Raw genomic sequence first — 72,089 nt, forward strand, 5'->3', positions numbered from 1 at the left:
AGACAATGATGATAAGCAAACTAATCAATTATCCAAGATAAATATCAGACCCTTTAAAATATCAAACATTTATCGAAGATAAATTTTCGACCCTTTAAAATTCTTTACAATGTAAAAGTTGTTCATTGCTCGGCTAGATTCTCCCTCATTAAGAGGTTTTGTCAGTATATTTAGCTAGTTTCAAGCCATAACTTTCTTAATGAAATTTTATTTCACACGAACATAAGAACTTCTGCTAACTAAACTATATTAGGCTAAAATGTGCACCGGATCTTGAGTAACCCAAACCTATAAAATATAATGCTTTAGACTCTCTTATGTGAGGATCCTACCTTAGATCTTCCCCATTGATAGGGATATAAAGGTTGGAATTATTGAATAAATATGGAATCAACATCCATAATCAACTCCAAGGGAGTGTACCAAAAAATTGCTAACTCCAAATGTGTACAAAAACAAATTAAGTTTCTAGAGAAAGCACATGTTATTGAGTGCCATTTAACAAATTTTTGGGTAGTTCCACCAAATGACATGTCTGATGGTGGACTTAGATGCTTGTTACTATGACTGATGATAAGTCTAATTTTCAAGCCTCTGCCGATGAGCACAATAGAGGGCTTTCCATAGTCTTAAGTGTGGACACAAAAAGTTAATATAGTTTGCACATTAGATCAAGCACCAAACAATCTTGCATCTTGAATATAGATGCGGTCAGCTAAGTTGGGATCTTACAAGCCCAACTTTCCAGTGTTGGTCATGCCACTAGTAGGGGTTTCATATCCTTGCTAGTTTTCTTTGAACAAGTAGTTCCAGATGAATCTTGTGTGATAGAGTCCCTCCTAGTGTGATGGATAACAACCATGAGCTTTTGGGTTATAATGACTGTGGGTGAAATGGTGGTGATAACATCTAGCATGGTCCTCTCCTAAGAGAAGTGCTTTTGACCTAGAAAGTATGGTTGGTCTTCAAATGTATTCTGCTGGCTTGGTGGTGGTGACTAGATGATTTTCGTTTGAGTAATGGTCAAGAGAGGAAGTTATCCTTACCCTGGCAAGTCTAGATGTCTTGGATGAATCAATTGAAGGCCCCTTTTTTTAGATGATCTTAAAATTACGTCTCGGATCCTAAAATTAATGATTCCTTGGGGCTAGATCCCAATTGCAACTGAATTTAACTTATTGGCTTTGGAAATCTAATGCTACCCAATTATGGAAAATTTTGTCCAAGGATAACCTGGGTACATATGTATGTAGAGGATGGAAATATTCATTCCCAAAAGACTGTAGGAAGGAACATGCATAACAAGAGGTTGGTAATGGATATGGGTATGGGCACATACATACATCGACAATGGAAACACTCTTGGCTAGACCATGGAATGTTATACATATGCATGGATATATGGGTTAGGAACCTATGTGGGTTTATCTACGGTACCTCCCTAAATGTGCGTTGTTAGCCACTTCACAAGTTAACATGGTTTCACGTGCCCGTCCTATTGTAAGGAGCCTTGCCATCTTACCCATGTGCAACGGCGGAAGCCCATCTTTTATAAGATGGTGCTATACTTTATAAAGCAGCCTTACCTTGTTCTTAATGACAAATGGGGAAGTGAAAAACATCCGGTATATACTTGCTGAATGCTAGAACTAGTGATATTTTTATCCAATGTTCCAAGTTATTGGAATCACCCAATATTGCCTGGTGTTGATTAGGTGGTCACACTTCAAAAAATATATGGTTTTGGTGCTTTAGGTATGTTTGTTTTAAAGCTTTTTTGCATTACGTCATTGTATTTGCATACTTTGGAAGGGGAAATTCGTTATTTTATTGGTTATTTGTATACTTTAGAAGGGGAAATCTTGTATACTTTGGAAGGGGAAATCCCTTATATCATATTTTGGAAGGGAAAATCCCATATTTAATTGGTTATTTGCATGATTTTGAGGCCCATAAGCTTTGAATTTATTGCATTGAGGCAAGAAATAGCGTAGTAATTGTGATTAAGAGTGTAATCCACTTCGAAAGTATAAGCGACAAGCATTTGGTGTGGATTAAAGTGAGAAAGTTGTGATTTTTATTCATGAATTTCATAATTTTTGTTTATGCATTGTTGAAATTGGTAGCTTAGAGCATATAAAATCAACCAAAAATACATAATCACTTATATAAACATCATTAATTAGGATTAACAACTTAATCACCCCCAATCAAGTCCAAGAAACTATAAAAAAACTTAAAAAAGCAGATCAAACCACGTTTCAGGTTAGGAGACGTGAGCCCATAATCCCATTAAAAAAAAGATATGAGTATATAAGGATGTGGTGTGAGCCTACAAGACATTACATGAGCCCACAAGCAGTGGGATGTGAGTCAACCCAACTGAGAGATGTGAGCCAAGTATAAGGCATGACATGACCTTAGAAATAGTTGAACCTAATATTGTACCGGTATAAGATGTGACATGATCCTAGAAATAGTGTAACCTAATATTGTACCAGCCAATTAAAACTAGTTTGAAGACTTGTAAGGACACACCCATGCATGTCTTATAAGGATTATCATGGCGTACAATCTATACAAACATCAAATTCTAAGAAAAATTCTTGTTGTTCGCAATTATTAGAGCATTAAGTATAATAATAGTAATTTCTCATTAACCTTGTCATAGACCCGGAGCCCCATACACCACTTAGATTCCATGCCCAAGTGTGCCTATTTCATAAAAATCAAAATCCATGAGCCTTCATAACAAATATGTGAGACCAGTTGTGAGAGGTGAGCCAGCTAGCCAGATAGAAGCCAACAAGTTGTGAGCCCAAAAAATGTAAGGCTATCAGATGAGAGCCTAACATGTGTGATGGGAGTCTAGCTCTTATCACCTAGCTCACATGAGCCTATTGTGTATAAAAAAGGCATGAGCCACCAGACGTGAGCGCAACTAGGCGTGAGCCAATACTATGCGTGAGTCCAGCTTGATCCATGAGCCATTAGACATGAACACACCATGCATGAGCCCATGTACATGGTGTGAGCCTAACAAAAAAGGAGGGTTTCAAAAAAATAAAAAAACCAAAAATAAATAAATTGCAACTTGGGCAAAGACCACGTGTATAAACCTATTTAAACATATGTGCTAGATTCATTAGAGATAAACGCTTCAATGCAATTCAGCCTTTGCTCATTGTTGGAAATGACAATCTAGTCGAATGTAGTGCATTAATTATACCTCCTCAAGCCTACCTAGCCTTTGGTCCTACCAAACATGCACTCATCAACAGAGTGATGGGGTTTGATGGGAGCACTCAACAGAGTACTCCCATGTTAACAACACAAGACTCATTCGAATCAATGGGGAGGTTTGAGAGAAATGATCCAATTAAATAGAAACATAAGTGGAGATATTACAAAACCTCTCAAAAATGAGAGAGATGCCACTATCCTCCAAGACCTACATTTTCCAATAAGCTTAGTAAATTGCACTACAAACTTCATGAAAGGCCATTAAACTACCCCATCTTTGAGCAAAGCTCTAGTGTAAGGGTGCAAGTAGGACTTGGACCATCAGTTTTCACTCCAACAAGAATTGCTCAAACCATGTCACACATGCCACATTTTTTTAAACTTATGGCATCCACCGAAAATTGGGTTCGCCCCAATCTGAACATGGCCAAATGACCTCACAACCACTTTTGTAGTACCATCAAGGTCAAGAAATCCATAAATATCAGTAAGCACACATAGTGCAAAATGGGCATGGGCACCTCCTAAAGGAGCTCAAAGTAAGCTTCTTCACCACAGAACCAAGTTCCAATTCCTCTCCATTTAGAAAACGAGGAACAAGGAGTGCGAGGAAAGGGATGAGTTGGTAGACAATTTGCTCAATCAAGTAATGGCACGGCCCAATCGTAAGGAAAACTCAAGGGCCCAAAGAGCAACCTTTTAAGGCTAGTCCCAGCTAGTTCCTCAAGCTGGACACCCTTAGTTATTTCCAAGGACAGATATGCTCTGGTGTGAAATTTGTGGCCCAAAACCATACAAGCAAATAGTGTCCATTTTGTTGAGGTCTAGACAATAATAATATTGTGCTTATTACCACCACTGCCATAGAGTGTCATTGCTAAGGCCTAGATAATAATAGTATTGTGCTCATTACCAGTGCCACAAGTGTCCATTGTTGAGGCCTAGAAAACAACAGTATTGTGCTCATTGCTAATGTCATGAGAGCCATAATGCACAACTCATTGTTGTGGTAGTAAGGAAACCCACTAGCAAGCTAAACTCCGACACCACGATAGATGATACTTGTGCCAAGGCAACCATTAGCCTTACGAGCCCCACTAGTTTTTGGCACAAGCTCTAGTGCCCAATGCTTCCCAAAACCCTTTACCAAGATGTATGTATAGACAACCATAGTTGCCTTACCCACCTCTAGGATCAATACCTCACCCATTCTTCCATGGATTGCATCAATAAAAGGGTACTTGTTGTTTGTGATCGACTCTACCTGCATGTTATGGGCTATCGCACCTCCCAAGAGGGAACTCCACACATCCACAGTTGGAAGAAGCAATAGACAACAACAATCGTTGGGTACTTACCAATGCTTTGAGATCACTTCCCTTGAGGCTCTCCAAGCTTGCTTTTGGAATCTCCACTCCTCTAATCTCCACCTCCACGTTGTCACCACGGAGTCACTCACACCACAATACAAGGAAATCTTCCTCTCACTCTCCCATACACCTGCATAGAAGAGGAACATGCACTAGAGTACTCTCTCTCTCTCTCTCTCTCTCTAAAGCAAGATCTCTCATAGCACAAAAGGGGATTGTGTTCTTTCATTATGAGAAATTACATTTTATACATCTGGCCATTATTCACACTTGGGTGCCCAAAACTTATGAAAGAAAGTAGCATCTAGATTATCCTAGATTTAGCCTAATTAGCCTTGGATTAGCCTAATTAGTTTAATTAGTTTTAGATTAGCCTAGGTTTAGAGAAAGAAGAGAGAGTAAAAGACTTGTGTATTCTTAATTATCAAAAGGTACCAAAAAATATAGTGTATGTAGTCTGTACACATGACCCCCTTTAACACTTTCATAAGTGTTATCCATGGGCATAGTCAATTGCCCTTGGGCCCATTATTCATATGAGACCATTCCACTTTGTTACAAACCATCCCCACCCAAAAGGTTTCGTCCACAAAACCATTGATATGTACAATTACAATCCTCATAGATGGAGTATATGTCAATAGACTCATGTTAAACTTAAAGCTCATGCTTACACCATATATGAGAGACCAAAATCATATGTATATGGCTATAAACTACTTAATATACCCTCAAAAAAAGCCATAAGTTCTTTCCCATAATGGCATAAGAACCTTGAAGAAGCTTCCAATCATTATGCATCCAATTTCCAAGGGTATAGGGTTGTTCATAGTGAATTTACAGTAATTTCCAGCAAGTTAATTCACTGTTCATGACCCTCATTGGACTTCCAAAATGCATCCAACAACCCTTCAAATCCTTCCAATGTAGAGGCGGGTTGCCAAGAAGCTTCTTCCTTAGGTAGCCCTCACCATTTGACCAAGTATTCCAGTAATGCATGGTTGCAAAGGACTCTTTCTCTTGTACCCAAAATCGCTTCGGACACATACTCAATCATTCCCTTCTCCTTCACTAGAGGCAATTTATCTTGCATAAATACTTCCGGCCCAACGTAAGCTTTGAGATGTGATACATGGAACACATCATGAATCTTTGAGGTTGATGGAATTGCCAATTGATAAGCAACTTCACCAACATGTCTCACCACCTTGTATGGCCCATAGTAGTGAGCGATGAGCTAGCTTGGTATTTGTTGTGCCCTTGAGAGAACCATATCTTGTCTTGGGAATCCTCAAGAATACCCAATCACCTTCCATGAACTCAAATGGCCTCTGATGGGCATTAGCATAATGCCTTATCCTTTCTTGAGCTTACTTCATATTAGCTTTGCATTGTTGCAAGAGTGCATCCAACTTTTCCATCTCCTCTTTTGCATTAGGATTCACCCCTTCTTGTTTTTGAACCATCATAGGCATATTCAATTTGTACCCATAGATAACCTCAAAAGGTGACATGCCAATGCTCTCATGATGCATGCTATTATGAGAAAACTCAGCAAGCGGCAACTACTCATCCAAACACCTTGTGTATCATGGCAATAGTGCCTTAAGTAAGTTTCCACCCACATAACATCCCAAAAGAAAGCCTCTTTCTTAAGCTTGTGGGTGAGAAGTGTGGCAATATGAGCATACCTCTTAATGAACCTCCTATAAAATGATGACAAGCCCAAGAATCCCCTTAATTGAGTGGTATTTGTAAGTGTGGGCCAATTCTTAACACACTCAACCTTCTTAGGATCCACCATAATGCCTTCTTTGCTCACTATGTGTCCAAGATACTCAACCTTTTATGCCATAAATGTGCATTTGCTATCCTTTGCATATAAGTTGTTGGCTCTTAAAGCTTCCAAAACAACCCTTACATGCATCAAGTGCTCCTTCTCACCTTTGCTATATATCAAGATATCATCAAAGAATACAAGCACCCATTTATAGAGGAAAGGTCCAAGCACCTTGTTCATTGAAGCTTGAAATGTAGTCGTCACATTGCACAACCCAAATGGCATATGGTAGAGACCTCTCTCGGTCCGAAATGCCGTTTTGTACTCGTCACCTTTCTTGATTCTCAATTGGTGATAGTCCGATCTCAAATCAATATTGGAGACGAAACATGAACCTTTCAACTCATCAAGCAAGTCATCAATTCGTGGAATGAGGAATCTATTCTTGATCGTAGATTTATTCAAATCCCTATAATCCATGCACATGCAAAAAGTACCATCCTTCTTCTTGACCAAGCGTACGGGTGATGCAAAAGGTTATTGGCTAGGAGTAATCCATCCCATGTCCATAAGCTCTTGCACTTGCTTTGCCACTTCATCCTTCCCCATTTTTGACAATCTATAAGGTGGTTTGTTGATGGGCTTGGTACATGGTTCAAGATCTATCCCATGATCCACCTCCCTTTTGGCGACAAGCACTTTGGCATGTGGAACACATCCTCATAGTCCTTCATACCTTTATGCATAACTTCACCCTTTTGTTCATTGACTTCTTCTTTGCAAAAGCTATAAAACATATATGCATCCCATCTTCTTTAGCTCCCTCTTGAGTTGTGTGGCATTGATCATCTTGATACTTGGCACATGAGTTCCGGTCAATGTAACCTCATGGTTTCCATGCATAAAACTCATATATCCTTGCCATAAATTCATGTGAAACAACCCAAGAGTTGCCAACCAATCACCTCCCAAAACAATGTCAATGGGACCTATATCCAATACAAGTAAATCAACCTTGCAAGTATAATCATTTGTGAGAATTAACCTCACATCCTTGCATACCATTGTGCAATCCATCTTTGCTCCATTAGTCACTTGAACCTCATGCCACAAAGATAAAGCTACGGGGCTGTAATTTGAGACTGCACATGGATTTGGTGTTGATAAAGCTATGTGTGCTTCCACTATCAATCAAAACATGTGTCACCCTTCCATTAATGCATGTGTTCAACCTTAATGTATTGGCTCCCTTGCAACCAGCATAGGCATCACTGGAGATATTACATAGGGTAGCCATATTATCTTTGTCATGATAAGCATGCATAGACATTGGTAACCCATAATCATATTCAACCTCTCCCTCCTTTAGTCCACCCGGATCAAAGGGAAATTCACCCGGTTCAAAGGGAAATTCAATCAAAATATGTGTCACCCTTCCATTAATGCATGCGTTCAACCTTAATGTATTGGCTCCTTTGCAACCATCATAGGCATCACTTGAGATATTACATAGGGTAGCCATATTATCTTTGTCATGATAAGCATGCATAGATATTGGTAACCCATAATCATATTCAACCTCTCCCTCCTTTAATCCACCCGGATCAAAGGGAAATTCACCATCCCTCTCTACATCCTCAACTTCATTGTTGGCCTCTTCAAAGTACTCCTCAACTTCATTGTTGGCCTCTTCATCAAAGTACTCCTCATACTCATCCACATCCTCCTTAATGTCTTCATGGCAAGGTTTGGTGAGAATCATACTTAGGGTTAACTTCTTGGCCTTACAAACCTTCCAGTGATCCTTGTTCCATCTGTCACCACACTTGAAGCATAAACCCTTTTCCTTCAAGTCATTGATGTGATCTTCTCCCAAAACCTTGCTCTTGTTAGATGCTTTCACATCAACTTGCTTCCCATCACCATTTGGAGGTCGAGAAAAAGAGTTACCAAATCTGAAATTTCCTCTTCCACCTCTTCCATAGACGGTTGGGAATCTAGGAGGACCCGTGCGATAAGAAACTCCACTTGAAGATTTTCCCAAAGTTGAAGTACCAATATTAGCCCTAAATCCATGTCTTGATCCACTAGCATGTGTATATTTTGCCTCATAGATCTTTGCAAGAAGCATGGCCTCCTGGATGGTGTTGGGCCTTTGAGAATCCACATCAACCTTGATGTTGTTTCATAGCCCTTTGATAAACCTCCTCAATTTGTACTCATCACTTAAGCCTTCCACATGAAGTGAAAACTTCATAAACTTATGCACATAGTCTTTGACATTTCCTGTTTGAGTGAGATCCTTTCCTAGGTAGAACCTTCTTCTGGTCTATCCTTCCACTTGACTAAACACTCCTGCCATACACAGAGTGTCGAGTTCTTTTCTCTTGGAAATCCAAGACTTTTTCTGGTTCAGGATGGGGGTTCACTAAGCTCTACTAGGATTTCTTGATTGACGAGATTATCGTCATCATCCAACTTCTTTTTCAGTCTATTGACATGAAAAACTAGATAAATTTTAGAGCTTTCTGGTAAAGCTAACTTATAAGCAACACTACCTACTTTTTAAAGTACTGTAAATGGACCACACAACCGCCCAACCACTGTAGTGATGGGATCCATTTAGGAATTTGTTTTGGTTTTGTCCCAGGTACCAGGGAAAAGAGTTCCCAGGTCCCCTAACCTGATTTTCATGCAAACTTCAAGCTAGTCACACCACTTACACACCCAATATGAAATTGCTTATTTCACAGATTTAGCTATCTTTAAAACAATCTTTTAATGAAACCATAGAATCACTGATCATAATCCTCCAAAATATCCAATTGAATTCTAATTTTCAATCATTCCTTCATCGGTGTACTTATGGCATCGTTGGCAACCAGAACGCTCACCACCTGTCCACTCAGGGGCCTTTTCAATAGTTCCTAGCTCATAGTACTCGATAATTTATTCACTTATAAAAATCAAAATGAAATCTCCGTTGAAGATTAGCAAGATCAACCAACAGATCCATATAAAAGAGCCATGGACTCATCTGTTGAGGACCAGCAAGGTCAATCAACCAGATCCATGCCCGGTTTCATAAAACAGCTCTTACTCCTTGCTCCAATATCTTCCCTGACGCACGTGTAGGTATCTTCGGTGACCTAGAGCCCGAGCACCATATGATCAGCACCCTCTAGGATCCTTCGCAGGTCACCTAGCGCTTCACTCATAGGCTGCTTCCTTGGTCCTTCATCCACCATACCGGAAGCTCACCATTTAAATCGAACCCAGGTTGGTCAAGACCTCGGCTGACCTTACTACGCGAGACGTCCTCCGCCGAGCTATTGCAACTTTATCAGTTAGGTCTCCACGACCTCATTCACAAGATGGTCAAAATGCTTCCCTAGCATTATTGACATAAAACAGTCATTTAAAAACAAGTCATAAATACAGTTTCTATAACAAACTCTCGTCTTTCCACATTGTTCCATATCAATTCACATTACTTAATCCACATCCATTTCATATGTATTCCCATCCAATCACATCATTTTTTCATCTCATCACATCTTTCCTTATTTATCCTCATCAGATCTCATCCACTCGCATCTACCCATATCCACATCTCATCACATCATATTTATTCACATCCCGATTCACATCACATCACATCTCATCCATTCACATCCCATATTATCCATTCACATCCCATATTATTCATTCACATCCTGATTCACATGACATCACATCTCATTCATTCACATCCCGATTCACATCACATCACATCTATTCATGTCCATTACATTCATTTACATCCATCATATCACATTCATTCATATCCATCACATTCATTCTCATCACATCATTCACATCACATACATTCTATTACATCACATCACATCTATCCACATCATATCTCATTCATCCCATCCACATTACATCACATCCACATCATGTCTCATTCATACACGTCTCATCTCATTCATCCACATTCATTCTTTCACATACACATGCACACCCATTCTTTCACATACACATCCACATCACATTCTTTCACATACACATCCACATCCATTCTTTCACATACACATCCACACCACATTCTTTCACATACACATCCACATCCATTCTTTCACATACACATCCACATCACATTCTTTCACATACACATCCACATCCATTCTTTCACATACACATCCACACCACATTCTTTCACATACACATCCACATCCATTCTTTCACATACACATCCACATCCATTCTTTGACATACACATCCACATCCCTTTACATCACATCACATTCTTTCACATACACATCCACATCCATTCTTTCATATACACATCCACATCCCTTTACATTACATCACATTCTTTCACATACACATACACATCCACATCCATTCTTTCACATACACATCCACATCCACATCCATGTACTTCCCATCTCACCCTTTCACATATCCTCTCATTCATTCTCATCTCATCATTCTCATCCACATCCATTCTCATTACATCACATCTTATCACATCCTATTTACATCTTATCACATCCATTTACATCCTATCGTATCCCATTTACATCTTATCACATCCTATTTACATCTTATCACATCCATTCACATCCTATCGTATCCCATTTACATCTTATCACATCTCATTTACATCTTATCATATCCGTTCCACATTCTATCACATCTCATTTACATCTTATCACATCTGCCGTTCCACATCCTATTCCCATTTAGTAGTTTTTACTTTGATACCGATAATGGGACTTTCCCTAAATTTCTACCAATTGCTTGGCCTAGATAAAGGTTATTTTTCTCGACGACTATTTCCATATTCTTTCTCAATTTCTCAAATGAATTAAATTCAATATTCCTCTTTTGGAATAGAAGAATTCATGAGTTTTACAGAAATCAATTCTACCCATATTTTCACTTTTGATAAATAATCATAAATCGAATTATACTAAGAATTTCTCTTTTTTTTATTTAATTTCTTGGACCTCAATTATCATGGGAATTCCTCTTTTTACATTTGATTATTTGCATTCCAATATCATGGGAATTCCTCTTTTATCATCAAATTTTTTTTCCATAAAATAAATTCATTAAAAATAAAATATCCATTAATTCAATATGCTAGGAATTTCTCTTTTTCCATCTAAATTATTGAATTCCAAATGTCATAGGAGCTTAGAGTTTCATTTGTGAATAAAGAATTTCTCCATGAGAAGCATTAATTAAATATAGAATAGGTCATAGGAATGACCATTCTTTGGGGGAGAGAGAGATATGCTTTAAAAAAATATTTTAATTTAAGCATAAATGAAAACTTTATGTGTTTAATCACTAAAATCCATTAGAGAGCTTCAATTGCATTAAAGAGCCATTCAATTAATCTCCTTTGTATGGCTGACCATTTCTCATTTTTATCTTTCTTCACTTAACGTAATTAACCCAATTTAGAATTATAGAACTCTAATCTACATAATTTTCTAAATTCAAGAGAGTAAACAATAAGAAGAGTTTAATTAATCACTTAGTTAATCTTTCTAGGATTAAGAGGTTGGAATGTAAAGAAGAGAAGGGGTGGCCTTTTCATCAAAGGCATAGCATTTGAATTTAATTCAATCATTTGCAAAACATAAAAATCAAGAAAACCATAGATTTTTTATTGAAATTCATAAACAAAGTAAGAAAATTAGCTTACATGAAGCTTGTAAGCTCTCCTTTGGCTTGAGGGATTGAGGGTTCTACTCTTGTTTGAAGCAATAGTGGCCACCAATTCACTTTGGAGAGGATTAGGCCAAAAACAATTGAATTATTAAAAAATTCAATGTAGATGGCTCAGGACAGGAGTAGAGTAACAGTGCATGAACACCATTAAGCTTTTACAAAGGGAGAGGCTTCTATTTATAGGAAAAAGTGAGCCTCTAACCAAGCAAACTGATTCTGGAATTTTCAAGATCAGTTTGGTCAATTTTTGACCATTTTTGTTCAGCTTACTTTTTGGATCTAGATTTGAAGCAGGAGAGATGAAAATATCTCATTTTATTGATTAAAAATTGGGGATAATGATGAGAAAAAGACACCTACTTCATGGGAGAATATCCCCACACTGAGGTGTCAAAATTCAGTTTTTTAATTCTTTTCTTTGGTCCTTAGTCCACTCTTACTTATGTGAGCATTTACTCATTTTTGGGGGGTTTTTCTTTTATTCTTCAATTTATCTCCTCCCTACATTTGGATTAATCTCATTGGCCTGTCAAACCTTTGTTTGGACCTTAATCCAAAATTTTTTGAAAACAGGAGTCCTTAGGCTAAGGTCTTTTGTGCACATTATAATTTATTTCTAATGCACCTTAGGAATTTCTTTTTAAACTTCTGTTTCGGGGAAATTTATTTTAATAAGAAGGGATATTTTTCCATCCAAAGATATCTAAAAATTGAATTATCTCTGTCTAGAATATTTTCTCTCTCTAGGCCAAAACAGGTAGAAATAAGATCTTTTATTATTCTGAAAAGGGGATTGATTACAAGGGAAGAAACTGGACATCTTGAGGGGCTGGGGAGGAATCTCACAATTTGGACCTAGTTTGGCTCCCTTTTGATTTGGTTTGATCCAGGAGAGAGGAGAGATAAAAATATCTTACTATTCTTGAGTTCAAAACTCCTCCACACATGTGAAATAGACGCCTCCTTGAAGAGCCCCCTTCTCCTTTTACCAAGGTGTCAAAAATGTATCATTATACCCAAAATATCTCATTTTTTTAGTAATATTCATAGTTTTTTACTAGTAAACCTTGTACTTAGTCAACTCTTCATCCTATGTGGGCATTTACTCATTTTTGGGTATTTTTCTTTTATAAATTGGATTTATCTCCTCCCCACACTTGGATTGATCCAATTGGCCCATAGGAACCTTAATTGGACCATAATCTAAATTTTTTTGAAAATCTAGACCCTTAGGCTAAGGTCCTTTATACATATTTTCAATTAATTCTGATTGCACATTGGAAAGTTCTTTTTGAATTTCTGTTTCAGGGGAAACCATTTTAGACACTAGGAAGATTTTTATATCCAAAAATATCTCAATTCTGGACTACCTCCCTCTAGGTATTTTCTCTCTCTAGGCCAAAACAGGATCTTTCTTTTATTTCAGAGAGGGAAATAATTATAAGATCAAAAGGGGAGATTCTTACTCCTATATATCTCAAAAGCTGGAGGGAGGAATCTTACATCTTGTCTTACCTCCCATGTGCCTGCTTCATACTACTCAAGAGCTTCCTTGTAGTTCTCCTTGTTGAATTTTCCCTTCGATATCATCTCAATTGCTTCCTTGTAGTTCTCCTTGTTGAATTTTTCCTTCATATCATCTCAATTGCTTCCAAAGACTTTTGGAAGGGTTACCAAACTCCAATTTGAATGATCTTTGGCTCTATAGAGGTATTGCAATGGTCTATCCACATATATAGTTGCCTTTGACCAGGTTAAACTTGAACCTCTGTTTTTTTCTTCTTCTTCTTCTTTTTTGCCTTTTTTGGAAAAGTCAGCTTTATCACCCAAGTGACTAAATCTCGATCAAATAGAGGTCGATTTTGGACATCTTTAGCTTGATGAAATTCTCTCAACAAACCTTATGCATCCATATCAATGCCTTGACCACATTTGATCGGAAACTATCCTCTGTTTTGACTTCTTTGACTAGTCAACTATGGCCGTTTGACCAACTCTACGGTGCCAAAATGAAGAGCCCTTTGTTTGTCGTGGAGCTAATGATGTGTGAAATGTCCCAACATGCTCAAATCTCCCACCTAACTCTCTGTTTTTGACTGGGCACACTTTTTGTCTTACGGGTAGACTTGCCACTTGGAGAAGTAAATGGAGTCCGAATCAAACACTTGAGGGCTCTAAACATAGCCCTTGGAGACTAGAATGAGACTATGCAAACACCTTGAAAGAAGCCCTAAACCTCTCGAACTGAATTAGGATTTAGTGATGCAGCATACAACTATCAAACTTCTCTCCAATTGCTATCCGCACTTCCCCTTTACATTGGTAAAGTCTTGGACCCATTTAAAGGCATGAACCTTATGAATTTATAACTTGACATCCAAATGTAAGCTCAAGTGCCTTGCATAAGTGCTTTTGCAAAAAAAAAAAGGTAGCATCTCCTTTGTTTTTGCAACCAAATCTCAATATAAACTCGATTGAAATCAATTGCAACACTATATCCCAACACTATATAAACTCGATTGAAATCAATTGCAACACTATATCCCAACACTATATAAACTCGATTGAAATCAATTGCAACACTATATCCGAACTTGCCAATTCTTTGCCGAACAAAATGCATCCTTTAGACGATGTAGAGCATTGAAGCTTGCCGATCTCCTGGCCAAGATCTTCCAACCCCCTTACTCAAGTTTGAAATCTGAGAGCAAGGGTTTGGGCCAAGACTTCACCACCGGTGTACCTAATCCTCTTCCTTACCGCTTTACCAAGGCACTCATGGCAAGGAAGATTCAAGCAAACTCTCCCCTTGGCCTCTCTGCCTATATGCCAAGATACTCCTCTACCAAAAACTAGATTCTACAATGGAAATAGCTTAAAATAGAAGAGTAGAAGTAAGAGTACACTTACAAATGGCACTTATAGACGCATGCCAATTTCCATCAATACAAGAGTTTAATGGTGAGGATGAGGATTTCAAGGGTGAGCTTCATAAAGATGTCTACCAAGTGCCAATTTTAATTTCTTGCCCTTCACAATGCTTAAACATGTGCCTCTTCACAAGAGCATATAGCATACCTCATAGCGTTTGCATTACATGATTAATGGCACACATCATCATTCCATACTCATATGAACCCAATCATGCATGTCATGTGACATCTCATAGAATGAAAATGGCTATGAATGGCATCTACAACCAACAATGCATGAGAGAGCTCAATGCCACTAATCGAACCATGGGAGTTCATAATTGCCAAGAAAATGCTAAAAATGGAATTAAATCCCCCAAAGTGTTGCTTAGGTTCTCTTATTGATTCAATTAGCTTATATAAGCTCAATCAAAGCTCACCCATGATTAAGAGCTTGATAAGCATTAAGCTGAGTCACATTATGCTTTCTCCCTTCCCCACTAATCCCTAAGAGAGTCATGCAACCATTTTCTCCCTTATGAATAAGAGAAGAGACTCCAATGACTTGTGAGAACTTACTATGCACATTAACATATGGAATTGCAACTAATATCTCAGGATTAAGCTTTATTAGGTTTAAGAGAACCTTAATGGCCTCACTATAGGGAGTAATGAAGCTGAACCTCTCGATTTGGCTAGAAACTTCTCTCAATTGTTGGCGGCTAGGTCCGTTAGCGTGGCACAGTTGGCCATAATGGAGTAAAAAATAAGCCTCTTCGTAGCTGAATCCAACTCCTAGTCTTTGCCAAGCCTTAAACAAAAGATTAGCAGACATTAATCCCCACAGTAGGCTTCATACATGTGTGCATCTGGCGGACAGCCTCTGACGGGCAAGAATTTCTCAGGAAAGCCTTCAATTTCAAGATTGACATAAAGCTAAGGTTATGCTTAAATAAAACCCTAAGCTAATGCCAGCACTCAACCCAAGATTTAAGCCCTAATTCCTTCAAGATCAAGCAAGAAGAAGAGGAAGAGTAAAATATTTTTGGATTAGCACACTAATCAAGATTAGCAAGTTTTCCCCAAATTTGGTCCTATGATTTGAAATTAGAGCGGCTCCCTCAAAATCCGGTCCTCTCCCATCCATGGCCCCAAAACTTAGGGAAAAGGTGAATCAAAAGATTAATTCCACTCAAGCAAGATCAATTCCACTCAACAAGATCATAACATCCCCATTTCTTGATCAAGAAAATCAAGAAATCCTCAATTTTTCTTGGAACTAAGATGGCAATGGATCAAAGACATGGCTCTGATACCAATGAAAGAAAGTAGCATCTAGATTATCCTAGATTTAGCTTAATTAGCCTTGGATTAGCCTAGATTATAAGGATTAACCTAGGTTTAGAGAAAGAAGAGAGAGCTAAAGACTTGTGTATTCTTGATTATCAAATGGTACCAAAAAATATGGTGTATGTAGCCCATATACATGACCCCCTTTAACACTTTCATAAGTGTTGTCCATGGGCATAGTCAATTGGAGTAACATTTGTTCTGCCACACCTTCAAGTTTATAGACTTTCAATCGGGAATCTTTTTAATGTGCAAAAATTAATGGTTGGGAAGCTTCTACTGATCCAATTTGCAACAAAAAGAAATTATTTTATGCAAACATCAACCTTATGCATAGAGACTTTCAAAATCAAGAGACAATAAAAGAAGAGGGTTTATTGAAATAAAGTGAGGCAATAGCCCACATGAGCGTAGACGAGTTAGTAGAATGGTTGGGTTCCATTGTGTGAGGACCCAGGTTCAATGCCATGAGGCTATGCGAGGCGGATATGTGTTGTGAGTTGGTATATATATCCATTGCGTGAGGACCCGATTTGATGCCATGAGACTGTGCGACGTGCACTACGGGTACTCATCCCTCCTCTCACCTCACTTCACTCACACACACTCACTAGCATGCATTAGGGAGAGAGATTAGCAAGAGGATTAGCAAGAGCAAGACTTAATTGCACAATGGGAGAGTATGTTGTATTATGAGAGATGTTCACTTATATACATGGCCATAAGTGTTCACACTCACTTAAACTGTGGCCGACCGGGAACTTTAGGCTCATAAGAGGCCTAATGCTATTACAATGACTACTCTCATAATATATCCATGAAGTAATTCACTTAGGAATTCATCCTGATTTTGCCTCCATTTTCCTTCTCACCTCACTGGGCACATGCACATAACATACGTAGCCAAACACTTTCAAGTATGCAACTGTTAGCTTGATACCATAAAGCTTTTCATACAACAGAGAAATGACGTACGTAAGCATTGTAGGCATCTTGTTCATGATGTGGACAATCATATGCACTGTCTCTACCCAATAACTCGACAACATATACATCTCATTCATCATGGCACGTGCAATTTCAGCAATAACCCTATTGTTTCTCTCAGCCACTCCATTCTGCCGTGAAGTGTATCTATATGTTACATATCTCCATATCCCATGCTCATGTAAGAAATCATCAAACTCACTTGAGAGGTACTCTCAAGTGAGAAATCATCAAACTCACTTGAGAGGTACTCTCCCCCTCCATCCATATGTAGGCATTTGATGTAGCATCACAAATCTTTTTCCACCATTACTTTATACTCACAAAAAATGGCAAACGCCTCACTCTTGGCCTTCAATAAATACACCCATGTCATGTGACTAAAATCATCACAATGAACGTGATGTTAGTACCTAGATCTCGATGCCATGAAATTTTTGCATGGTCCCCATATGTTGGAATGGACAATTTCCAAAGGGTACTTTCTTACTCTCCCCCCTCTTTGGAAATGGTAAACAAAACTGTTTCCCAAATTGACATCCTTCGCACACATGGTCATAATTTATGTAGCCAAACTATGGTAATCCACACACAATATCTTTGCTTTGCATGGATTTTAATTGCTATATAAATTTACATGACTGGTCCTCTTATGCCATAGTTCCACTTCATCGTCTTACTCATGGCCTCTCTTCACATACATGCCACACTATATGCGGGGAGAGAAAATTCCCAGGGATTCGAACCCTCAATGCTTCTTTGGCAATCAAAGAGGGTAATGATGACTACGTTCGGTTTTGGGTCGAAAGCGTCACTTTCCGATGGATTTTTGGCATCGAAGGTAAACAACCTACCTTTCTTGCATCCTCCCACAAGTGAACACTCCCAACATGCGTGATATGGTGCATTGTGTCATCCCTTGTAGCCATGAACTCGTTCATTTGCATTTCTTCCTTATGATCAAACCACTCGCCCCATGATACGTCATATAGTTTGTAGCACCTGAATCAAGGAACCAATCATCACTATTATGCGACTTCGACATGCTTCCAAGTAAATGCTCTGTGGCAAACAAATAACCGCTTGACCTACCACCTTGATAAATATTGCCTATATCTCTATAGCGAGATCCTCTCTCATAGCCAACATAATGCCCATATTGGTGTTTACCACCATGACCTCTATGGTTGTTATTTTGTTTGTGAAAATACTCCCTCTCGAAGTGACCATATTTTTTGCAATAGTGGCATTCACCATCTCTTTGGACATGACTTGTATAGCCTCTACCTAATCCTCTAAAGCCTGAGTATGAGCCATAATTCTCATGCCATTCGTAAGCATGCGTGTCTTCGCAGCCTCTAGGCACACCTCTACCTGGTTTCCACCACGACCACGACTGTGGTAGAACACTTGGTCCCATAAACCTTTTCCCATAAGAAAGTTTTCCATTCGTACGACCAAACACTGTAGTTGTCCTTAGTCAGATTTCCCCCACGATTTGCATTATTTGTGAGCTCTCAGCCATGATTTTGCCAACACACTGATTGCACAAAAGCACCCAAATGCAAATGTATAACGGCGATGTCTATATCACATAAAATGCTAATTTTTGCTCATGTACACATATATGTCCCAGCATGTATATTCCTTCACAAATGTTAGTGAAGAGAAGATTTTAGCATTTTTCATTGTATTTCACATCATTGATGGTGTATACATCCGACCATGGCACTTCCATACACCATTTTTCTAATCTATGCATATCTAGGATTGCCAACATGGCATAGACACACTCTTGATAGTCACAACAAACCCTTCACGATGTTGAATGATGTCCAACAAGGCTTAAAAATGGCATTTGAAAAAACCTCAACTTCACTACATTTTCTGTGTTTCAGCCACAAATTGCATCCCAACTAATGCACAGCTTCTAGGTACAATGGCGACTCCATCTGCTTTTATGCATAAACATGACTCATTTTAAAAACCTATAAAATGTGCCCAAATCTGAGATTTTTAGACATTCCCTGCTTCATGCATGTCCACATATCACCAATGACGCATCCTGGCTTCCAACTGTGTCAATTTAAGAGTTTAATTAATGTAATCATCATGTGATTAGTATCTTGATCACACTTTAGTTATTTTGGCGCATTTTAGGTCACATTTTTTGCTCTACAATGTTTTCATAGTAGGCACTCCATGAAGTGTCAATTTTGATTGTGTATGCCCATTTTTTGGTTTAGTGCAAATTTATAGTAGAAATTTGGTTACAAGATGGTTTGTGTAGAGAATCTAAGTGTTAGGTGTTGGTGGTGGATGTATGTTTATGTGATTGGTTCACATAGGTGCTGTAGAGAATCTAAGGTATTGGTGGATATATATTTATGTGATTGGTTCACATGTAGTGGCATTATAAGAGGTTTATAGTATCACTGTTGAAGATTGTAGATTTGTTACAAGTGCAGATGGTTTTTTTGCAAACATTGTTTGGTAAGTTGATGTAAGTAAAGATGTCTAAAAGCTTGTCAACACAGATTGTGAGCGAGAAGCTGGACAAGAATAACTTCCAAGCATGAAAATTTAGGATGACCAATTTCCTTATGGGAAAAGGTTATTGGGAGTTTGTTACAGGTGATGAAAAGGAGCCAGAGATTGGTGAAGAAAATCCCACCCCTCAGAGCAAATGCAGGTATATATAAAGAATGAAAGAGCCAGAAAGGTGCTATATTGGTTATCTATTAGTGTGATAGATTCAATGATTGTGTATATATAGGATGCATAAACACCTAAGGAGGCTTGGGACACCTTAGTGAAGATGTATAACATAAACACCTAAGCTAGAAAGATGCAGCTAAAGCATGAATTACATAATGTGATCGCAAAATGATGTCAAAAGTGAAGAGTTACATAATAAAGTAACTATGCATCATCAATTAAATAGGGAGCTATGATGACAAAAGTGAGCAGCTATTTGAATTACATAATGTGATCGCAAAATGATGTCAAAAGTGAAGAGTTACATAATAAAGTAACTATGCATCATCAATTAAATAGGGAGCTATGATGACAAAAGTGAGCAGCTATTTGTAATGCATAGTTCTATGATAGGAGATATATCAGGATCAGGAGATCATTGGTATATGTCGATTCCAACGTCTCTAACCACATGACCAGTCATGGTGACTCGTGAGTAGTTTAGAGATATGTAAAAAAAGTGAAAAAACTAGTCATGGTGAGTGGTTTAGAGAAATGCAGGAAATGAAAGATATCTGGAAACAAGTAATGATAATGTGCATCCCATTGTGTTAGACATCATCCCCTTCTTGCTAGCTTTCTATTTGTTGGTGTCCTATTTTAGCCTCTAGGGCTGACCATGTTAGTCAGAGGGGTTGGTCACCCCTCACTCATATTTTACCCATATTAATTTCCCATTTATTGTCCTGGGTATTTTTCCCAGTCGTGGAGGTCTTTTGCTCCAATCGGTTGCCTACATGTAGTAGTATATATAGCCGGCATGCCTTCCTCACATATTCACTGCTTGCCGAGCTTTGTTTGCTGTAGTCCCTCACATAGGAGGTTCTCCCCTCTTGCTCGGGACATGTCTTCCTTTTGGTGTTGATATTGAGAGCAGGTTCTCACACCTGTGTTTCCTCTCCATCTTTCTCTCTCTCTCTCTCTCTCTCTCTCTCTCTCTCTCTCTCTCTCTCTCTCTCTCTCTCTCGTGTTTCCACTTTCCCTTCTTCCACTGCACATTCTATCATGGTATCATCGCTCTCGGTTTCGCAACCTCTTTGTTGCCCCAGATTCAGCGCTATTTCCAGCACCTCCTTTTCTACGTTTTCCTTCAGATATGTAGCTCTTTCATGCTGCATTTTTTGGACTGAACTTGCTGGTCCTTTCGCCTTTGAGTTTTCTCTCAGATCTGTAGCTTCCTTTTATTTACTGCGTTTTCTAGACTGAACTTGTTGGTTATTGCGCCCTTCAGTTTGGCTTCATCAACATAGCCTTCTGGTATTGTTTGACTAGTTTTCTTCTATTCCATGTGGAGTTTGGGACATAGGCGGCTTATTTTCTTCAGGACAACAACTTCCTTTGCTGTGTTTTTCCTCTCTCGTGGGTTTTCTCCTTTACAGAGGGGGTCTTTGGTGTTGCAAGATTTGGTGTGGCACTCTTGGTACCTGTGGAGGACACTTCTTCTTCAGAGATTGTGCGTTTTCTTGAGGAGAGCCCAAGCTATTGTCCTTGTTGTTGCCTTTCCCTCTTTTATTGTGAGGAGTCTATCTTTGCATCTCTTTGTGATGCTTCTAAGGATGCCCCTCTCCCTACCTATTTTTGCAGTCTTTCATCTTTGATCGAGGACGTCATCTCTGGCTTCTTGGAGTTTGCTCAGCATCCGGTGCTGAGAGGGGGTGTTAGACATCATCCCCTTCTTGCTGGCTTCCTATTTGGTGTCCTATTTTAGCCTCTAGGGCTAACCATGTTAGTCAGAGGGGCTGGTCACCCCTCACTCATATTTTACCCATATTTATTCCCCATTTATTGTTCTGGGTATTTTTCCCAGTCGTGGAGGTCTTTTGCTCCAGTCGGCTGCCTACATGTAGTAGTATATATAGCCAGCATGCCTCCCTCACAAATTCACTGCTTACCTAGCTTTGTTTGCTGCAGTCCCTCACACACGAGGCTCTCCCCTCTTGCTCAGGACATATATTCCTTTTGGTGATGATATTGAGATCAGGTTCTCACCTGTGTTTCCTCTCCATCTTTCTCTCTCTCTCTCTCTCTCTCGTGTTTCCACTTTCCCTTCTTCCGCTACAACATTCTATCACATTGTGCATGTTGGTAAAGTGCCAGTATCTATACAGGATAGTGAAATAAAGTACTTGGAAGATATACTTCATGTTCCAAATATTACAAAGAACCTAGTTTATATTGGACAGATAGTTGAGCAGGGTCTACAGTGAGATTTAATCCTCAAGGATGTTTTATGGAAGACTTAAAAAATAGTGCGCTTCTTGGATATAAAGGGTAACAAAAATGGTAAGATGCTTATTTTGGATGTGAACATGCTTGAGGTGAAGGTAACCATGTTGGGACATATGTCATTACATATATTAACATATGGCACAAGCACATTGGTCATATGAATATACAATGATTGAAGTTTATGTAAGCCCAAAATATTGCTGCAAACCTACTAGATTATTTTTGGGAAGCAATAGTAACGACTATTTACATATTATAAATAGGTCTCCCAATGTACATTTGTCCATGGTATAATGCCTAAAAAGAAGTTTACATGGATAAAACCACATGTGTCGCACTTGAAAGTGTTTAGTTATATTGCATATGTGCATATTCTTGATGAAGTGTAAACAAAGTTGGATCCAAAGGTAGATAAATACATCTTCATTGGTTATGCTTTGGAGTAGGTTATAAATGTTATAACCCTATCACTCATGAGATGCAAGTAAGCAAAGACATTATCCATGATGAGATGAGTAGCTAGTATGCACTAGTGAAGGCATCAAAAGATGCAGATATAAGAACTAATGATGCTAGCCCACATGGAGAGCAACAATCACACGTGCTTAGTGGACTTGGAGAGTCCTCTAGTAGTGAATCCAATATGTACTTTCCAAGTACAGCTATACAAAAGGCCTTTACATAGCGTTAATGATGGTGTTTGGCACCGATTGCTATGTACTTTCAAGTACAGCAAGGAGTCTTTACACTTTATATCCACTTGCAAGATAATATTTGTTTAGTATCTACAACTCAAGTGTGTGAGACAATTCCTCATTACCCACTTGTAAACTCTAGTCCAAGAATCTAGATGCAAATTATTCAACGATCCAAAAGCTGGACGATCTAGATCCTAGTTGACAATCCAAAAATTCTAGAGAGTAAAAAACATAGTTTATTATGGATTTTTTTTCTTTCACGGTTTTTCTTGATGTTGTCTTTTTGACATGATAGGGGCTTAACAACACTCATTAGGGCCAAAAATGCTTTTAAAAGGCCCTTCTTAATTTTTTCATTAAGGAACTAACAAATAACAAGTTGCCACGTGCACAAAAATATGACATTCTTGTCTTCTCCATCTTGGAGGTTTCAAGCTTATTTTCAAATTCAAAATGGCCATCTTTCTCTAATTTAGCCGAAATACACTGAAAATGAGGTGAAGTAGTCAACTTCAAGGGTGAAGTAGTCAGTTGGGTGGAATAAATCTCTTTTTGCATGAGGTCCAAAAAGCAAGGTGCATTAACTATCCCTTTTTGGCAATTTGAATTCCTCTCACATTACAATACCCTCCATTTCTCTCAAACACTATTTTCGCTATTTTTCTTCTACTCTTGAAGCTTTAATGGGTTCTTCTCGACGCCCTACTCACACTATTACTTCTTGTATATTTCATAACATAAGAGAAGATGGGGTTTGGAAGCCATTGACTTTGAATGTCAATGATTAGGTAACAATGCTTCCATCTTGTAAGGGCTCTCATAGAGTGGAGAGAACTAAATGAGAGGACATTAGAAACCATTGGAAAGGCTGCATCACTTCATTCAAGGTGACAAAAATAGGGATGGTTTGTAAAAGTTCAACATGTTTACATGGCCAAGGATATGTTCTTGAACCCTACAATGCAACCATCTATGCATTCACACTATAATTTTTGTGATGTAATCTAATAATATGGAGTTTTTAATATGTATTGTTATTGCCTAACAAACATGTAGCTATTTGATTTCCAGACGTGTTTCCATCAACATGTGTTGAATGGCAGCCCCTGTGGAGAGCTTAAAAGGCACATTTCAAGCCATTCATAAGGAAATTTGAGATATTCTATATCCTGAACTTTTTTCAGCAAAAAGAATGGTTTGTTTGTCTACTTTGCACAATATAAAGTTCCATCTAGGGCAGGTTCATATGGAGAGCTTGAAGATCTACCCATTCCTCTTTTGAATTCACTCAATTGGGAGATCCCAAATACATCAACATATTTAAGCTTTAAACCAAAATTTCATAGAACATCCAAAAGGCAATGACACCAAGAAGGATCTCAAGGAGAATAAGGCTCTCATGGTTTGTTACTCTTCATAAATGTGTTTGTTGCTTGTTTCAAGTCCTTGGTATTGCAAAGAACAAAGACTATGTAGCTGAATAGAAGGTTGGCTGAACAAGATTTGGACTCTATTCTTGGAGACATATGGAAATAGGGAAAGCTTTCATCTAGGTGACACTATAAGGTGCAAGGCAAGTCAAAATTCATTGGCCCTCTCCTACCAAATAGCCCGTAAATCCTTGGTTTTAGGGTATGATTATAAGAGGTGGAGGCAAAGTCTTGGCAAATAGATCCCCCTTGACTCTGAAGAAATTTTTCTAGAGTTTGAAGCCTCTTAAGGACAAGCGAAAGCAAAAAATTACCATTTGACAAACTCAAACACCTGTGACTTCATTTGCCTACAGAGCTTGTTTGAAACTAGCCTTATGAGCCTCATGAAAGGTGCCCTTGGGATGACAAGGTTGGTGGCTTTCTAAGCTTTTCTTATCTCCCTAAGATATTTGAGATGGTAGTGAAGCCTAGACTTGACTTTCTTCCTTTGCATTACAGCTTAATTACTTGTTGCTTTCTTCCCAGATGGCTTACGAAGCAACGTTGGGGCCTATGCCAACTTTTCTTAAATTAACATCTTAATCACTTTCTTATAGGGCCCAAAATGTTTCATTTTTGGCCCTAATGTCAATGTCATGATTTTGGGTGATGGAACAAAAAGCAAGCTCTCTTGGGTGTGATAGGTTATCTCTCCAATCGGTCCATTTCATCATGCCCATGAGTATTAGCCTTAGATTAATTAGAAAAGTAGTATACATTAGCATTTTTTATATTTTTTTGCTAAGATTAGATTGATCAAGGTATTAAACTTTGTAGTTATTATTTTTAGTAAAATTGAGTACAATCACCCTTGTGAGACAAAGAATAGATCAAATTTATCAAAAAAAAAACAAAAAGAAGGTCAAGATTAGAAAGACACTCTAATCATACAAATCCACTCCTAAACACCCAAATAACATATATAATCACTTAAAACAACTTAAATTATACTCTAATCACACAAATCCACTCCTAAACACCCAAATAACATACATAATCACTTAAAACAACTTAAATCCTACTCTAGAAAACATCTCACTAATATTCAACCAAGGATTTGTATCCAAGGATAAGATAATGAGAAAATAGAATATATTTTAGTAGATTATAGCTCTACTGAAATAGAATATTTTTTAGTAGATTATAGCTCTACTTCCTTCTCTCAAGACTAGTTTGTCGACAGCATTGCGATGCCATTTATTCATGTCAAGGGCCTTCTTACTCTCTAGCACTTGTGTCTTAGATCGTGAAAGTCCTAATTAAAGAGAATCCCTCTTATTTGAGCCATTCATCTACTCTCAATCCTATAAGTAATCCTTCCACAAAAGTAAATGGTTAAGCTAAAAATCTTGAACCACTCTCCTCTCCACTCTCGCTCAATCACACACTCAAGCTAGCAAGCATGCATACTCCACACTCTAACCACACACAAAATCATGCATACTACAATCAAGCAAGCAAGAAGGTAAGAGCTCATGAGAAGAAGAAAGCTTTGCACTTGAGAAACAATTGAATTCTCCCCATTCACTAAATGTTATATATATACATATACATGGGCTTTGCCCGACTACCCAACTTAAGGAGAACTTAAGTGGGTGCCCATTGTTTATCTCTACCCATGTATATGAAGCTTATGGTTAGCTTGTTACATCATTGATCCCATCGCCATAGAAAATGTGAAATAGGCAAGGATTCTAGATATATGAAATGTGGAAACAATTGCTCACCACTAGGGCTACCCAAATCTTTGCACCAATATACTATACATTTAACTATGGTTTGGCCATACCACTAACCTTGGCCTGCCAACTTCATGGCATATTGTGGATCATCCACACCTCTCTACCCCAACAACAGCTTCACCACACCAGCTTGGGGGATGCAAGGACACGATCAGCAATACATAATCATTACCTTACAATAGAATACTTGTGAGCTCTCCTTTCCCTATTCTTCCTTATATGTATGCTCTATTGAATCTTGTGTGAGAATGCAATAGTGTTGGCAAGTGAACCAGCTCTAAGGACTCATCACTAATATAGTCATTTTTGGACAATAAGCAATACATAATCATTACCTTACAACAGAATACTTGTGAGCTGTGAGAGTATAAAAGTTGTCTATATAACACAGTCTCGTAGTTGTATTATGCAGACAAGCTTAGTTGGTTTTGTATAAATAAAGTTTATAATCTCCTTATACTCCTTGGCATGTCTATGAACTCAGTGTGAGTTGTTTACTATGTTTTTTCTTGTACAAAGACTCTTGAGCATTTTCTATAATATTCATGCTTATGGACTCTCTCTCTCTCTCTCTCTCTCTCTCTCTCTCTCTCTCTCTCTCTCTCTCTCTGTGTGTGTGTGTGTGTGTGTGTGTGTGCTCTTGCCTCTATCTCTCATCTCATCAACACAGTCTAGATGATGTCTAGAGACATTAGTGTGGTGCTAGCCCCACCACCTTATTACATTGGTCACAATCAAATAGCATGAAGCTAACTACGATTGCTTGCAGGACTAGTGTGGTGCTAGCCCCGTAACACCTTATTACATTGGGCACAATCAGCAGCAGAGCAGATAGCATGGTTGGAAAACACCAATGGTGGTCGAGTGGTCCAGAACCACTGCAGGTGCCAGGTTTGACTAGACAGTGGCACTTTGGATAGAAACTTCAAAGGCTAGATGGATGATAGCTATTAACCTCATTTTGGGTTAACTAGGTGCTCTTTGCCACACATGAGAGTTAGTAATAAGTATTATGAAGGTCTCTAAACATTGGATGGATGGTAACTATTAACCCCATTTTAGGTTAAAAATCGGGTGCTCTTTGCCACACATGAGATTTAGTAATAAGTGTCATGAAAAGGTCTCTAAAATCTGTAAAAAGATGGATATGACAAAGCTCACTTAGTTAACTTATGATTTTTTTATTGAACAAGGTAGATGCACCAATGGTTAGAAGAAGAAACAATGGAGAAACATGTGGGACAAGCATGTGTTGCTAGGAAGGACTTGGACTAGTGCAATCAATTGGCTAGAAACATTTATGTAATGCTTATATAAACAATGGACAAACATGTGTTTCTAGAAAGGACTTGGATTATTGTTGCAACCAATTGCACTGAGTAGACATGGTAGACATAACCACTCAACTAATTGCATCATCTAATGGACATACATGGTAGACAGAACCGCTCAACTAATTATATATGTTTTCCCATTAGATGGTGCAATTATTTGAGAAATTATGTCTACCATATCTGCCCATTAGATGTTGCAACCAATTGCACCATCTAATGGGTAGACATGGCACACATAACTGCTCAACTAAGAAGCTCCCTTTGTCCTCCACATAGCATACTTAAGATATACTAATACATTTACAATCATCTAAAAGCCATGTTTATTTCATTAATCAATGATTTTACCTTAGAGAATATATGATATCTCCATATATTGATAAGAGAGTGGTTTTTCATAGATGCATTTTTTGAATCCAAAAATCCACGAACACCCCACCTAAAGAGGATGTGGGGGAAGATTGCCCACTATCTTACCCTATTAACCACCCCTCACCACAAAATTATTGCCTTCTCATCCCACTCCACAATCACTAATAAATGTCAATAAACCCAAAAAAAACTAGCTCTTCTTTCTCTCCTCCACATGATGACTTTCCTATTAACACACTAGACCCAAGAGTTACTAGCACTGAAGCATGTTGAAGTACCTAGTTCTACACCAAGTGCTCTGCCAAAGGTACACATGATCCAAGGTAAGAGGTTATGTGGGCAATATGCCATTAGCAAGGTATGAGCAATGATCCACACATGTAATCCACTACTTAAGCCAAAACTCATGTTCAAGGCCTTTACGGAGATAAAACCTTCTAATCTAGTAACAAGGATTAATATTATTCCCCATATCCAATTAGAGAACCCATGTTAGATGTGATAGAGTTTATGCCAATGGTTGGTGAAGGCGCTCTTTGGAAAAATGTGTCTAAGAGCACTAGGTTAGCTAACCCACAATTGGAGGATTTGTTAAAAATATGCTTGGTAACACACATTGTTATTTATAGTTTCAAGAGATGGAAAAAGATGCATTAGTACATACAAGGGAAGGTTATGTAAGTATTAAATCAGACGATGTCATTAACTCCTTCCTTCCTAATTGAAGCTTTTGAGTGACAACCTTAATGGCAAAAGGATAAGTTTTACATTTGAAAAATTTCAGTTCTCTAGGTTGATCCAATTTACAAGTGAGAAATACAAGCCACTCAAGTTTGCCAGGGAAAGAGTAAAAGGTTCACATTTTTATTATAATTTCCCTTACTTCTAGCCTGCCACATTCAACACCATCCAAGAGTTTGCTAGGGAAAGAGTAAAAGGTTCACATTTTTATTATAATTTCCCTTACTTCTAACCTGCCACATTCAACACCATCCAAGAGTAAAGGTAATAGATGCACATTTTTATTATAATTTCCCTTACTTCTAGCCTGCCACATTCAACACCATCCAAGAGTAAAGGTAATAGATGCTCCTCTAGATAAGATCTTGAGAATTATACCTAATCCTTTAGTGTTGAAGACATCTAAATTTATGAAGTTGATCATGGTAACATGGTAAATTATATTACAATGATGGTTTGACTGTATACCTTGGCACCCAATTCATTCTATAAAATTGGTCTTAGTGTTTATGTGAAGAGGGCTAGTGTTTTGCCATAGGATCTAGTTACTTGTTATTAAAAAAAGAACAAGAAATAGTGCATAGAGGCATGCCACATGAAAGGTGTGAGAGCCCAAGCCCATTAGGATACCTGTAAAGGAGAAACTCAATTTGCTTCATACATGCATTGGTTCATGATGGTCTATAATCACACTATTATTTTAACCCCTAGAGTTGTACCTCTTTTTTTCTTTTCATGGACAACGGTGAAACATTTAAGTTTTGGAGTACTTGTAGATGTCTAGGAAGCCTATGGCTGTTCAATCGATTATGTGGATCCTCCTATAGCTCCATCCTTGTCTTAGTGGTGGTGGCATGAGCCATGGCTTACATGTGGGAGGAGGCACAATCATGAGATCTTTGATTAGCTATATGTTCATCTCCTAGCATCATAGCCCTCTTGTGTTTTGGTGATTTCTTGCTCCCAAACCTATATCATCTCCTAGCATCATATTCCCCTTGTGTTTTGGTGATTTCTTGCTCCCGCACATGTATGCCTGCTTTGGTCATAGTACCCCACTATGTACATGCATATAGTGGGTAGCTTGATCTACATGGCCATTACTAGGCCTAATTTGAGCTATGCTTTTAGACTTGTGAGTTAGTTTATGCAAGCCCCTAGGAAGCCACACTTGGATGTCATTAGACAAATTCTCGTATATATAAAGTCCATGAGACTAGTAGAGAGATACATCTACATGGATATACATATGTGGATTGGGTTGGTAGTGTCTTAGACATGAGATCTACTAGCGGCTTTATGTTCTCTTTTGGGAGTGTTGTTATGAGTCGGAGTAGCAAGAAACAATCGTGTTACATTGTTGAGTACAGAGGCTAATTACAAGGATGTCGTTATGGAAGCTTGTGAGATATCTTGGTTTCAAAAGCTACTTGGTGATATGGGTGAGCCCATGGATAGGGATGTATATTTATTGTGAAAATATGAGTAGCATAGGTGGCTAGTAACCTAGTCTATCATCCTAAGACAAAACACATTGAGGTGCATTATCATTTGTGAGAGAGAAGGTTCTAGCATCTGATGTGAATTTGGTATATGTTAGCATAGAGGATTAAGTGACTAACATCTTCACGAAAGCATTGGGTATAGAGAAGCTCTATAAGTTTAGGAGCTTACTTGGAGTGCAATGTGTAGAGTTAAGATCAAGGGGGTGTTAAGATAACAAGTTCAACAGTGCTATGAAAATAAATGACCCACCCGGGTGATAGGTTCTACACTTATGTCATTGGATATGTTGGTGAGACTATGGGCGATATGCCTCACTGGTTTACAAGCTATGTGACAACCAATTTGGTGTCCTAGAATTATGGCATAGTTATATCACTAGCTCATGTAGTCAGGTTCAAACTATGGACCTACCTTTATATGTTATAGTAGGAGAGTACTTCCCCTTATAGTATGTATGCTTATCTCTTTATGTTATGGTTGTAGAGAAGAGAAGAGAATAGAAAAAGATTCAGCCATCTATCTCTCTTGTGTGTGTGTTCGCTTACAAGGAGCTTAAGCACTCTCTCTCTCCTACATTCTTCTCAAACTTGTTACTGAGTATATCATTCTAAGGGATTCCCTTTCAATTGTATTATACTTGAATTCTACCTTGGAGAGTATTCTGCTTGCATAATAAACCATCCTCATACTAGCCTTCCTCTGATTTTTGAATTAGTACACTGCCTATCACAACATCAATCTACAAACACATGGAAAAGTTTATTCCAATCTAGGGTGATTAATATACATGTGCAATAGTTAGCATTTTTAAAAACCATCCAAATTCTCTATCATGCTCCTCTGATCATTCATATATAACATTCTTTTTTGTCAAAGCATATATGCCACATGAGCCAAGTACCTCAGAAATTTTGTATACCATTGATGACCTTCCTTAGGAACCTTTCTAGTTTTCATATTTTTAATGGCAACATGGTGTGATTGGCTTCAACTTTTATGGATCTATAGCCAGACTTTCTTTTGACATAATGTGGACCAACATCATTCCCATGGATACTATAAAGGTGCACTTTATGAGATTTCATTTTAGCCTATTCTCTTTGCATCTTTGTAGGCACAACCTTAAGTGGTGGAGGTGTATTTCTCTTTCACCACATACAAAAGTCATCAACAAACACTTTCATGAAATTTGTCTTGGATCATCGTATTGTTACTGGTGCATTCTTTAGGCCAAGTGTCATTACTTTGGAGGCAAATGTGCTATACAGACCTAATTATAATCATTGAAACATCCACCATGAATGAATACATTTCATGGCTAGCAACCACATCTAGTAATGAATTTGTGAAGAGCAAGGGAAATGGATCCAAGATTGTTTGTAGCATTTAGTTTCCTATAATCTTCACATACTATGTGGCCTTTTCTATCAAATAGATGAGTCCAATTCTAAGTTTCCTCATTGACTTGTTTGGCATAGTTGGTCATGGACTTTGTCCTCAGTCACGGGTTTTTATGTTGGCCAACTAGCCCCTTCATGATGTATATAAGGACATGCTTTGCCATTTAATTCATTCATCATCTTTTCTCAAGTGTTGGATCATTGCTAGGTGCTCTTGCTGCTTTCAACCATTCTCTCATGGTATTAGAGTTGTATCCTCTTGAGGTTCTCAAGCTCTTGCTTCTACACTTTAGTGGAAGACTATCAACTAGCATTTTTTTTCCAACGCTCCATCCCTACCTCCCTCCCTACAGTTTAACGTAATTTTTTTCTATTTTGCTATCTGTACCCTAGACTAGTGGTAGTTTTGTTGTTTGTACCACGGACTAGTGGTAGTTTTGCTATCTGTATGCCAAACTAGTGGTAGCACTGTGCACTTGCCCCATTAGCCTCTCCCTCCCTTACTTCATTGGACATCGGGTCGGCTCCCGTCTTCACTTGTGCGCCTTGATCTCCAGAAGGAGTACAGTTCTACATCTTTTTTTCACATCACCTAGCGTCTAGGGAGGAGTGGGCAACCCCTAGGTACCTACTTGCAACCCTTCCATTGTAAATTCAAGAGGAGGCATCCTCCATGGCTCCTACACCAACTCTTCATCTATTCCCCAACTTCCCAGGGAATCCATCCTAGATGGGACCAACTACCTTGATTGGTCTTTGCAGATAAAGACTTTACTCCGATATCATCGACTATGGGGTATTATTACCAAGGCCAATACCTAGCCTACAACTTTTCCTTGAGCTGAGATTGATGCTTGCCTTGCTAATGATGCTCGGGCACATGTGTTCATCATCTTCAACATTAAACCATCTGTTACTCGTCAATTTGATGACAATGATAATGAGACCGCATAAGAATTGTGGGATGCCATTCAAAGGAGGTATCATAGAGAGAACTCTACTCAGAAGATTGCCTTGGAGAATTAGCTTGCCAACTTGAAGATCTATGATACTGCCACATCATGGATTCCATCATGGAGTTTTTAACCATCTAAAAGCAGTTGGTCTCTTTGAGGAGCAAGGCTACTGATGAAGACTATGTTCATTGGCTCCTTGCCAAATTGCCCAAAACTTTCTTATCTTTTTGTGATCACTTCTTCCCTCTACTCCCAATCTGCATACTGTTGTTGGCATGCTTCAAGATAGAGCTACACGGAAGAAACAAGCCAGGGTGCTTTTCGGAGACCCTTCTTCAGGTCAAGGGCAAAGGCAAATGGCAGTCTAAGGGTTCCACCAACAACAAAATTGAGCCTACTAATAATCTTTTCCCCGGCACCCCCACCCTCCTCGGCTTCTTCACCTCCAACTTCTCCAACCAAAGTTTCTCCGCCCTCAACTTCTCCTACTACTCTTGCGTCTGAGAAACAGGGGATTGGTGGCCCCAAGCCTCCCCGATGGCAGGAAGCCATTGCTCGTGACTCTCATCTCTCAGATGTTGATCTTTATCGGCTTGTTGACTCCCCAATACCACCTTTGACATGGGCACATAGATTACAACAGCTTTGTCATTCATGTAACATTGATTCCATTGAAAGGAATGGTACATGGGAGCCTATGGACCAACCTTTGCATAGGCCGGTCATTGGGGTCAAGTGGGTCTTTAAAACCAAGTTTCATGCCAATGGTTCTCTGGACAAACACAAAGCCAGATTGATTGCAAAGGGGTATTCTTAGATTGAGGGTATTGACTATGAGAAAAAATTTTCCCTACAAGCAAGCATGGAAAATCGACAAGACCCGTGGTCCGAGGTTGGAGAGGTGAAGAGAGGCCACCTTTGGCATACCAAGTTCACCACTATCCGGACACTTCTTGCTCTCTCCGCTCATCCTCACTAGCCCGACATTTCTTATAGTGTCAGTGTTCTGAGTTAGTTCTCTTCCACTCCTTGATATCCTCATTGGCAAGCCGCTCTCAAGGTTCTTCAATACTCATCTGGTACCTTGGACTATGGTCTCTCTTTTAGAGGAGGCAGTGAGCTTGTTGGATACTATGACGCTGATTGGGCAGGTGATCACGATATTAAGTGTTCCACCTCTGATTATTGCTTAACTTTAGTTACGGCCTCATTCTTCCTCTCGAGATACTATTGATCAGCTCCTTACTCGTATGGGAGTTGGACCGCCATGTTGGAGATGAGAGGAGGTGTTGGAATGATCATCTCTAACCCCGTTTGATCCCTTTTATTCAACATATTTATCTAATATTTTTGGGTATTTTTCCCACCTTTTATTAGGCGTTTTTCTTAGTCGTGGACTTTTTCCTCAGTCATGGGTTTTTATGCTAGCTGACTAGCCCCTTCATGATGTATATAAGAACAGGATTTTTGCCATATAATTCATTCATCATTTTTGCTCAAGTGTTGGATCATTGATGGCTGCTGCAAGTCTCTCCTCTTCTTCCACTTGCTGCCTTCAACCACTCTCTCATCGGCCATCTCCTCAATGCACGTTCCAAGAAATTTACACCACTCTGGAGAACATAGTTCGGGGGTTCGATGCATCTGCTGTCCTCTGGAGGGGACCACAGTTGGGAAGGATTGAGAAGAGGAGGGGGCAGGATGAGGGCTTGAATTGTAAGTCCATTCCCTTGAGTGTTTTTCTGGCCCTTGAAAACCAGGAAATGAGCAGGGTCATGGATCTTGCTGGAGTTCAGTTGTCTCCTGCTGGCTTCTGAGGACCACCCTGCAGGGGGGTTTGGTGCTCTTGGGGAGAACCCTGGGAAGTGGTTCGCGGTATTTCTTTTGGGAGGTCCTGTGGGGGAGGACTGGGCAGTTCTTGAGGTACACATGATATGAACCCTTTCACGTACCACATGATAGAAAAATACGAGCAAAAAATAAACCTCCCACTAAGATCAGTTACCATGAAAGTCTCCAATGTCGAATTGTATATTCTATGCCACTTCTTTTGTCTGACGATGTGTACAAATTTTACAGCTTCAAAGAAACATATTGCAACATAGCAACTTGCACTTCAATATCAATAATAACTCTTCCTCAGCCTTTAGCATGCCCGTTTCCAAGGTGATTTTCTCTGCAGAAATGTGATTTTAAACCGACCCAGCCCTTGTAGTAATCCTTGTCAAGATAAGGACTGTCTAGTGCCCATCTTGTAACTTTTGGAATGAGAGACGATTCAAACATGAAGGCTAATGTTGCTTCTGAGATCTTGGTTGGAGTTTCACAGCCTCTGGAGATAGTATTCTGTCAAAAGAAAGAAAATACAGTATCAATAATTAAGCACAAAAAAAAAAAAATCATCTTAAAAGGAATCCATTGACATAGTTATCTCCAATGACCAAGTATAACAACAAACAACCTACTAACGCCCACCCTCCACACATATCTCAACATCTCTAGAGGCGCTGATGTTGAGAAGGTACTGAAGCTTGCTTCCTCTTATTTACGTGATGAAAGCTATCTGGGCAGCAAGATTGGGAACAAATCATGATAATGCATGGCAACATTTTCCCAAGGAATGAAGTCAAGTTTTGAAGCCAGACTGCGGTAAGTTGCAAGAATTTGCATGCCTTAACATGCAAGCAGGCTCAAGCCAAAGAGTTGCATGCACACAAGCAAACTCATAGGGACTGTATGCATGTTCATGCATCCCTATTGGCTTCTTTTACCCACATACACTGTAACCAAGATGAATTGCACACTCTGCCTAGCTACCTACTACAGATATAATACCAACTCAAATAGCATACACCAAATCTTGGCCATAAATCCACAGTATGGTTAAGAGTGTTGACTTACGGCCGAACTCGGCCCTTAATGGCAGTGACTCAGTTCAACAATTAGCTGTATGAGGTAACTGTATCTCTAGGATTTTGGGATGCAGTCAACATCTCCGTTGCTAGAGGCTTAATATGCCTCAGTAATTTATAGATAATGGCTCACTGTATATCTTGGTATTTAGTAACAGAGGCATTTCCCTCATGTTCACTTGGTCTAGGACCTTAGCCATGGATGTAAAACTGAGGATCAAACCTTGTAGGGGCTGTTGACACAGCTGCTGCATGAAATGGAACATGTTTGCTTTACCTTCTTTGTTTAGCCTAGTCTAGCTTGGGGGTGGCTTTGGATAGAGCCATGGTTGGATGGAGAGTTGAACAAGTGTGTTCGGTGTTTGATTGCTGTTTGTGCTTCTAAAGATAGTTAGGAATGTCAATTCTCATGCCTTCATGGTTCAGCTCCTAAGGCTAGATTCAATCCACAATACATACATGATGTCATGGCCCTTGTGTTCCAGGACATTGTTCCATAATCGGTGTCTATTTGTTTCTCTTGGAGTTAAGAAAAAGCTTTACAATCCAAATGACATGAAATGGGTGGAGGTCCAAGGAGAATGATTGAAATGCTTCTTATGAAGACATGAACTGTTAGATGTAGGTAAGGTGGGGCCAGACACTCAATCAGAAGATGTGTACCTTGGGAAGTATGCTACCATGCCATGATTAAATTTTCAAGCTGAATGCTCTCTATCCCCTTGCGATCAAGGAACCATTTCATGTAACTTGGCATCATCTTATCAAAGGCAATCGCTTCTTCAAAAACCACAAGCTACCAAGAAGGCAAAATGCGACTGAATCTATGGCATAGTGTGCTACCTCGTAAGTTACAGTATCAACACCATGAGGAGTCATGCAATTATGCAGACTGCAGCCCCCTGGTAGAAACCCTTCTGCCTTACCCTGCATACATACATTTTTGCAAAGTTAACAAAGCATTGTAAACATGATATAGCAGTTGAGCAAGAGCAACAACAAAGCAGTCTGTTGACCTCATAGGCACCGTAGATAAGACCCATGAACTCGCTCATGCAGTTCCGATGAAAGTACGGAGGACGAAAGGTGTGTTCTGCAGTCAACCAGCGAGGAGGAAAAATCACCAAATCAAGCACAGCAACGCCTGGCCTCTCTGAAGGAACAGTCAAAACTGCACACAGTATACCAACGTTAGATGGCAATCCTAATAAGAAAATTCTCAACTGGAGTCTAATCACATGTTCCAAATAATATTACCAGTATTAATTGATGGGTCTGCATGGTCAAAGAGCACAGTATTGAAGGGACAGAACTTCTTCAAATCATACTGAAGTGCCCACCCACCAAAAAATAATACATTATCGTCAATTTACTTGCAACCATAAAATACATGTGGGAAATGTGACATCAAGGAAGCCTGGCATACCTTGTATGGTGCATAATTTCCATCCCAGGCCACCACATTGAAAGGAGAGAAATCTTGCTTGGCTTCAAAAAGCTCTCCTCCAAACTTCTGCACGATTTTAAAGCCAAGGCGCTGTGTGCTGTCAAACCATGCGGTCGGTATCATAAAGTCTCGAGGTGCAGCAAGACCATTTGCACCTGCACATACAACGAGCTGCATCTCAGAAGTAGAACCGGGAAAGTCTGCCAAATCATGCCAAAGACTTATGTAGGTAGTATATGGCCAAAGGCAAAACACCCATGACACAGGCACATGATACACACACCAAATTAAACATGATTCCCAAACATAGAAACTATAATGGAAACACTCTAAAACACGATGCAGCGTGAGGGACAAATTATGTATGTATGCATGCATGTACAATGCAGCATGAGAGGGACAAATTATGCATGCATGCATGTATACTCCACCTTAAAAAGAAAACTACATGCCTAAACAACTGATTATTTTGAAATTTGTATGTATATATGTAAAAAAACCTAGATGCAAGAACAACTGATTGATTCAAAAATTGTAAGGTTTAAGGTACTCAACTCCAAGATTAGCCAAATTAGCCCCATGACATAACCATAGGCAGTCACAAAGAATCATTTCATGATTAATTAGTGGTGATTACTAGTGGTTTCCAAGCTTTGAAGTTTATCAGAAAGTTTTTAAGAATCGCACCGATTGGGCCAAGTTCAGGAAGTCGGAAATGGCCATCAAACACCTCTGCAACATAACCTCGAGAAGGTCCATCTGGTAAGCTTACAGAAAACCGAAAACCCTGCTGAATCACAGCTATTTCACCAGGAGAGACTAGCAACCTTCCAAATTCTGTCTTGATTAGCAACCCTGCAAGAGACAAGACAACTTAACAAAAGTTAATTTTGGGCTAAAACAGCTGCCTAGTTCATAAACAAATGGTTACATCCAGATGTATTCGCTCGTGTATAACATACGTCCTTCTTGCGGAACAATTAGAAAGTCTCCATCTGCATTTGCAAACGCATAGTTATCCATAGACTGGTTGGCAGCGTACCTGTAAGATTGAACATGAATCCTTCAGCCACGCACCCACCCACCCACAGAAATCCAGATCTCCATCCCCCCAGGTTATGGTCACTATCAACCTTCTATGTAAACCTCAGATTCAAGCAGAAAGAGAAAAGGCTTGCAAAAAACTCTTACAAATGCACTGCATATCCGTGTCGTAGAAAAGGACTTCCTGCTCCACAAATTGTGAACAACCCATCCAAGAAATCTGTGGGAGCCCCAGGAATCCTCTTTGGTGCCCAGCGGAGTTGTGTTGGTGTGGCTCCAACGTTTTTAGATGTGGTGAAATCACCAACCAAAAACTCATGTTCAGGAAGTCGCTGAGTAAAAGGCTCATGAGTCACTGACGGCTTTATCCGATAGAGCCAACTATAAAGAAAGAGATAAGTGGAAAGAGTTAGAAATTGATGCAAAAGCATGGTTCTCCTTACACAAAATCAGGCAACAAAACCATCAAACAATGCAACCCCAATCCTGAACAGATGATATGTCATTGGGATGCTGCGATCATCCAAAACAGTTTAACCTAAACAGAAAAGTTACAGATCAAGCAGACAAGTGTACGAAACCAAGCACACTAAGTGTACGGCCAGCTTGTGTACGGCAAGTAGTACAAGATTTTCTCTCTCCACCAAGGCCAAATTTTGTACTTCAGATAGAAAAGCTCTGTCGTAGCTAAGGTATTGTGATCATCCAAAACAGATTAACCCTAGAAAACACATAGAAAGAGGGAAAAAAAATCAGCTGTTACCTTCTGAGGTTAGCGTTTCGAGGAGCCGTGAATGCTGTGCCTGAGATTTGCTCTGCGTAGAGGCCGTAAGGGCATACGAGGGGGTTGTTCTGTCCCACTGGTAAAGCTCCAGGCAACGCCTCTGAAGAAAAATGGTTTCCAAAGCCACTCTGATACTGCAAGTCTGCAAACTCTTCATCGGCTTCAAGTGAGTTCAAGCTCGCCATCGCCTTCTGCTTCTTAACAGAAGAAATTCTGTGTGAGATCGGAAGAAGAGATCAGTTCTTGTATTAGGAGTTCTTTCAAGAGGGCTATTGTTAGGGTTTCCTGCGCATAGGATGATGAGGGCGTTGTGTGCGCCGCTGCGCTGCTGATGACGGTTCCAACGTCCAAGTCGGACTTCCCACACGGCCTGCTTGCCGACGTGGCCGGGATGAGCTGCCACGTCGATTGCTGACTTTGTGGGAGCAATTCTAGCACCTGGTGAAATAATCTTTTTTTTAACATTTTTAAAAGAGTTTTTATGGGTGGCCTTTTAAAAAACAATATACTAAAATACTGATTTCCAATAATAGAAAGATGATCATGATTTTTTGCATTGGAAATCTTTAATGTCAATAGGTATTTGTAGTTATGACATACACTCGATGTTGATTATTATTTTTGTAGAAAACCCTTTTCCACGTCTTACTTATTTGATGCTCCCCCTTGAGGTTACAAACCTTGGGAGACTATTGATGGTCTGGGTAGGCACTAGGGACGACAATCCCTAGTAGTGTGACAAACCCTGGGAGACTATTGATGGTCTGGGTAGGCACTAGGGACGACAATCCCACGTAGTGTGAGAAACATGTCCCAATCTCCACGTCACTTACTCTTGTATTGTGGCAATGGACTAAGACCTGCGAGTTTTCATTGGCTACTGAAGCCTCATAATGTTGTCATTTTCAATGAGTTGAGTCCACCTTCAACCTCGTACTATGCACTATGCAATATCCAATTTTGGGGCAAAGCTTGTAGTGGCTAACTTTCAGGAGCTTTGGAACCTCGTGAGTCACAATGGAGTAATTTAAGATTTGAAGTTTGGGAAAGCTCTCGTAAGACAGCAACGTGTAGATCAATAGGAGAGAGGGTTATCCAAGGAAGCTAGATAAATGATGAAAAGGCACAAAGGAAGGGGCTTGCAACAAAAGAAATGGGAATGCGTGAATGGTAGAGGAGAGACTCCAAACCACACGACTAGAAGAAGATATTATCCATTATGAATTTTGAAATATTACTTAATAATATATTTTCCAAAGTAATAATACTAGGTACTAGGTAGTTACTAGTTACTAGTTGATAGTTGAAATTAAGTAGTTAAAACTTATGCCTACCTCTAGGGCCTAGGCTCTAAGTATTTAAGTCTTATCTTTTACTTGATTATATATAGTCAAGTATGATGACTAATTAAATTAAATTGTGAAACTTATATTTTGAGATAGGACTTCTTTTGGAAATAAGTCTTATCTTTAACTTGATTATCTATAGTCAAGTATGATGACTAATTAAATTAAATTTTGAAACTTATATTTTGAGATAGGACTTCTTTTGGAAATAAGAGAATCAACATAGGCTTCATATTTTGAGAGGACTTCTTTTGGAAATAAGAGAATCAACATAGGCTTCAATGCTTGACAACCAAAATTTGGGATTCAGTTTCTTTTTAAACCCGATTTTTGCGTTGGACCTCTCTAGACACCCAAAACTATGGATAACAACCATTGAAGCCTTCAAATTTAAGCCCTGCACTAGGGTAGCTTTGAACCTAATACCTCCACAATGAGAGGCATGGTGGGCACTAATGTTGGGCTACCGCCTAGGAGGCAAGATCATTTTTATGTTGCTATGCCAGCTCCCCATATAGTTGTTCGAGAGCCATGCCATCAAGATAAGTCTTTTTTTTTATATGAGAGAGTGTTCTCTTCCATTACAATGCCACAAGGGTATATTCGAACCATGCACCTCCCGTTTGAGAGGCAAGGGTGATGTTACCTTTGGGCCAAAGCCAGACTTAGGAGGCGATAAAGACAAGTCCTTGCAAATTCCCAACCAAATCCGAAGATCCAAAGTTTTGACTCGTAAAGTAGTGCCTATGGTTGATGTGGAGAAGTGTTAAATGAAGCGCCACAAATGTTAATGTGCCAACTTGCATGTGAATCACTCCTTAGGAAGGGGGAGAGGTGTTCCCCAAGAATCCACTACCTCCACTGTAGGGGAGGTCACCTCCAACCACTAGGATTGTTCCCCCCCACCCCCACCCCCTCCCATCCCCCAACCCCCTCCTTCTCTCTTCCCTATGGTCCTCTATAGGCCTTAAAGAAATCCAAAGGCCTTTCGGTCAAAAATTTGAACCCTCTTTTCATTTTTTATGTGTATTAAAAGGAATTACAACATGTTCAAGGTGCCAACTATTTATCACATATTTCTTCTAGTGCAGTTAAAGTCCACTTTTGAAAGAGTCAATTCTAAGTCCCTCAAATCATCATCATGCTTGAAGTGTCTCGCTTTCTTCCCTTACTAACAACTTGCAACCTCAATCACATGCTACATGGGATCGCACGTTTTTCTCTTCCTTTCAAAAAATAATAATATATCAAACAAGTAGCTTTAAATATTTAAATGTTAGTCGTAACCTCCTTGGAGACGCCTATTATTTTATTTTGAGATATTTATTTTAGATACGCCTTTTATTTATATCATTTACCAGGATTATTGTGTTTAATTAATATGTGTGTGCTGGCATGATATGTTCAGTATTAATGTGTTTAATCAGCTATGTGCATTGACTAATATTATTTTGAATAAAGGCAATGATTGAGTGGCAGATTATGTGTTAACACAGGTGGAACCTGTTGGACCACTATGGGATATTTTGGAAGACATGTGAACACCTTTTATGGTTTCATATTTAGGCATCGATATTTTTGTAAGGCTACGGCCTCATACCTTTGTACATACCAAATAGTATTTTATACTTTTGGTAGGCCCAAGACTTTATATTAATGCTTGCTATATTTTTGTAGAGCTTGTATGCTCATAAACTCAAAAGCACTTGTGCTTTTTCTTTTTGAAAAGCAAGCGCTTTTTCTAATACATATAAATATGGGAGAGTAGTACAAGGGCCACACTCTACCCAGGGAAAAGCAAGCTCTTTTTCTAATACATATAAATATGGGAGAGTGGTACAAGGCCCACACTCTACCCAGGGAAAAGCAAGCTCTTTTTCTAATACATATAAATATGGGAGAGTGGTACAAGGCCCACACTCTACCCAGGGAAAAGCAAGCGCTTTTTCTAATACATATAAATATGGGAGAGTGGTTGTGTCAACAGTGACTTCTACTCTATCTCTCTCGTTATTTTATTTGGTTTATTAAGGTTTATGCTTTCAATTTGTGCAAGTATATATTATGCTCTAATTTTTGTGTTAATAAATTAGAGTTTCCTTCTCCAAGTGTCTTAAGATTCTAACATTATGTGTCATGTCTTCTATTGCAATTCTATTGAAAGAGACTAGAAGGTGATGTTGTGATCAGTGTGGATATAATGCAATTAGTTGTATGTTTTATTTGGATTGGGTATGGTTTAATTAGTTGTATTTGCATTTTCATGCATGTGTGAACATTTTGCATTAATTTTTTCGGATAAAGCTAGTGCTAGAAGATATCTTGCTTGAATTTGAGGATTCGTTTAGATATATTTTGCTTGTGGGACCCAACATGTGCATGCTTCCCTTGTTTTATTTTTAATCTTTTTTTTAATCCTCCTTAGTGAATGAAAATTAAAAACAAAACTAATAAGGTCATATTCACCCATTGTGCATGCGTGTGTGTGTGTTGACTATGCACATACACGTATGTCCTTGTGCATTTTTGTTTCAAAGTTTATAAAAAGAAGGAAGTGACATCCAAGTGCACCAAGTGCCACATTTTAGAGCTCCTCTTCTTCACATGAGATAATGTTGCCATCAACCCATGCACATGCCTTTCCTAGGGCAACAAGCTCACTTTCACTAGTTATTACATTGTAAAATATTTTTGTTAGAGCATGCACATAAAGTAGGAGCTACTTTCAAATGTGAAGGTTACTCTCAAGGTCTCTTTCCAGAAAATTGAAAAGCTTCAACATGCCTTGGTGTCATAAAAATAATCACATGATCCACAAAAATGTATTCAATATATTAGATACCACATTTGAAAGTAGGACCTACTTTCAAATGTAGAGCTTACTCTCAAGGTCTATTTCTAGAAATTTAAAAAGGCTTCAACATGCCTTGGTGTCATCACCCCTTGGTGTTATAGTAAAATAATCACATGATCAATAAAATGTATTCAATATTGGATAGTTACCATCATGGTATAGCAAGTGAAAAAATATTTTTACTTTTTCCTATTTAGATTTATTTAATGTGTAGATCTTTTTCACCCTTATTTCATCACCTTCATTGTCTAAGGCTCCAAAGCCTTTACATTTTCTAAAACATTTCTGAAGGTCCCAATGTTGATGGTCCATGTGATAAGCTCCACGTTATGAAAAAAATCAAGTTCATTACTTCATGACACTATATTTTCCCCAAATGATCCTTTTTAAGGTTTATTCAATGCTTTTCCTACCAAGAGTCCACACTACCTTTACAAAAACATTTGTATCACTTTACTTTAAAAGAGCTTCTAGGCACAATACCTCTAGGTAATCAAATTTGACAATGGCTTGCAGAAACATATGTGCACATGCAACCCTATAGTATCTTTTTAAAGGAGCTACTATCCTTCCTAACTATATAGCCATTTTTTTGCCAAAGAACAAATATGTTTGATGTCAACCCTACAAAACACCTCACACAAGATCATAGCTAAAAGTTAATGTAAACAAATTTACTTAACACTTGCTTTTGACATAATTTATGAAATGTGAAACATGGATTTTAGTTGGAGATCCACTTCTTAAGATAGTTTTGGGGTTGAGTAAAAATAGAAAATACCAAAGGTAAAAAGAATCCCTTATAGGGACTAGAGTGCTAAATTAAAAAAATATGCTCGTGGCTTTCAATTTTTACTTGATTAAACATGCAGTCTCATGGATTATATTGATAATGCTTAAGATATTTACAACATGCTCTTTTTTTAAATAGAAGGACATAAGGATATCTCTTGAGATATTTTTATCTTTGTTTATAACTTTAAAACTTTACAGCTCATGGCCATTAACCTCATCTAGCATATAGTCTATATAAACTCAAAGCTTGCCGAGTTTTTTGGACTACCACTAGTGAAAATAGCCAACCATTCCTAGATACTTATGAAAATAAAAATGCTTGTAGTAGATTGTTGTTATCTTCTTTGACCTTTGGGGAATAATTCAAGTTCATTAGAAGTAAAGAGGTTCTCTTATTACATTAATTCCACTTCTAGTCATGTTGTATGCCAACATTAAAGAGAGATCCTCATATGAGATGACATATCAACTCGGTTGCAAATATATTTGATGGAATTTTAACTGGATTAATGGGAGGGTAGGATGGAGTGTAAATTTTATCCACAAGTACTAAAAAGGCTCATTGGACCAACTTTTAGGCTTGTCCTCTACACCCTTCCTACCTACTCCCCTATCAACCCCCTTTACTCCTCTGCCTTTTCATAGTTAGTTGAGCGAGAGTAACTTAGAAGACTTTAAAACTTTGAAAGTGTCAAAAAACCCCCAAAGTGCCACACAAGCACACACCCCCCCTTGCTACCTATAACCAAAACAAAACAAAAAAAAAATATCTCCATAACCATAAATTAAGCCTCAAAGATTTTCTTCTAAGATCATTTCTCCTTCTCAAGCCTCCATGGCCTTCTTCTAAGATTCTCTTACTTGCTTCCCCCCAAACCCCCCAATTCTTCTAAGATTTATCCTTCTTGCTTCCTCCTCCCATCTCTATGTTTTTATGTTCTCAAGCATTCATAGCCTTCTCTTATAATTTTTCTAGTCATAACCTCTATAGAGACGTCCATTATTTATGAGGATATTTTAGTTTTGGATGCACCTGATATTTATATCATTTTCTAGGATTAATGTGTTTAATCAGTTGTGTGCGCACTAGTATGATATATTCAAGATTAATGTATTTAATTGGCTTTGCACACTGACTAATACTATTTTGAATGTAGGCCATGATTGAGTGGCGGATTACTTGTTAATCGTGGGCGGAACATTTGTTGGACCATAATGAGATATTTTGGAAGACATGTGAATACCTATTATGGTTTCATATTTTGGCATTAATAATTTTATAGGGCCTCAAACCTTTCTACATACCAATTAGTATTTATACTTTTTGTAAGTCCAAGATTTTGTATTTATAGCTTGCTATATTTTTGGAAGAGCTTTTACGCTCAAAAACTCAAAAGCACTTATGTTTTGTTTTTTGGAGTTATCTTTTTGAAAAGCAAGCCTTAATACATATAAATATGGGTGAGTGGTACAATGGGCCATAGTCATCGAGGGGAGATTCAACCCAATCTTGTTTCAATGGTGATCTCTTTCTATTTTCAAATTCTCTTGTTTATTTTATTTTGTTTATATAAGGTTGATGCTTTTAATTTGTTTCTAGTCTATGTTTCCTTTATTTTTTATTGACAATTATAATTCTTCTCCAAGTTTCATAAACATCCTCACAATGGTATTAGAGCTTTGGGGACCACTCAAGGAGAAGAATTTTTGAAATAATTTTTGAAGAAAAATTCTTGTAAAGACAAATTCAAAAGAAAATTTGTATGCAATTATTTGGAGCAAGGGAGGCTAAGGAATTTATTTTTGGCAAATATTAAGGCTTCAATAAAGGAAAGAATAATTGCATGGGAAGAGGCAAAAAGGTTAAGGCAATGTCAAAAAGTAGTTGTGAAGTAGAAAGGTTGATTTACATGTTTTTAGGGACTGGACAAAGCTTTATCTTCACCACCTTTCCCAAAACCACCTTGCAAAACCACTCAAGCTCCTAAAATCACGATTCATCTCTCTCATTCTCTTCAAGATCAGAAGATATGGATGGATTCAGCAAGAATCGAAGATCATATTTCTCACAGCATAGGAGACTTCTTTGACCCACAAATTTTACCCCAAAAAAAAACAATTCCCCCTTTGCGCTACCCCGCCCCTGTAATTTTTCTCACTTTTTCTTCGCAAATCGCGTGGCCGCCACACCGATGACCTTTGAAACGGGAAAATGAACGCAGCCGAAAAATACGAAAATGAGAGAGAACATCAGATTGGGTCCAACTGCCCGCCCAAGCGTGTCCCAAAAGCATCCCCGCTTGAGTATTTATAGATTTTATTACTTCAAAAATAGGTTGCATGGCTATTTTAGCCCTTGCATTCTCTACAAGATTTTCTTTTACAAAAGTTGAATAATAAAATATCTGAAAAATCCTTACTTGCTCCACAAGCTTTCTTTTACAAAAATAAAATATTCTAAAAAAATTCACTCCTGTGAGATAGTCCTCCCGGTTGTAACTATCAGCGCACACAGGTGATTAAACACGTTAATCATTCCCACATTGGATTCACTCAAATGTCTTTACACACGTCGCACATGTCTTAGAGTTGATCGTATTAACTCACAATCAAACTCACACAACATTTTCACGCATCACACGTGTCTTAGAGTTGATCAGATACCCTCACAATAAAATTCCCACATTGGATTCACTCACAATGTCTTCACACGTTGTCATAGTTTGTCCATCCATCCTTATGTGGTTAATTGGGGATGCCTAATTACCACTATGTTCAAAGCATGACACTTGGGTGATTCCAAATATTCCATGTGTAGGACATGAAATTAGGGATAGCTGGAACTAAGTGTTAGATTTATTACTTATGTGCTATCATGGACTTGTAGCATGTGTTGCTAACTCGTAGTGTGTTTGAATGGTTAACCTTGTAGGTTGGTGAGCTTGACGGGCCCCATGCTCGTAAGCCGATTTGGCTGGGACGTAATGGCGGCGATATGGTGCAAGTTATTATTCTCATTTTGATATTTTTGCTGTAGTATCTACTACGAGATTTTGTATTTGGCCGCCCCATTTTGATGTATTCGGGCGTGGACCTATTGAGCCGCTCACTTTTGTTATATTGGCTTGGATTTATTTATTTGCACATGAATTAGCCCTTGGGGTTCTTTTTGTAATTATCCATTAGTATTTAGATAGGAACACTTTACCTAAGCTTGTGTTAAAAGCAACCCCCATTTTTGTAAAGGGCAAGCCCATGCATAAGCGTGCATCTATTTTTAGATTATGGGCTATTTTTTCTTAATAAAGCATAAATACTCAAGAAGTGGAAGGAGGCTGACACTTCTTGAGGGGGGATAGATTGTACCCAATGATTCTCTCTTGTGTTTTTATGCTATGTTATGCTTTTATGATTATTTATTAATTTTTTGGCTATGGTAATTTGATTGAAGTGATGAACCAGTTGGTATTTGGTTAGACAGTGTGTCTCCCCATGATCCTAGTGGTTTCAGTGGTATCAGAGAAAAGGGGGGAGAGAAGGTAAAAAATATTGAGGAAAATCAAAGGGATGGTGTGAACGAGAGCTGGCACTCATGTATAGGGAAGTGCCATGCCCGAAGTAGATCAGTCCACAAAGGGGAGCAAGCCCAAAGCTTTGCGGAAAGCTTCAAACTTCTCACGAGGAAGCGCCTTTGTGAAAAGATCGGCGAGGTTGTCCTGTGTTGGCACATATGCCAAGCTGATCTCTCCTGCTGAGAGTCTCTCCCTGACACAGTGATAATGCACCTCAATGTGCTTTGTGCGATCATGAAAAACTGTCACAATTGCCAATGCGCTCTGACTGTGTCAGTGTAGATAGAGGTGGCAGACTCCTGTCCAACACCCAAGTCAGCCATAAGCCATCTGAGCCACACACACTCAACCATAGCTGTGAAAGCTGCCCTGTACTGAGCTTCACAACTAGAAGTGGCCACAGTAGGTTGCTTCTTGCTCAACCAAGATATGCATGAGCTACCGAGCATGAAATAAAAACCACTTGTGGACACTCTTGTGTCATAGCAACCAGCCCAATCTGAGTCCGAAAAAGCATGTAAATCTAGTGGCAACGATTCCCCCTTGGGATAAAACAGCCCAAGATGTATGGTGCCACTCAAGTAGCAAAAGATGCGTTTAACTTCCAATGTTGAGACCCTAGGCTATGTATAAACCTGCTCACCTGTGAGACTGCAAACTGAATGCTCGGCCTCGTAATGCATACATAAATGAGGCAACCAACAGCTATCTGATAGAGTGTGACATCAAAGTGATCTCCAGCATCATGAAGACTCAACTTCAAACCTGTCTCCATTGGAGTAGCAATAGGCTTGCAGTCTTCAAGGCCAAATCTCCGCAATAATGTCTCAATATACTTTGTCTGACACAAAGCAATACCTCCATCACACTGCGTAAATTGTATCCCCAAATAATGATGCAAATGCCCCAAATCTGATATCTCAAAAGAGGCATTCAAACCAGCCTTAAAATCAGTAATATGACTCTCATTTGGTCCTATGAGCAGCATGTCATCGACATAGAGAGCAATGATTAGATGTACATCATCCACACGTTTAATATACAAAGTGCTTTCTGTTGGATTATTCTGAAAACCATGTGGAGTCAAATATGCATGTATCTTTTCATACCAAGCTCGTGAGCTTGCTTTAAACCATATAAAGCCTTTTTCAACCTACACACTTTGTTTTCCTGCCCTCTTTGAACAAAACCACGAGGCTGCGATACATACACCTCCTCATGCAAATCTCCATTCAAGAACGCAGTCTTTATCTCCAACTAATGTACATTCCAACCATTATGAGTTGCCAATGCACAAATGCTACGAATGGTAGTCATACGACAAGTGGGAGCAAAGGTCTCATCAAAATCAATGCCCTTTTCTTGAGCATAACCCTTTGCAACAAGTCTAGCCTTATAGCAATCAACAATGCCATCTGGATTTCGTTTCAACTTAAAAACCCACTTACATCCAATGACCTTTTTACCAATAGGCAAATCACACAAAGACCATGTACCATTCTTCATTATAGCATCATATTCACTTTGCATTGCAGCCAACCAATTTTTTTATTTTTGTGCCTCATCAAATGAAAGAGGTTCTTCCTCTTCACACATACTAGACACAGCCAAAGCATAACAATCTGATGCATAAGAGGCATGCTGAAAACCTGAACGAGTACGACTAGACATAGGTGCATCAATTTTACTATCACACAAGGTTTGCACCAGCCATTTAGGCATACCTCTAGCCTGCTCATTTTCAGCCCTATCCTCATAAATAACATCCTGTAAATTTGCATCAGAAATAGGCTGATCTATGATGTCGTTTGAAATCTACATAGGCAGAATATTTGCCTCATTAGGACTTACATTTGAATTCCCACCTGTAAACAGAGGCAACAACGTATCAAATACATCCCGTGAGCTCACCTGTCTCTTTGGTACATGATAACAAAGGCTGCATAGCATCTTCCACAAAAACATCTCGACTAATCAAGATATGCTTTGACTGCAGATGATACAATCTGTAACCCTTGCTCTCAGCACTGTAACCAACAAAAATGCATTTGACAGTCTTATCATCCAATTTTCTACGTTGTTGCATAGGCACTAAAGCATAGGCCAAGCAACCAAAGACATGCAAGTGACCAATAGAAGGCTTCGTGCCATGCCAAGCTTCGTATGGAGTAACATACTACAAGGCCTTAGTGGGACACCTGTTGAGTACATATGCAGCACACATGACAGCCTCAAGCCAAAACGCATGTGGCAAAGCTTGGCTCTTGACCATACATCATGCCATCTCCATAAGTGACCTGTTTTTCCTCTCAGCAGCAATACCATTTTGCTGAGGGGTATACGGCACTGTACATTGGTGTTTTATCCCACGACTAGCTAGAAATGCATCAAACTCTTTAGACATGTACTCCCCCCCTCGATCAGAACAAAGGGTGCCCACAGTACAATTGGATACATTTTCAACCATAAGCAAAAACTGTTTGAAGCACAAAAACACTTCGGACTTTGCCTTCAGTGGATATACCCATGCATGCCTTGAGTAATCATCAATGAAAGTCACAAAGTACATTGTTTACCAAATGACGGAGTTTGCATAGGCCCACATACATCACTATGTACAAGTTACAATTTGTGAGTGGCCCGCACAGAACCATCCTTTGGAAACGCAGAACGCTGCATTTTGCCCAAAATACAGCCTTCACAAACATGTTTTAATGGTGCCTCAAGAGGGGGCAATGAAGCAACCATATCAAATTTCTGCAAACGCAGCAAACTAGCAAAGTTCAGATGACCAAAACGAGCATGCCATAGTTTTGCATCTGAAACTGCCTTTTCATCAAAAACTGCCTTTTCATCAGAAATTGCATTTGCTGAATCTTCCACACACTTGTCATAAGAATTGAGCCTATACAGCCCACGAAACAAGGTGCCAGATGCAATAATCGTATCACCAGAAGTCAAATTGTGAACAATACATCTGTCATCCACAAATTTGACTACAAGTCCAAGTTTGGCAAGCACAGAGACAGACAATAGATTCTTCTTTATCCCTAGCACATACAAAGCATCTGAAAGTGTGAAAGCGCTGCCATTTGCAGTAGTAAGCATAATTTTACCAATGCCCTTCACTGGGTAAGAAGCATTATTGGCACATGTGACAGTATTCCCATTAGAGACAGCCTCAAGACAAGTGAACATATCACGATGCGAGGTAATGTGCTTTGTAGCACCACTGTCAAAATACCATACATCAGAGTCAACAGAAGCTGCCAAACATGCATCATGTACAGATGGGTCATACTGGCAATACACGCTAAACGCCCATTCTGTATCCTGCACAACATTTGCAAAATTTGCATTTGTAGAAGCATCCGCTATTGTGGCTGCATTTGACTCTTTCTTCTTTGCCTCTTTAGCCTTTAGCTTATGGCAATTCTTAATGACATGGTCAGTTGCCTTACAATAGTTGCACCTGATCTTTTTCTTACCTTTATCAAGAGCCTTCTCAGACCTATTGTTGCTACCTGTGGAAGGAGAAGAAGTTGTAGACCTACTAATAGGAGAAGAAACAATGGAAGGGGTTGCCTTACCACTTCTTCTTTGCTGGGCAGCAACAAATGCCTGATCAACTGCACGTTGCCTACTAGCCCTATTTTGCCTGGACTGCGCTTCTTGCAAGAGCTTGTTGACTAAAGTATCATACTTAACAACATCAGGTCTGTCCTCAGTAACAAGTCTCCACGTGAAAGCAAAAGTCTGATATGACTCAGGTAAAGCATCAAGAACAGTCTGCAGCACAAGAGAATGATCAGGAATAATCTCACCTACAGAAATCAACTATTCCGTGAGATCTTTAATCTCAGCAAGAAAAACATTCATGTCATCATCTTCCTACATAATCTTCGATTCTAGCTCTTTACGCAGGTAAGAGATTTTTGCTTCATTACAACCTGCATACAAATCAGTTAGAATATCCCAAGCCTGTTTTGCTGTTTTAGCTGAACGAATATGTGGAGTGATGTTACGTTTGATAGAAAGTGCAATCAAGGCATGAGCTTGCACATCTTTACCATCCCAACGAGCTTTTTCAGTAGTGGGTAAAACAACAGCAACAGTAGAGCTGCTAGAACCTGCAACATCCTCAACAGATCCGACATCCACAGAACCTGGACGTACATCCATACCCTGCACAATGTTCCACACTTCTTTTGCAACCAAAACATGTTGCATCATGTATGCCCAAAGTGGGTAGTTGCTATCTCCATCCAATTTGTCATCAGCAGAGCAACAGACAATATGCGAAACACATCATTGCTGTTATCAGCCATGGTGGCCACCACTGACTGAAACTGATGCAAAAGCTACCTATAATGGAGCAAAGACTGAACAGAAAACAACTCGTGCTATGTAGCACAGTCCACAATAGAATACGTATGCTTGTTTTGCAGAAAACTGCACTGTCAAAATTTCTCAATCGAAGAACATGAGTCGGAGGGTGCTAGTAGCAACGTAGCCCTGGGAGCCGATGCCTGCTCTGATACCAATTGTTGGAATTAGGGTTGCAGGAAAGTACACAAAGCTTGGAGAAGAAGAAGCAAGAATGCACACAACACACAGTGTATTAGATTGTGTTAATGTACAAAGATAAGTTAGCCCTAGAATGATGGGCGTATATACAAAAAAACCTCCTAAAGAGGGAAAAAGTGCCCCGGCGGTCCTAAGTGTGTTCACACACATCACTGCCTATATATATTGCAACATTCTAGTGGTTTTGACAGGCGTTCTTCATTCAAGAAGCGACCTTTTAATAATAAGGGTCAAGATCAAAGAAGTCAGCAGTTCAACAACAAAGCAAAGATTGGCAACAATAGCAATGGGACGAGTGGAGAACCAAAGAAAAATGTTTCAAATTCATTGACTCGAGATGAAAAGGCAAGCAATGTTTGATGTTACACTTGCCATCATCAGAGGGGACACTATGCTAATAAGTTTCCAAATGACAACAACAACAACAACAACAAGCCAACTACACGGCTTAACATGGTGGATGGAGATGAAGACACTGGCAATGGAGACGACGACTACGAGCCAGAGTCTGATGGTAACGAGTTCAATGGTAAATCTGATCAAGAAGGTACTTCTAACCTTGATCCTTATTCTTTTTCACCACATACTTTACCTAAAATGAAGGGAAAAATTCAAGATAAGGAAACCACAATCTTTCATGATGATGGTAATACACGATTTTATTTCTGAACGTCTTGCACATGCTCTTCATCTTGACATGATTCCTTCTCGTTTTAAAGTAAAGGCTACTTTTCAAAACCAAAAGTATAATTGCACTAAGAGTAAAGAATCTTGCTTTTTCTATTGCATAATTTTCGGATCAACGCACTATAGTAGCACCTTTGCATGGTATTAACATGATTTTGGGAATGCCTTTTTGACGAGTACACACCACAAATTGATTATGCAAAGCACACAATGTCTTTTATACATCATGGTAAAAATGTTTATTTGCAAGGAATTTCTGAGGGTAAGGATCAACCACTTTTGAGCCATACTCAAGCAAAAAGGGCTTTGAGGAAGAGGGAGAAAACTTTTTTTAATTTTGGTTAATTAGCTTAGTGCTCAAGAACCACCTCCTAGGGATACATCCCATGACTCTTTCATTTCCAAATTCTCTGATTGTTTTCTCAATGAGTTACCTCCTGGACTTCCTAGATCACGTCATGAAGATCATCACATAGCCATTATTCCAGGTAGTGCACCGCCTTCTAGAGCACCTTTTAGAGTTAACGCTCTTGAGCAAAGAGAAATTCAGACTCAAATCAAGGAATTACTTATTCGACCAAGTAGTTCACCATATGGAGCACCAGTCCTTCTTGTTTTAAAAAAATGGTACTTATCGTATGTGTGTAGACTACAGGGCTCTCAACAACAACACTATCAACAATAGATTTTCAATTCCTAGAGTTGATGATCTACTTGATAAATTAAATGTCTTTATGTTGGGCCTAGTGAGCTTTTCGATATGTTCCTTGAGGTTGTGGTAGACCACCTTTGCCCATGCCACTCTTTTTCTAGCTTTAACAGCCTTCACGATTCAGAATATCTTTCTGGACATGCAGTAAGGCTTGTGGGTGAGGTTTACCATCTCCACCACAAACCTATCTACTTTTTCCTTTCTTTGGTAGGTTTTTCCAATTATTTTGTATTCTTTGTCTCTCTCATCCAGTGGGCCAAATTCTTTAATCATGTCTTCATCCTCTGTAGGATTGATCTCCACTTCTCTCTTTTTCGGCAATTTGAATACCTCAGCCACATACAAGGGGTTGAATTCCCTCTTCTCTCCTGAGGGTAGAGTAATAATGTTGAAACGCTAGAGCTGTTCCAGTTGTTCACCTGCTTTGAAGTTATGCTAGAGCTCCTCCCAAGGCAGCCCTGCAAACTACTTTAGGCCCATATTTTTTAGCCACTCTACATGCTTATCTGCTTCCTTGTACAAGGTGGATGATAGGTATTCGAATTGACGTAAAATCTAAATATCATCAAGTAAGAATAGCCAAGCAAGATATCTATAAAACTGCTTTTAGAACTCAGGCTTTGAGATTTTAGTGATGCCATTCAGTCTTACTAATGCTCCTGCGAACTTTTAGTCATATGATGAATAGAATCTTTCTTGAACATAAAAACTTTGTGGTTGTCTTTTTCGATGATATCTTAGTTTTTAGTAAATCTGAAGAAGAGCACGAAAAACACTTGGAAATTATATTTAATTTTCTCAAGGAAAATGAACTTTACATTAATCCCGAAAAGAGTAGTTTCTTCCAGAGTGAGATTGAGTATTTGGGACATATAGTTTTTGCTAAAGGCATACATGTTGATCCCAAGAAAATAGAAACTATTGCGACATGGCCACATCCCAAGAACCTACATGAATTGCGATCTTTTCTAGGGTTGTGTAGCTATTATCTCAAATTTGTCCGTAATATTGCATATAAGGTGCACTATCTCACTAAACTTCTCAAGAAAACCAAACCTTTTGAATGGACCAAACTTCAAGAGAAATCTTTTCTTGCATTAAAATATGCACTTACTCATGCACCTATGTTACAATTACCTGATTTTTCACATCCTTTCTTTGTGGTTGTAACTGATGCTAGTGGTAAGGGCATTGGTGATGTATTAATGCAAGATGGTCATCCTATTGCTTTCCAGAGTAGGAAATTTCGTCCTGCTGAAAGTAAGTATAGCACCTATGACAAGGAGTTGTCTGTTGTAGTCCATGATTTGAAAATTTAGAAACATTATTTGATGGGCTCAAAATTTCTTATAAAGACTAATCAACAGAGTATCAAACATTTGCTTTCTCAACCACTTATTTCGAATAGACATATTAAATGGGCAGCTTTTATTCAAAGTTTTCAGCCTATTATTCAATACCAACCTGGTAAAGAAAATGTAGTTGCTAACGCTTTGAGTAGAAGACCTTCCATTCAAAATACTTATGTGATTGAGAATACATCTTTTGACTCTATGCGTGAGACTTATGACCAAGACCCTGACTTTAGTGATATTTGGTCTCGATTGAGAGACAATCATTGGACTCCTTTCGCTGAGTATTCCTATGATGATGGATATCTTTTCTTCCAGAAAAGATTATGCATTACTCGACCTTTTAGACATTCTATTTTAGAGGAATTACATCAGCTACCTTATGCGGGACATCGAGGTGTTTCATCTACATTCCAGACTATCTCTAATGACTTTTATTGGCATAAAATGAAAAATGATGTAGCTAAATTTGTGTCTGAATGTGATGTTTGTCAAAAAGTGAAAAGCTATAAGGGTAAGAAACTTGGTTTACTCATGCCACTTCCTATTCCTAACACTCCTTAGGAACACATTTCTATGGATTTTATCATTGGTTTTCCATTGACTATGAACCATAACGATATGATTTGGACCATTGTTGATAGGTTTAGCAAACAAGCATATTTTCTTCCTTATAAAAGACTCTTACTGCACATCAAGTTGCGCATTTGTTTGTTAAATACATTTTTACATATCATGGTTTACCTTAGGTGATTGTTTCTGATAGAGATTCTAAGTTTTGCAGTGATTTTTAGACTACATTGTTTAATAATCTAGGCACTGAATTGGATTTTTCCACTGCATTTCATCTTGAATCTAATGGTCAAATAGAAGTGACAAATAGCACAATATTGGATTTACTTCGTGCATATGTTTCATCTTAACCTAAACAATGGGATAAGTATATCCATATTTTGCAATTTGCATATAACAACACACCGCATTCATCCACTAGAAAGGCACCTTTTGCAATTGTGTATGGAAAAGTCCTTCCTACTCCTATCACTCGTTTGTCACACACTATTGAAGCTGTAGATCAATTCACCATTGATTTCACTTCCATTCATGATCATGTTCGTAAAGCTATTTCTAATGCACAAGAGAAATACACTAAACAAGCTAATAAAAAAAGGAAGCACATGGTTCTTCAAGAAGCTCAATATGTTTTGCTTCGTATTGAAAAGAGACATAGGCTTTCACTTCCTTCTCATTGGAGAATTCGTTATTCTTTTCATATTAGTCTTTTGAGACCTTATAGGGGACCTATTCCTACACATCCTGTATATGAGGAAGCACCTAGTCTTGTTGTCCAAGTAGAAGAACTTGAACCTGAGGCTATTATTAACCATGAGACCACTACACTCGCACGGTACTGTATATAATAGATATCTTTTGACCTTAAAAAATCATCCTCGCAAAAATGCTAAATGGATGCCTGAGCGATTTTTCCGTGCCTATCCCGACATCATCCAATCTTACTTTCAAACACAGGCCGGTTGATATGATGCAACTAAGGACAGTTGCTATCCCGAGCAGGAGGGATGTCACAGTTTGTCCGTCCATCCTTCTTTGGTCAATTGGGGATGCCTAATTACCACTATGTTCAAAGCAAGGCACTTGGGTAATTCGAAATATTCCATGTGTAGGACATATGAAATTAAGGATAGCTGGAACTAAGTGTTGGATTTATTACTTGTGTGTTGTCGTGGACTTGTAGCATGTGTTGCTAGCTTGTAGTGTGTTTGAATGGACAACCTTATAGGTTGGTGAGATTGATGGGCCTCGTGCTCGTAAGTCGGTTTGGCTGGGATGTAATGGCGCGATATGGTGTGCGAGTTATTATCGGGATGGTTCTCATTTTGATATTTTTATCGTAGTATCTGCTACGAGATTTTGTATTTAGCCGCCCCATTTTGATGTATTCGGGCGTGGACCTATTGAGCCGCCCACTTTTGTTATATTGGGCATGGATTTATTTATTTGCACTTGAATTAGCCCTTGGGGTTCTTTTTGTAATTATCCTTTAGAGTTTAGATAGGAACACTTTACCTAAGCTTGTGTTAAAAACCAACCCCCATTTTTGTAAAGGGCAAAAGCCCATGCATAAGCGTGTATCTAATTTTGGCTTATGGGCTATTTTTTATTAATAAAGAATAAATACTTAAGTGGAAGGAGGCCGACACTTCTTGAGGGGGGATAGATTGCACCCAATGATTCTCTCTTGTGTTTTTATGCTATGTTATGCTTTTATGATTATTTATTAATTTTTCGGTTATGGTAATTTTATGGAAGTGATGAACTAGTTGGTATCGTGTCGCACGTATTAGAGAGTTGATCAAACTCACACCACATGTCTCACACGGGTCATAGCTGGTTGGATTCACTCACAACAAACTAGGGTCACCCTCTAAAGAATTAATCACATTCGCTCTTAATTCTTGTACCACATTTGGGTCACCCTCATCAAGAATTAATCAAAAGATTTGATCGGATTCACTCACACATTCCTTACATGTCTCACACGTGTCACACCTGGTTGGATTCACTCACAACCAACTTGGGTCACCCTCTCAATACTTAATTGTGTTAAGTTATCCATCACAAATAAATATAAAAGAGACGTTGTATCAAGGACTTCTATGCATAATAAATTCTAGTGTCCCATACCACCAAAAATTATCCCACACAAATCTAGAGATAAGTATGCATCGGAATAGTTGAACTCTCCTTGAAATTTACAAAAAAGTCTTAAATAAAATTTATTGTAGAGATAATCAAATGAATATGTTACCCTAAGAGTCGGAGTAGTCGTCATGGTAGACTTGTTCTTCATCATCGTCGATCATATTAAGTCCAAGTGAACTAAAGTTAAATAACAAATATTAAATAAAACTTGATGACATAAAATAAAATCCAAAAGTAAGAGTCTTACCATGATGTATTGTTGGCTACAAATGAAAAAGTTAAGAGAAATAGAGAAAACAATTTGTTAATAACTGAAAATGTAATTATTCGGTAAAGATGAGAACTTTTCATGTAAGTCGAGATGATAATTATTAGAAACTCAACATGGCTCCATAGTAGAGATCATTGGTATAACCTTCTTTTCTTTGATCTCTTCTGTAGAGATCATTGGTATAACTTGCTTTTCTTGTTTTCTCCATCATCTCTTTAGATTGTATAAACAAGGCTCTTGGCACCCTTGGCCCTAGGTGAAAAATGTGTACAAGTTTATTTTTGTTTGACCTAGTTTGAATTACATGCTCTAGAAGATATGTTTTCATTCTTTATCAATCAAGATTGTTAAAATTGAGCACTACTAGTCTTTTATCATATTTATGCTTAAATTTTAGATGTATCGAAAACTCAATTTGTATATTGTTTATTTACAATCTCACACCCTCTCAAACAGCTTTTCAACTCAAGGTTAGTATCTACTATCTTTGTATCCATAATCAAGTTATCTTTTATTCTTATAATGTTAAGTTTCTCACGAATTATGTTCAAGAACTTTATATTGCCTATCCATAGAAAGCATAACAATTCACATCCCTTTGGAGTGTTAAAAAAAATTTTTGACAGATAATTTTAACCACACCACAATGATAGAGGTATGTGTTGACTTCATTTAACCAACGATTCACATTTTCAGCAAAGTCATTTAAATTTCTTTTTACTTTTATAATAAGATAATCATTCTCTTTAAGAACAGTTATTCTCTATTTGTGAGTTCTTAAATTGATACCTGAGCATTTTTTCCACATTTATCCCGACCTCACCCAATCTTACTTTCAAACTGTCTGTCCTTCTATGGTTAATTAGGGACACCTGATTGCCACTATGTTCATAGCATGTCACTTGGGTGATTCTGAATATTCCATGTGTAGGACATATGAAATTAGATATGGCTAGAACTAAGTGTTGGTTTTAATGCTTATGTGTTGACGTGTAATGTTAGCATGTGTTGCTAATGTGAATGTGTTTAAATGGACAACCTATGTAGGTTGGTGAGATTGATGGACTTTGTGCTCATAAGCCGGAATGGTTGGGACGTGATGGCAGTGATATGGCATGAGTAATTACCGAGAAGGTTTTTTCTCACTTTTGGTATTTGGCCGTAGTATCTACTATGAGATTTTGTATCGTAAGTGGCTGCCCACTTTTGTTATATTTGGGCATGGACTTAATGATTTTGTTTCACGTGAATTAGCCCTTGGGGCTCTTTATGTATTTTTGATTTAGTGGTTTAGATAGGAAAATTTTATCTTAGCATTTGGTTAAAGAAACTCCTACTTTTGTAAAAGGGCAAGCCCGTGCATAAGTGTGCATCTATTTTTGGCATGTGGGCTAATTTTATGAATAAAGCATAAATACCCAAGAAGTGCTGAAAGCTTGATTATGATTTTACACATCTAAGGATTGGCCCAAGGCCCATTCTAAAATTTACCAGTAGTAGTTAACACAATGGGAGTCGAGAACGGAGTTAGGACCATTCTTGCAAGTCTTAATATTTTAATATTTTATACAGTGTGCTTTAGAATGGCTTTGTACACAGTGTTGTCCAATCTCCCTCCCCCAGAAGTGTCGCCATCCTCTCTTTCTAGGCTATGGTGTTTCTCTCTTCTCCCACATGAGAGCTAGGGTGTAGACTCCTCTAGCTTGGTTGGAATTCCTATAAATCATTGTTAGAGAGCTGAAGATACTTGCATTGGAAGATGATGTGGACTTAATGTTTTATCATGGAGAGCAAGTTGGGGTTTTTTTAAGGGTAAACGATGAAGTTTATAGTCAGTGGAAGCCGTTTACAATCGTGATGATGCTCTTACATTTGGATTAGAAATGTACATTCATTCATTAACTTTTGGATGGTTTGTACCGAAGCACTTATGATTGGATATTCTACCCATGTGCATTGTTGTCTAAGCACTTATGATTAGATATCCTAACCTTTCATTAACTTTTGGATGATTTGTACCCAAGCACTTATGATTGGATATTCTACCCATGTGCATTGTTGTCTAAGCACTTATGATTAGATATCCTAACCATTCATTCACTTTTGGATGATTGGTATCAAAGCACTACGATTGGATATCCTACCTATGTGGATTGTCTATTTGATGAAAGGTTTCAAGGATAAAACCCATGGGTGGGGATGGTTTGTAAAAAAGTGCCTATGGGCTATCTATAATAATAAACGAACCAAGGCCATATGCTTGGGAGACTAACCAAGCATGGGAGACACTATTAAGTGGTAGTGTGTAAAAGGTAGGAGGTATAAATACTAATTAAATATTAATCACTTTACTAATGATAATCAAGCTTTCAAGATTTCTTGGCTATGGAGTTCCTCTCCCATGTGAGAGCTAGGGTGTGGACTCCTCTTGAGCCTAAACCATGCATACTTTGTTCAATAATAACTCTCCTTCTTCCATATGTTAGATTTAAACCATTTACGATGTAAGAAGGTGGTTCAAAAAGAACAAAAGCAAAATTCTAAGATGCGTTGGATACGACCATAGTAGTAAAGGCTAGCATGCAATGGTTTCTATCCTTGATGGTGCTACTACTTCATGTACCAAAATAAGGTACAACTCTAGAGTCTTATGTCATCTCTCTAATATTTATAGATTGAGTTCAAAAAGTGAAACCATTTAAGTGCATTGATGAATAGGAGGTTGCCACATTCAAAGGACCTTGTTCTCGCTCAAATAATAAAATGACCACACCCTCTCCCTCTAATCAATTTTTTTTTTAAAAAGTGAACAATAGCTTGAAATTTCCACAATCATATTAAAGAAAGGTTAAAAAACAAAGTTGTAAATATTAATTCGATGTACCTCACTCTAGTGGAACAAGATGTGTGTCAATGTACCTCACTCTAGTGGAACAAGATGTTTGTCAATGATATATATCTCATGCATGGTGCATCCAAGACATTCGTTGTAGCGACAAGGGACAACATTTATCATGTTAGAAATGGCCTCATCTCTACATGCTTAAAGTAGCTTTTGAATTCAACATGCCTTTTCCTTGAGTTCACTAGGATCATCATGCTATGTATTTATTAATATGATTAAACTAATAATTAGATGAATATAAACCCCTCTCTCTCTCTCTCTCTCTCTCTCTCTCTCTCTCACACACACACGGACATATTAGTATATATATGAATAACTAAAATATCACACACACACAGAGGTATACATATATGCATATATATATATATATATATATACACACACACACATACATATATGCATATATATATACACAAATACTTTGTGTTTTAGTTATTAATATATAGTAATAACGTGTCTATATAGTAATAACGTGTCTACATCTTTGTGTGTTTGTGTACATACACACACACACGCACACAATCCCATGATGCTCTCTCTCTCTCTCTCTCTCTCATTATAGATAATGAAGTAATGTCAATAAATAAATACTTTATTACAGATAATACATGATATTAATGTCTTAATTTTTAAAATATGTGTAAGTGAGGAAATTTATCTGTAATCCCCACCTTAGCACAAGGCTTTAAATAAACTAGCCATGGAAAGAGGGGGAGAAGAAGAAGACGATCAAGAACGGCAGGGTGGGAGCTACATGTCGGCACCTCTGCCTCTTGAGACTAGTTGCTGGCGCAAGAAGCTTTGGTGCGAGGGTCCACAAGTAGCCCTAGCAGCAGCATTAACTGATCCGAGCAGCACCCTTGAGGCTTTTGAGAGCCTTGCATCTTACTCAGCTCAATGAGCATATAATTCTTAAATATACTATAGCTGCTGCTATTGTATTGGCGCACATTTTAAGTCGAGCAGCTATATTGTATCCCTTCTTCCCTCACACAGCTAGTAGTATTAGCTTAATGCATACTAGTACTCCCGCGCGCCTTGTTATGGTCAATTGGAATACAAAAGGTCAATCGAAATACAAAAGGTCAATGGAAGGAATCTTTTCCTCTTATTTTTTAGAAATCTAGGATTTCTTTTTTTGAATACAAAGGGTCAATCGGAATACAAAAGGTCAATGGAAGAGATTTTTTTCTCTTATTTTTTAGAAATCCAGGATTTCTTTTTTCTCTCCTCTCCTTGCGCCTTAGTTGTCCATGGTTAATAGATAGACAGATAAGGGAAATATGTTGTAAAAACGCAAGCACTACAGGCCCATGTTTTGGTACTCTAAAGAGAAGATACTGACAAGAAGCCCTCAAAACCCATATCTTGACAATGTGGAGCCAAATTTCTAGGGAGAAGAATCAATGCTTTCTGGATACTAGGCCTGGTGCCTGCTCTTTTAACAACTAAAGCCATGATCATGTCCTTGGTGGGATGCTAAAGGTAGTATAATATAATTCTAGTTATAATACTATGCTTCAATCATGTCCTCAAATTAGATAAACGAAGCTCATCTAGTAAGTGATTTCATCCACCTCACATTCCTTGATCGGAGGCAAGGCCCAAATGAAGCTTCATTTTGTGCTTGCTCTCAATACCATCAACACTTGCATAAGTATGGTTGTTATTAATTAACAAATGGGAGTTTAGCAATTAAAGCCCGCATCCAATGGCAACATATACATGCTTATATATGTAATGGCGAACTTGAATATCCTTGAATTATTCAAATATATAGCTATAACTCAGATTAGAGTTGTTTTCTCTAATTACACTTTAATGGGTACACTCTAATGGTACTTTACATGCTAGGATTCCTTTTGCAAAAACAATGCGACCCAAGTACTCAATCTAATCTTGAAAGAAACCACTCTTCTCAGGATTTAGGAAGAGTTAGTTTTCCTTCAAAAGAGAGGATACTAACTTTAAATGTTTTTCATTCTCTTCGAGATCTTTGTTGAAGACTAATATATCGTCAAAGAAAATAACTACAAAGGAAGATCTGATTCATCATACGACTAAAAGTCGTAGGAGCATTGGTTAGTCAAAAAAGGGCATAACCAAGAACTCATAATGACCAGTTTTTATCCTAAAAGCTATCTTGTACACATCTTCATCAACCATTTCAACTTGATGATATACTAATTTAATGTCAACTTTACTAAATGTCCTACCTCTCCTCAATTTGTCTAATAAATCATCAACTTTAGGAATAGGATATTTATTTTTCATTGTGATTTTGTTCAATGCACAGTAGTCAATGCACATACGGTATGTACAATTCTTCTTTTTCACTTAAAGCACAGGTGCTCTGTAAGATGAACTACTATCCTCTTGCTAAAAGCTCTTCGACCTACTTTTGGATTTCCTTTTTCTCAAGCATATTCACTCCATAGGGTAATTTGCAACAAGGAGGAGAATTTCCTAGCAATATCTTAATCTTGTGATCCTCCGATCTAGTACTAGGCAAACCAGGTCGTATTTCATCTAAGAAATAGTCTAAGAACTTGAAAAAAAATGGATGGTGAGAAGAATTAGTTGGTGATATCTCTGAAGTAGTGATTGTATTAACTAACACCAAATTAGGTCTTCTCTTACTTTCTCAAAGCTCTCTCTACTTGCTTATGGCTAAGCAAAGAAAAGAGTTCTCTTTTCTTTTGGGTTTTTAGACAAATGGACTTATCATCTTTTTGAATCCACATCTCATGAGTGTCATAATCTATTTATAGATTGTATTGATGTGATGCCAATGCTACTAATGACGCCAAAGCATACCTAAGATCACATCTACTACCTATAACGGTGCTACTAGGAAATATCGGTTATCCTCATAGGATTGAATATTGATACCTAGGTCTTTAATCTCTTTTGTCCAGTTGTACTTCGTACTCCTGAATGAAATTTTGACCTTAAATTGTGATGAAGTGGATTCAAGGCCAAAACATTCTCATAACTATTTGAGATATGAAATCATGCGTGCTCCCACATCATGTAAAATAACAATTTAAAGTTCCTTTCACTTTCAAAAGAGAATGAACTCGAGTCTTGAATTTAGCTTCATAGTTTATTTGTTCCTTATCGAATTTACCCTCTTGCTTGGCATGACCATCTTGTCGCCTTCATGTGTATGACTACCACTCGATTTTTGCTCTCCCCCACTCAATTTTTATTTTTCTATAGACACTCATGAGGAGCACAGTGACCCTCCTTGTTGCACATGTAAAACTTTACCAAACAAGGATTGTGAGGCTTATTGTTAGTCTTTGAGGATGTATCTAATTTATATCCTTTTATAGTTGCATATGGCTTACTTACTATTATTCACCTGCAGTTTGTTGTTGCTATCATTATCAAATTTAGGTCTTTCAAGTGTTCTAGGAAGGGGTTAATATCTAGGGCTTGTAGATGAGGATGGTATTAGTGGTTTAAACTCCTTGGGAATACCATTTTTCTTCTCACAATTGATAGCTAACGATATGTTCGTGCTAAGAGAATGAGGACGGAACATGCTCTAATGTTTTTCACCCCACTACTTCAAGCTTTCTTCTTTGCTCTTTATCCCACACTTTCACACACGTCATATTCACAAAAATAGCCCTTGGAGCCATTAATGGAGTGTGTTTCCAAAATTCGGCTTTTATTTTTACAAAAGTGACCTTTGTTCATAGTCTAAGGTATTAACAAAAATAAATCCTTTGCCCAATAAATATGTACAATGGGCCTAACCATATTAATTCCAAAATGGTGCACACACATGCACTAAGCCAAAAATAATGTTAACGTCTAGGCAAGAGTTTACGTCCATTGCCCATCATCGTCATTCTCGTACTCATAGCCTATACTCATACAATCCACAATGTTAGGTCACAATTAAATTGGAATCGCTCAACAATAATACTAACATGTAGTAGCAATTAATTGGACTCACTCACAACCAATTACTATCTCTCAATAAAGAATTCTTTGGACTCGCTCACAACGATTCAATGCTCACATGTACAAACACAATAACCTAAATCCACACAAGCATATATTCAGCATCAAGTATTAAATAGAATCACCCACGATACTGAGTTAAATACAATGATACACTAGGCATCCCTAGTGCACCATAGAGAGAGAGAGAGAGAGAGAGAGAGAGAGAGAGAAAAGAAAGATATATTAAAAGTGTCTACTAAAGACCCAATGGGCCTATGAGACCAAAGTGGTACAATAATGGTCCATGGCATATCTCATCATGGAATGGAAAATAAAACCGAATGAAAACATAAATATAGCTATCTCACTAGGGTGATACAAAACTGTCCATGGAAACTCGTCATGGAATACTAAGAACATAAAAACATGGGAGCAACATCATCTCCGAGTAGATGGTATACCACTCTCCAAAATGTCAAGCATGGGGTTGACGAGTATGGCCGAGAGGTCTCCCTCAGCTATGTCACGTGGAAAGGTAGCTCGATGGCGGTGGAGCATGTCCTGGATCTGGAGCTGATGAGGTGATCGTGGGCCCCGACGAGGGCGTCGGACACGCTGGAGTGCAGAGGCTCGGTCCGAGGTAACTCCTCTCGAGCGAGGTAGGTCCAGAGCAGCTCGTGGAGGGTCCACAAGATCCACTATGTCGGTGTCCTCCACCTCCTGGGTCCGGAAGAAACTGGTGATGGTTGGCTGCCGAGGGAGGGGGCGGGGTGGCTGGGGCCTGTGTCTCAAGAAGGTGTCCCTGTGTCTGCGGAGCTCAAGCAAGAAGAGACCCAGGCAACGCTGGTCCTGGAAGTCAATGATCCTGCAGAGTGGACCGAATCCCTCACGAAATAGACAATGAAACCTCCCGCCGATCTCATAGTATACTGGGCAGCGGCATATGTAATGCTCCTCCGTCTCGACCTCTGTGTGGCATAGTCGACAGGCTGGATCGGAGGATTCCTGAGAAACAACTAGATACGATTAGTTACGTTAATCGGTTTAAATCCTGGGAAGACCTTCTTCTATGGGAAGGGATCATCGGCTGTGCCTCAAAAATGAGGAAAAAAGCGGTGATTCCATGGACCAAGTGCAAGTCTCTTCTTGATCTGACCATGTGACTTCAAGCTTGGTCAGATCAATTTAATTTAGTCAAGACTTGACTCGTTAGAGTAATCTCCTCTCCTCTCTGGGTGTTTGTATGAGCTTCCTGGCTCTAAAGATGCACTCAGCTCTACCTATCTCCACTCTGAGGTAGAGAGAGAGAGAGAGAGAGAGAGAGAGAGAGAGAGAGAGTACACATTACATGTAACACAATGAGAAGGAAAAACAAATAGATTTAAGGCCTGAGAAGTACAAGAAAATCCCCCCAAAAAAAGACTGAAGAACAAGACCAATACAACAGACAATATAAGAAATGAAAGACAAGGGTAAATGTGGTAGAGATAGCACAAGAAATGGGGGTGAATGTGTAAAGGGCATGTACTAATAAAGGAACCCAAGGAAAGCATGAAAACTATAGAACTAAAAAGGAGGAGGAAAAAGTTGCAAAGATGACGAAGGCAAAGAAAGTTCAAACCAAAACTTATAGCCCACAAATTCTATAATGGAGTAAAATGATTAGCAAAGAACAAAAGTAGGATGGGAGAAATAATAGTCCAAGATGGGAAAGAAAAGCAAAACATCTAGTAAAAGAAAAATAAGAATCAAAATAGGAAAATAGAAAGTGAGAGTGGAGAGAGAAACCAAAAGAAAAATAATCTCAAAAAATATAGGAATTGTTATGAAAGAGGCATCTGAACACTCCATGACATAGGAAGAACACTATCAGAAGATACAGGATCAGAATCAATAATATTTTCTAAAGACCACATAATTTTAGACTAGGAAAGAGCAAAAAAATCTGACAGACAAAGAGGGAACTTAAGAATGAGGAAATGGAGCACCGTTCAAGAGAAACTCAACTAGATGTAGGCAAGAAGAGAAAGAAGGCTTGGGAAACCCAAAAAAAATAGGATAGCGTCGTGGGAAACTTTAAGAACTCATTTGCTCATATTACTTTCGGATGACACTCCAGGAAATCAAGAAATCAAAACAAAAGCAAGACCATAGAGTGTGGGAGAGATACCTAGAAGCCAAAAGTGGCTTTGGTGGAGATGATGCAAGATTTGGACAAAGAAAATATTATTCTTATAGGAAAGATTGATGTCAAGAAATCTCTAGCTAACTAGGAAACCCAAGATAAGCAAAGAAAACTTTTGTCTTAAAAATTTCTAGAAGAGAACTTAGGTCAATGGGGGAAGACTAGAATAGGAAAGACGAAAAGAGATAGAAGATCAAAAGATGAGGGAGATTAATTTAGGCACTAAAGGAAATCTAATACCATCACATGTGAATAGTTCGATCGTCTAGATGCGGGGGTGAATGTCTCTTGAACATTGAATCCCTCGACATCTACAAACCCCTTCACACTGGTGGTGCCTTGTACTTATCCAATGAACCATCATATATCGTTACTTAGCCTTCCAAACCCACTTTCTTTTCCAATGGCCTTCTTGTATCTCTCTATTGGATGATCCACAAGATCGCGAGTGTGGTTCCTCATAATGGAGACATACTCATTCTACATGACCCCGGTCCAGCCTCTTCCTCTTCCAAACCTGTTGGCTCCTGCATCTTCATTTTTTTGGCTACAATGTGTGCCTATGCCCTCTTTTGTACCTATAAACTCTTTGATTAACAAACACCAATGTTGGCTCATTATCAAGAGTCAAGGGAGCTTTCCCATTAAAAAGCTGCTTTGCCCACTTCAGATATGACACTTTCCCTATCATCTTCGACTTCAGATTACCTCTCTTACGAAATGGCCCTTCACTATTGAAGCAAGAGTCTATGGTACTACATCTGGTGGCTATGTCTAGCTGTTTCTACTAGTAGGCTATATCTCCATTGATGGTTGATAAAGTGGATGAAGCCTCCTACTCCACCTAATAGGGCTATTCCACAATCACCACATCATGGCTAACCACAATCTTCCTTGCCTCAGGGTCATAAAGTTTATAACCCTTCGACTCCATATTGTATCCTAGGAATCTACACTTTTCTACGTTTTACATCACCCCACGTGGTCCTTGATGATTTTGGAACGTGTATAAAATAATCGCCCCTAAAGGTTATAAAATATAACTTCTTCAAATCTCAAAGTAGGCATGTTAAGGAATCACCCCCTTCTCCTTGCCTTGATGAACATGAATAAAATAATCACACCTGAAGGTTTAGCCTCTTAATCACAGCTTCTTATCTTAGAGCAGGCATGTTAAGGAGTCATCCCCTTCTCGCCGCCTTGGTGTAATTCCTTTTCAGAATATGCACCAATGTGTTAACCTTTAGCATACTGCAGACCGTCTCCACAACTGTGTAGTTCTTACATTCCACAGTGTCTCTTGATCCCATGCCCCTTACACTATACCCCTTACGATAGGCATTGAATTCACCTGATGTAAACTCTCCACCTAGAGATAGACATAAGCTTTACATGTTGCTTGCCCCATCATACAAGTTCTAGAGACATGCTTATCTCTCTCTTGCCAAAAGGGCTATTGCTTGCTCAATGGGGGGCACAGACCGAGGGCGGCTCAGGCTGGGGTTGAAGCACAAAGACTGGGGGAGGCTGTGGGGGAAGCTCCAACACTCCACGTTTTCAACCACGATGAGAAGGCATGGATTAGTAAAACTAAGGAGGGTTAACAGTTAACTATCGTCTCCATAATGTCGTGCACAGAAAACTTCTGCATCTTGAGCTGAACGACATTGGTTTTGAGTCCCTAAGAAATACCCAAAAACACACACACACACACATGGTAAAAACGTTTATTAAAACCACAAATGTACTCAAGCCTAGTACCCAGCGTGCATAGAAAACATGCAAATAATTCAAGAATAACATAAAATAGCTAACAGGAACCAGATCTCTAAAACAAGACCACAGGGAAAATGTCAGTAATTTACATTGCAAACCCATTTTGTTTCAATGACCCCATAGTCAGTTTTCACCCCCCAAAAAAAAAATTGCAAACAAAACATCGAGGATCACAGGGTCCCTTACAATTACAATTCTATTATACAGTAAGTACCCCTTTTAACAAAGACTGTATAACTCCACGCATGTCTTGAGTGTGAAGAAATTATTGGCCTTTGGTTGACTAACGACTGCTGGATATTAGTGCAAGCTTGCTACAAAGTCAGGTTGCTCGCCTTCACACAAATATTGATCACATGTGTTAGAAGCTCCCCATTCATTGCGCATCCTCATAATGTCGACCGAGAAGGTGGAGCCAGGGCTACCTATGAAAGTGCTCGACATTGCACAGATGGTCTTGTCCAACATTGCAATCACCTGCCATATGCATTATAGCCCAAGTGAGTTTCCTTACAGGATGGTTGTGAAGGTACTTGCATGAATGCCCATTTTATACACCCCATATATAACTCTACAAAAAAAAGACGGACCTCTTTATCATTTAACACTCCATGCCGTTGAAGTGGAGAGTCCCACTTTTCTCCCTTCTCATGGTCAGGCCTTCGAACTAGAGGAATCCTCATGCCATTCTTATACAATAAGCTTTGCAGAAGGCTTGTTTCGCTTTCTTTGGCATCCGTTGACAAGTAAATCACCCTGGCTGTCATGCTGACAGTTCGCAAAATGCACTTTGCTGCTTGAGGGATTGGGTAGAAAAAACATGTGTAGCCTTTTTTGCTGTTCTCATTGCTGTTGCCAGAAAGTAGGGCACACATTAAATCAATCTCTCTCTCTCTCTCTCTCTCTCTCTCTCTCTCTCTCTCTGTGCCATCGGATCTGTTCTAGCCAAGGTGGGTAGTATCGTCATTAGCTGACCACGGCATATCTAACTCTACACAGGATCATTTGCTGATTACATGTACATACACTAGTGTTACATGTTTTCTTCTTTTCTCTCAGTTTTCCATGGATCAATATATCCATGGTACCATTGTCTCAATTTTGGTCTCTTTGTTTTCTTTTTACCTTTTCTTTCAGTTTTCCATGACTCTCTCTCTCTCTCTCTCTCTCTCTCTCTCATGCATGCGACACCCTAGCACCCCTCCTAGCCCATATGTTTAACAGGGCCCTCTCAGAGGGCTTTCCCCCCACCTGATCATCACACATTATTGCGCTTATCCATAAGGCGGGAAACCCCATGGATCCTAATATCTACAGAACAATCATAATCAGCCATATCTTGGCAAAGCTCTATGGATCTATACTTGAGTCTGAGCTCAGCACACTGTCAGAGAGAGAGAGAGAGAGAGAGAGAGAGAGAGAGAGAGGGATACAGGGCACCAGGACAAGCAGGAATCAGAAGAACCTCCACGTGAGATCACATATTCATGCTTCTGCCTATCATCGACGAGCAGGCCAAGGCAAAGGGCCGCTATACTGCTGCTTTGTGGACTACCGCAAAGCTTTTGATACAATGCCTCGGGCTCGTCTCCTACAGTGCTTACAACATCTCAAGGTCCTGTCTGACATGATCCGCGCTATCATTGCCTTGTATGAGTCAGTTATTGACATGATCCCATCTTATATGGCCGCTATACTGCTGCTTTGTGGACTTAACGCAAAGCTTTTGATACAATGCCTCGGGCCCGTCTCCTACAATGCTTACAGCATCTCAGGGTCCCGTCTGACATGATCCGGGCTATCATTGCCTTATATGAGTCAATTATTGGCACGCTGAGATGCCCGGGAGGACTATCTAAGGAGATCTCTAGCATCATCAGAGTGAAACAAGGATGCTCACTATCTACAACCCTCATTGGACTTTACATAAATGAGATCTCAAACTTCATTGACAGAACCAGAGACGGAGGAGCTTTTCTATGAGGCATTCTTATTTCCATCCTTTTATATTATGATGATATTGTACTCATTGTAGAATCTAGGGGCTACAGAAGCACATTGATACTCTATAGGATTTTTGCACACAGAGGGGGCCCTCAATCAACCTTGGGAAAACCAAGGTTATGGTATTCCACACCTCCTACCCAGTTGCAGGCCGTACAGAGATCACTTACATGGGTAGCAGGGTTGAGGTGGTGCACTTGTATGTCTATCTCGGAGCTACCTTCGCTAGTCCACGCTTCTCTATGAGGCAAGCAACAAAGGATAGACTCACTAGACGATATGCAGCTCTAGCCTTATTGTTGGAGAGGCACTGTTTCCACGTGCATTTTCAGGAGCCAAGGACGAAGGGTTGGCTTTTCGACACCCCATGTCACCCTGGCACTTCTGTATGCAGCTCCCTTCAGCACCAGATTTATCCCCGGCAGATTGGTGGTGCACAGAGCGTCCTCAGATCATGATGCTATCATAGATGATACGCAGCAAGCCATTTGTTCCCCACCAGATCATCCAGGAAAAGTTTGTTGCAGCTCCTATGTTGATGGAGGCCCTATTCCAGACAGTCACTTGAATATATAGGGTGAGGGAGATGTATCCACTTCAACTCCCCCGACTTGCACTATAGTCATCACCGCAGATAGCGGCCGGAGGAGAGCATTTATCTTGGTATGGCACAGTACTCACCTGGTTTCAAGCACATGGATTACAGATAGACTGGACCCCTCCATTTCATATGATCCAGATTCCCCATACATTAGGCTTACACATGAGGATAGGAACTGGGTGATCTAATACGATCTACTAGGGTTATACACACATAACACATGGATCACACCAGTAGGCCCATTGCCTACCAAGATGCAATACTACAGAATCATTTCCTGAGATTCACAGCAGATGGTTTCATACAGAGACTAAGGTATCTTGATGCCTTCACATCTGATGCTAAGAGGATAGCAATCGGCCAGCTTAGGGTATCGTCCCATAGATTGAGGAAAGAGACCGGTAGAGCTAAGCAGATACCCAAAGAGGACAGGACATATAGACTCTGTCACACGGGGGTTGAGTCAGAGGAGCACTATGTTTTCTAGTGCCCAATCTACTATGAGAGATTTCATTGTCTATTCAGAGAGGGCTTTGGACCCTTTTACCGGATCAACGAGTACCCAAATCAGAGTGTCTTGGACTCTTCCTACTAAGGCTCAGCTGACATAGAAAGTCACTACTCAGAGATCCTCACCCCCAACAGTCCTCTCAGCTTACTATCACCAATTTTTTCAAGCCTTAAGGGGTGGATAAGGAGGCCCCAGAGCCCATCACAACAGATACAAGAGCCTATACCACAATGCCCCCTCACAGCAAGCCCATGGGAGTCACATCAGATTGGGCAAGCACACTCCAAAGAGCTAGATGCCCTCCTCCCGTTGGACCCAGACCACCCCCAGCACATCAGCCCCGGATTCAAGAGATCCTAGCCCACCATCGACAGCCTCATCCTCACAGCACATTATCGACATCTCTAGCCTTCTTGTATCACCCATGATGGACATCCTCAATGGACATACAGGGTTGATTGACTATTTTTATTCATCTCTC

General features: G+C 39.0%; 2 protein-coding genes across 2 annotated transcripts in view; both read right to left on the reverse strand.

Moving 5' to 3' along the window:
• Positions 1-34,540: 34,540 nt before the first annotated feature.
• On the reverse strand, positions 34,541-39,180 carry LOC147625231 (homogentisate 1,2-dioxygenase-like). The gene is made up of 9 exons (XM_086818502.1): positions 38,746-39,180; positions 38,130-38,363; positions 37,901-37,980; positions 37,626-37,793; positions 36,918-37,093; positions 36,749-36,818; positions 36,508-36,662; positions 36,335-36,418; positions 34,541-34,925 (listed from the first exon to the last, which is right to left on the reverse strand). The coding sequence occupies exons 1-9, from the start codon at positions 38,949-38,951 to the stop codon at positions 34,719-34,721; spliced, it is 1,380 nt and encodes a 459-aa protein (XP_086674628.1). The 5' UTR covers positions 38,952-39,180; the 3' UTR covers positions 34,541-34,718.
• Positions 39,181-68,560: 29,380 nt separating this feature from the next.
• Positions 68,561-72,089, reverse strand: part of LOC147625232 (O-fucosyltransferase 36-like) — a 28,992-nt gene continuing 25,463 nt past the window's right edge. Inside the window, exons 3-4 of the mRNA XM_086818503.1 lie at positions 69,083-69,341; positions 68,561-68,969 (exon numbers count right to left, since the gene is read on the reverse strand). Coding sequence (XP_086674629.1) covers positions 68,793-68,969; positions 69,083-69,341 — 436 coding nt within the window. The 3' untranslated portion in view covers positions 68,561-68,792. The remainder of the gene's footprint in view (positions 68,970-69,082; positions 69,342-72,089) is intronic.

This window comes from Cibotium barometz, chromosome 24 (assembly GCF_041138505.1).
Source record: "Cibotium barometz isolate CiBa-2024 chromosome 24, ASM4113850v1, whole genome shotgun sequence".
Classification (NCBI taxonomy): Eukaryota; Viridiplantae; Streptophyta; class Polypodiopsida; order Cyatheales; family Cibotiaceae; genus Cibotium; species Cibotium barometz.

Excerpts from the sequence above, each read along its gene's own strand:
- LOC147625231 (XM_086818502.1), bottom strand. The coding sequence starts at position 38,951 with ATGGCGAGCTTGAACTCACTTGAAGCCGATGAAGAGTTTGCAGACTTG. Across the intron at positions 36,663-36,748 it reads AGACCCATCAATTAATACTG|TTTTGACTGTTCCTTCAGAG; the intron begins GTAATATTATTT and ends TACTGTGTGCAG. Across the intron at positions 36,419-36,507 it reads TTATCTACGGTGCCTATGAG|GGTAAGGCAGAAGGGTTTCT; the intron begins GTCAACAGACTG and ends GTATGTATGCAG.